Below are 55972 nucleotides of genomic sequence, written 5' to 3' on the forward strand. Positions count from 1 at the left end.
TACACAGGAAAACGGCTGAAAACTTGCCTCACTCACTTCAAGGACTCAGTCAGATGGATACTACTAGACAGCACTTAATAAAATTAGCCTTCTTATTTAAAAATGTAATTAATATCAGAAAATCTTATATATCATAAATATCGTATACATATATTATAAAATGAACATGTGTACTTACCCAATATTACTTAAACTTTTAGTTTTAGTTAAAATGGGTTGATAAATGTTGCACCTGGCTGAAGCTAAATGTCATAAATATGCCTGATATTTCACATATCCACTGTGAATGTTTGATTCTGAGAATGGCAAGCTAGCACTGATACTTTCTACAGCTTAATATTTGCTCAGAGGCACTTGGTAACTATTAGATTTCATATTCAGCTTTTTGGCTCTTAGTTTTGTAATATGTTACAGATATTGGTCTCATTTAAATCCACTAGGTGGCGGAATAGTGGTTATATTGCCTATCAGACTGGCCTCATGGAAGAATATGCTTAAACAAAGAATGCCTCTGCTTGGTAACCAATGACGTCCTGGGTTTCAAATTTTTCAGTTGGCTCACGTGCATGTTTTATTCTCCTGTTGGTAAATTAGGGACTTTTATGATCGTGTCTGGCCTTGACGCTTGTGAAGGTTGATTATCCACAGGAATGCTGGGCAGGGAGTGAGCCTCTGTAATGTCAACTTACCTATTTTTACGTATGAGATACAAAGGGTCATTGATGATTTCCTTCCTGGCATTCCATCTTAAGATGGTATATGCTTGTTTCTATCTTTCTCCTTCTACCAGTGATACTACAATAGACAACTTAGGACCTGAACAACAGTAACAATGACAAAACAAATCTTTAAAAGACATTGTACATTCAATATCAGTATGCATTGGGTGTGCTGAACTGAAGCGCCATTATAAAACGTTGTGTGCCCAATTCAATTGACAGTTTGAGGTATGTGCCTTAGCATTGTTCAAAATGTTTAAAAGCCATTCTGTCATTTAATGTATTATTTATTGTTTTCTTATGACCAATTTCTGTACAGAAATATTACCCATAGTTTATAAGGGTTGCTTCTCCCTGTGGTTGCCCTGGTCCACAACAACCTCCTGTTACTCAAATGATGTTTCAATACCATTGGTAGTAAAGTTATTACAGACATAGACATGCATGCCATGATCGGTTTTACTTCACAGTTACAGCTGGAAGTTTTTTTTTTTTTTTAATTTTAGCTAAAGAAAATTAAGTAATAGAATCTTGTTGTGTCTACTGAAATGAACTTGCCTTTATAGTGCCCTTGCTTAAAATGCTATTTAAAGTATATTGAGGTATTTTTGAGGTAGTCTTTGTATCTTAACAGGTTCAACTGTTCTACTGCATAATTCCTCTTTCTTCACAAGGTATAACTGTCTGACTGACGTCATTGGTTTACAGTCATGTTCCAGCTTGCTAACTATAAAATGAGTATGATTGCAGAATGGACACTTTTGACTAACATATGTTGTTCACTCCTGATATTACCTCACCTAGTGATATATCATGTTACCAAGCCTGTTGTATTTACTGTACCTGTCTCAATCACATCATCAGATTGTAATCACACTAAACTTCCAAACATTCAGAAACGCCTCTAATTAACACTCTTTTGTGCAGAAACAATGATTAAGGACGCAAGCAAAAGCGCACGCACACACACACACACACACACACACACACACGCACGCACACATACCTCTTGCTCTCATTAATATTAGCGTGTTTATGCTTATGATGGATGGTGTGTGTGCCCTGAGAAAGATTGGCGACCTGTCCAGGGTGTATTTCTGCGTCTCGCCCAATGCATGCTGGGATAGGCTCTAGCACCCCTCGCAACCCGGACCAGGAATAAGCGGGTATAGATAATGGATGGATGGATGGATGGATGGATGAGATGGGAAAGCATTATTGATAATGCTTTCCCATCCTGTTGCCTGGAGTCAAATCATAATCTGTGACATAATCTTTTTTTAACATAGTGTAGGGACTGGATTCTTGGGAATCATATTTCGAATGTAATAATATTATCTTCAGTTGTATAGCACCTTTCAAACATTTGTAGCTCAAAGCATTTTACAGGCATTAAAAGGAAGGGATGTTTTTGTGTTTCTATTCCAGTTGATAAACACAAAACTAATTATCATGTCTCTTCCCAGTCCGATAGTAGCTCAGTCTCAGATACGGTCTATTGAATGATTTCAGTCATTTCAATGTGTAGGATTTTCATGTTTTAAAAGTGGTTTTTGGATTTGTGATTAATTGCCTTATAATTTTTGAATATATTATTATTATTTACATTTTTTTGGACCAATAGTAAGAGCTTCGATTAGGTTTTCGACTTTTTCAGTTTTCATGTAAAAATTAACAAAAATTTTCCTATGGTTGCCGATTTAATTTATGATCTCAATTCATCATTGAATGAACATACACTATATGGCCAAAAGTATGTGGACATCTCACATGCAACATCTCATCCAAAATTATGGCCATTAATATGGAGTTGGTCCACCCTTTGCTGCTATAACAACCTCTTCTCTTCTGGGAAGGCTTTATATTAAATGTTAGAGCATTGTTGCAGGGATTTTTTTTCATTCAGCCAGAAAAGCATTAGTGAGGTCAGACACTGATTGGGCATTTAGGCTTGGCTCACAGTTGGCTTTCCAACTGATCCCAAAGGTGTTAGATCAGGTTGAGGACAGGGCTCTGTGCAGGCAAGTCAAGTTCTTTCACACCGTTCTTGGCAAAACCATTTCTATGCGGACCTCACTCTGTGCCTGGGGGCATTGTCATGCTGAAACAGGAAAGGGCCTTCCCCAAACTGTTGGGGAAGCACAGAATTGTATAGAATATCATTGTATGCTATAGCATTAAGATTTTCCTTCACTGGAACTAAGGGGTCTAGCCCAAACCATGAAAAACAGCCCCAGTCCAAGGGGTGTCCAGGTATTTTTGATCATATAGAGTATATTATTGTCAATTGCTCTGATTTTGGACAATTACTACATTTTCACTGATGTTAAGACAGGGCTGTAAACTTTCAACTTATGCCATGGTTGCTACACAACCTCACTTTTACTTATATAAAGGCATATGTGTCCCATAACATTTGCCTTTTGTTGACTGACTCATTATTACACACATTAACAGTCTTTTCTCTAGCTAATCTCCATCCACACACAACACATTCTAGTTGCTACATGTATCTTATCTCTCAGTGAAAGCAGTGGGCGTTATCCTTAGCCTGCAGGATACAGTAACTGCTTATTACAGTGCTTATTTTATACTGAGAATGGCGAACCAGCATTGATACTTTCTACAGCTTAGTATTTGACCAGAGACACTTGTTGACTGTTAGATATTATTTTTAGAGCATTGGCTCTTAGTTTTGTGGTGTTGGTTTTTCTGATTTAAATCCACTGTATTGTGGAATCATGGTGCCTGCTGGATAGGCATCTTGAATGAATATGCTTAAACAAATAATGCCTTTGCTTGGTAACCAATGACGTGCAGGGTTTCAGGTTTTTCAACTGGCTAGCATGCATGTTTTCTTTTCCTGTTGGTAAATTGGGGACTTTTTTGATCATCTCTGCCACCGATGATTGTGAAGATCAGTTATCCACACGAATGTTGGGCAGGGACTGAGCCATCTGAAATGCCAACTTACCTGTTTTTAATTTTGAGATATTAATTGTTTGTTTCCTGCATTCCATCTTACGATGCTGAACACATTTCAATTAAATTCATAGGATTGAGAAGATTTATACTTGTGTTACTAGCAGTATAACATTTGAACAACAGCAATAACAAACAAAAATTGTAGAAGTTATTCTACATTCACAAGCGTGTGTATGCATTGGGCATGCGGAAGGATTATTTAAAAGCAACGTAGGCCCACTGTGGCTCAAAGGCAGTTAAATATTGGACACACACACACTCACACACACACAGCCACACGCATTCCCTTTCAGTTTCTCTTTTCCACCTCTCTGTATATCTGTGTCTGTGCTGATATTTGCTTTATTGCCACAGTGTTTGAACAAGTGCCAGGTGCTTTCTGGTTATTTTTGTTCCCTGTATGAGAACAAAACATGTGAGGTTTGACATAAAGAAGTGAAACCTGCTGCTCTGCCTGTACTCTCTTAGCTCAGGGACTCAGCTTAGAGGAACTGGGCAAGCCACTGATGGATGTTGTTGAAGGAAATCTTTGTATTCAGATATCTAAACATAAGATTACTTATTTAACTTTTTTTTACATTTTATACAGGTGACAGTGGCAACTTAACTTGTAAGAAAAGTGGACAAAATCTCATCAGAGTATAATTAAGCAGATGCTATTCTGTTCAAGACAAACATATAAACAACTAGATAATTGTAGAAGTAAATATACATAAGCATAGCCTCGGCCCTGAGCTATTGCAGCAATTATGCTTTTAATGGGATCTCTAACATGTAAGATGGTTAAACATGGGATTTAACTACAGGGTTTCCCACTGAATTTAATCCATCCACGAATATTAAAACTTTCCAATTTGTTAAAAAGAGGTGTGAGTAATCCTTTAGAAAAACAGAAAGTATGGAAGTATTGATATCTCTATGTAGAAGGTCTGATATGACCGATCTTACATTTTGCATTGGAAATTCCCACAACATAAGTAATTATGCATGAAACATCCACCTTTCTTTCCAATTTATCATAAAATTTGTCATCTGCAGGATTAATTCTAAATCACAGTAAAGGAGTAAAATAAAATCTATGAGGCAGCTTAAAATGTATCATGGCTCAGCAAAGTTTAAGTAAAATGGAAATTGTGCCTTGGTGGTGGTTAAGTGTCCATATTACCTTTCTGATGGCCTCCATGAATTGAAGACTTGAAACAGAGAATCCCTTTGCATGGTAACTGATGACATCAGGTGTTTCACATTGTTCAATTGGCTGACACTTATGTTTTTTTCCCGCAGGCAAATTAGGGACTTTTTCAACTTTGGTTCAGCTGTCCGCAGGAATTTTGGCCAGGCAAAGAACCACCAAAAATGTCAACTGACTAGTTTGAGAAGTTCGATTAAGGCTTAATCATTTCACACTACAGTTCAAAGATTAAAAATACTCCTATTTGTGTGTCTGCTCATACCAATGCTGCTAGTGCTATTGACCAGAGAGCTGAGCAATGGCAGTTTATGTCAGCCCCAGCAATGCATTCTGGAAAAAGTCCATTCTGGAAATAAAATCATTATTATTTTTATTTTTTATCTTTTATTGTTTATATACACCCTGAGAGCTTCATATTTAGTTTCTTATGTAGTCACATCATTCATTTTTATGTTAAAATTCAGCTCTGAAAAAAAAGCTTTTACAAGTGTTTGTTCTGTGGTGCAGTGGGTAGCACTTTGCAGCAAGCAACTGGAATCAATCAACATTATCCTTAAACTGAACTTTAAACTCAATGCAAGTATTATTTTCATGTATAGTTTCCCATTTTTTACCTTTTGTTATCACTGAATACCTTAAACTGTGTTTAGAAAAAAAAAGTTGTTTGTTTTTAAAAAAAAATAAAAACACACAAATTTAATAATAAATCAAACAAGAGTTTGTTCTTGGCCTTTATCTTATGTGTAGGATGTTAGCTATTGGCAAAACAAAGGTTGTGAAGCAGAACTGTAACTGCCCTGCTGGGAATCCTTTTACCTAACAACAGGTCCATCACCATTTCTTTATTTTCTCATTGGTTCCTAAAGATGGAGGAATTTAGTTTGTTGGGTGGTTGCTTAAAGTAAATGGAAACTTCCATGAAGTCATGAAGCATTTGTGTGAAGTAGTCCTGTTTGTATGTGTACTGTACCTTCCACCCCACTCATTTACTGTCCTTCTGGTTAAAGTGGACTGTAAAGGGTAGTGGTTCACTTTACATGTGTTTGTGTTTTTTCAGTACTGTTTTCATGAGTTTACTGATAAAACAGACCTGCCATGTTAAATTGATTATCCATTAGCCAAAAGCACCTACCATGCTAAACGTCCTAACACTGCCTGCAGATACAGTAATTAATGTTCCATTTATACTGATGTATTTTTGTTCACATTCGCTGTAGTATGTTTTAAGATTTACTTCAAAAAATAAATATATTTTTAAAAACATACTCTTTTTTTTAAAGAAGAAACTTTCAAAATAGAAATATAAATTATTGATTAGAATTCCAACAGGGAGAAAGTTCAAGTAAAATAGAAATTGTGCCTAGGTGGTGGTTAAGTGTCCATATTACCTTTCTGATGGCCTCCGTGAATTGAAGACTTGAAACAGAGAATTCCTTTGCATGGTAACTGATGACATCAGGGGTTTCACATTGTTTAATTGGCTGACACTTATGTTTTTTTCCCCACTGGCAAATTATGGACTTTTTTCTTGATATTGTCTGGCCTTGATGCTTGTGATAGGTTCAGCTGTCCGCCGGAATTTTGGTCAGTCAAAGAACCACTAAAAATGTCAACTGACCAGTTCGAGTCAAGTTCGATTTATGGCTTAATCATTTCACACTACAGTTCAAAGATTGAAAATATTCCTATTTGTGTGTCTGCTCATACTAATGCTACTAGTGCTATTGACCAGAGAGCTAAGCCATGGCAGTTTATGTCAGCCCCATCAATGCATTCTGGAAAAAGTCCATTCTGGAAATCAAATCCTTATCATTTTTATTTTTGATGTTTTATTGTTTATATACACCGTGAGAGCATTATATTTAGTTTCTTATGTAGTCACAACATTCATTTTTATGTTAAAATTCAGCTCTGAAAAGTATAGCTTTTATAAGTGTTTGTACTTAGGTGCTGTAGGCAGGGCCGGATTATGGTCCCATGAGGCCCCTGGGCACATGTCTATTGGAGGCCCCCCACTCCACCCCAACAACGATCTTAAATGATAACCACTAAACAGTGTGCTAGTGTGTAACAACACCACAATGTGCATTTAGCATACTTGTTCTTTTGGGCTAGCTAATAAGCTCTCAATGAGGTTTTTATTCCCACGGCCACAGCATCCCATGTTTTGAACAAATAGTAGTTTTGGACTAATAGCACTAATAGTTAGCTAGCTAGTAGCTTTGATTTAAGCATCATGACTAGCGTGCTGTTTTAACATTTATTCAACCTACTGTAGCTAGCTACCCCTTTATCTTATACCCCTTTCACACAGATGACCCGCGAACAAATGCCACTCAGTGGCATAGGTTTTGTTGGAACATTGGGGGGACACATTAAGCGGGGGGTCTGGGTGTCCTCCCCCAGGAAATTTTGAGCGTCAAACACTTCATTTCCTGCATTCTGGTGAATTTTTATGCACCAATTTGTGCTTTTCTGCATCAATTTATGGTGGAAATGCTTATTTCATGTTTTTATTGGGGGGACAAATGCACGTGTTCTAAATTTTGGGGGGGACGTATCCCCTGCGTCCCCCCCCGAAATCTACGCCTATAAGCTAACTAATTTCTGTGAACAAGCTGAATCATATGGGCAGCTAGCTAGGGAAAATGGGCAGCTAGCTAAAATAAAGGGATAGCTAGTTACGGTAAGTCAAATAACGAACGGCTTGCCATAATATGACGCCCTTCAAACTGTCCTGTTATGCATAATGAACTGACTTGTTGGTGAATATTGTATCATGCCACAGCATATTGTAGCGTGCCAACCAGTGGCTCAGTTGTACAGCACTGTACTCTCCGAGAGGCTCTCGTTTTAAGCATGCACTGTATGTACCAAGGGGCCCAGGTGTTGCGCTCAATGTATGCACCAAGGGGACTGGGGGCCCTAGTGGTCAACTCACACTGTAAGTACCCAGTGGCCCAGGGGCCCTAGTGGTCAGCTCACGGTTTAAGCACCAAGGGGCCTCACATTGTAAGCGCTGTGGGGCCCGGGGGCCCTAGTGGTCAGCTCATGCTTTAAGTCCCAGGGGCCCAGGGACCCTCACACTTTAGATGCCAAGGGGCCCAGGGGCCCTAGTGGCCAGATTACGCTTTAAGCCCCAGGGGCCTAGAGGCCCTAGTGGTCATCTCACTCTTTAAATGCCAAGGGGCCTGGGGGCCCTCACACTGTAAGAGCTGAGGGGCCCAGGGGCCCTCACACTGCAGGCACTGAGGGGCCCAGGGGCCCTCACATTGTAAGCACAGAGGGGCCCAGGGGCCCTAGTGGTCAGCTAACATTTTAAATACCAAGGGGTATGGGGGCCCTCACATTGTAAGCAGCAAAAAGTCTGGGGGGCAGTAGTGGTCAGCTCTCATTTTAAACACCAATGGGTATGGGGGCCCTCACATTGTAAGCACTGAGGGGTCTGGGGGGCCCTAGTGGTGAGCTCACGCTATAAGCACCCAGGGGCCTAGTGGTCAGCTTGCACTGTGCACACTGAGGGCCCTAGCGTTCAGCTTCTTCGGGAAGTCTTGGGCCATGCACCGCGCGTGGCCTGAGGCTTGGAGGCCCCCTGGCAGTCCAAGGCCCCGGGGCACTGGCCCCACTGGCCCGGTCCATAATCCAGCCATGGCTGTGGATAGCACTTCTCAACAAGCAACTGGCATCGATCAACATTATCCCTAAACTGAACTTTAAACTGAATGCAAGTATTGTTTTCCAATTTTTTTTACCTTCAGTGATCAGTGAATACCTTAAACTGTGTTTATAATAAAAATGTTTTTTTTACAAAAACACATAAATCAATAATAAATCAAACCTGAGGACAAAAGTTGGTTCTTTATCTCACGTGTAGACTCTGTAGCTATTGGCGAAACAAAGGTTATAAAGCAGGACTGTTGCTCTGCTGGGAATCATTTTACCTAACAACAGGTCCATCACCATTTCTTTATTTTCTCATTGGTTCCTAAAGATGGAGGCATTTCGTTTATTGGATGGTTGCTTAAAGTAAGTGGAAACTTCCATGAAGTCATGAAGCATTTGTATGATATAGTCCTGTTTGTGTGTGTACTGTACCTTCCACCCCCCTCATTTACTGTCCTTCTGTTTAAAGTGGACTGAAATGGGTAGTGGTTAGCTTTACTTGTGTTTGTGTTTGGGTTTTATCAGTACTGTTTTCATGAGTTTACTGATAAAACAGACCTGCAATGTTAAATTAAGTAAAATGTTAAAAAAATGTTAAAAAAATGTTAAAAAAAAGCACCAACCATGCTAACAGTCCTAACAAAGCCTGCAGACACAATAATTCATGTTCCATTTATACTGACTTATTTTAGTTCACATTCGCTGTAGTATGTTTTAAGATTTACTTTAAAAATAACTTTAAAAAAAACTTTAAGAACAAACTTTTAAAATAGGTAGTAGAATCAAAAGAATTACAATGCAATCATCTCTCTCCCTCTTCTCTTCCCTCGACAGGTGACATTTCGGCATGTGATGCAAAGGGATGAGATGATTAAGTTATTTGGGTAGTAAGACCCCCCCCAGGTTTTCATTGTGCAGGTAGTCATAAAACAGACACACATATGAAAGTCACTTAAAAGGATGTTTGGTCCCACGTGTAGCCTGTATGCATCATGACAAAGTCTACCAGTGGAATAGTACATAAGGTGCAGGAGGTATATAACACCAGTGTTCCATGAGAAAGACAATGAATTCATGCTTGTTTTGAAAACTTCTAGTGCCTCAAGTGATCCTCCAGAATACATTATAAAAACTCCATTTGTTGCAGATTTGGTCCCTGTCATACACCAGAAGTCACTGGGAAAATACTTGTGCTCTGTGTACGGGGCATTGCGATCTTTAAGAACAGAACAGATCTTGGCCTCATCTGTCCACAAGACCTTTTCAAGAACTCTGCTGGTTCTTTTAAGTACTTCGTAGCAAACTGTAACCTGGCTATCCTGTTTTGTGGCTAACTACTGGCTTGCATCTTGCAGTGTTGCCTCTGTAAGTTCTGTTTATGAAGTCTTCTGCAGACAATTGTTACTGACACGTCCATGCCTGCCTCCTGAAGAGTGTTTCTGATCTGTGGGACAGGTGGGGGGGTTTTCTTAATTTTGGTGAGAATTCTTCAATTATCAACCGTAGACGTCTTTCTTGGCCTAGGCATGAGTGTGTGAGTGAATGGTGTGTGTGTCCTTCTGAGGCTGCAGTGTGTGTTTATCATTTTTGCCTATTTATTTCTGTGAGAGGGTCTTAGCAACTGAGTGCATTTTAGACAGTGTATTCATTTGGTTAGTTCACTTCTAACGATCACTTATAAAATAATTCTAATGAGCCCATTTAAAATTGTCTCAACATTAATCTCAGGTGCTTTTCACTTGCATATCCTTTTTCATTTTATAATTATGTAACATTTTACACACACACACACACACACACACAGACACACACACATATAACATACATTTTAACATACATTTTTAGTAAAGACTCTACTTTTTACTTTCTCTTTCCACTGTTAGGATATTTTGCCCTTATTCGTGGAGTCAAATGCAGGACGATGAAGAACACGCTGACAAAGTTTCCTCAGAGGATTTGATGTTTAATTCAATGCGCAAGGGAGAGACAGACCCAGCACATTCGGGCGCTGCGCTGAGAGAATCTCTGCCGATCACGCTGTGTGGTGTCTAGATATACAGTTTGCAGTCATACACATCAAAAGGTTGAGTTAAGTGGCGGGCCGGAGTCAAATGGTCTTGTCACTTCCTGGGAACCCTCGCAGCCATTTAGCATAGGAATGTGACATCCTTGCCGCAGACACTAAAGGTGTTATACGTAGACACACTACAGAGGTGCTAGACATAGAGGCAAGCAAACTACAGACACAGTATGGTATGAAAAGGAAACACACTACATATAATATACATACATATATATATATATATATATATATACTAAATAAAACTGGGAACCTATCACCACTATAACAATGGTTTCAATATGATGAACATTCTAAAATGACATTTCTAAAGATGGTTTCCAAACCACGATTCACCTGCTGGAATGATTTTCCAAAAAAAAGAACACAATTTTTGTGCCCTTTCAATATTGTTTCAAAACAAACCTGAAGTGTAGCTGTAGAAAATTCCAGATTGCATTTAATGAGGTTTTCAAGGATACCATTGTGCTATTGGTCCTAATGGAGCACCATTTTCAGATATTTCAGTAACATTTTTGTTTAGATAGTATTGACCATAAGATAAACACACAGAATCTCTCTTCTCTTGTGTACCACATAATGTGCAGTTAGACCAGGCTTTTTTTATTTTTATATTTATTTTATTTAATTTTATTATTTATTACAGCATTGCCATTATGAACTGTAATGGATTTCTTAAGCGTACATAACTCATACAACTAATTATAGGACTTCAAATATCAAATCAAAAAGTTCTATGAGGAATTTTACATTTGTCATTTAAAATTTATAGGTAAACAACAGTCGTTTCTTTGAAACTGTGAAAAAAATTGCTACATGAACAGAGTAGTCAATACCATTGAAGTTTTAAGAAAAATACTACTAAAAGAAAAAACCAATTAAGCTTACAGTAAACAGTTGATATATGAAAATAGACCAGTAAAATACAACATAAAGGATTCAACAACTTATTAAACATTAGTACAGTATTAATTAACACAAAATGGCATGCAATATTATGTTATATTGTGTAATGCAGATGACAAGAATTTGTGAAGCAATGCCCTGCTACCCTTTAAATGATTTGATATATTAAAATAGGGAAGAAAAGTTGTTCCCACACTCCAAAAAACATCTTAATCTATGTCCAATCAAAGCAACGCAACATTGAATGTATCAACATATTATTGAGATCTCAAATGTAGCCTATGGTTTTAAGTCCATCCTCATGATCCACTTCCTTATGATTATTCAGCATCTAGAAATTTCAAAGAAATCATATAGCTAGTTAGTTCCACATATTTAAGTTTCCAATAAAAAATCAATTGCAAACCGAAATGTAAATTGAAAGTGCATCATATCGTTGTACAATATGCATGACAATTTTAAAGTGACTGTAAAGGTAAATCCGTGAATGGCTTCAGACTACATTGTGTGGGGTTATTATGGTATGTATCAGACCTGGGTCAAATACATATTTGTTTTGGATTCAAATACTTTTCTGTGTTCTATTGATCTTGCCTGGTATAATTGAGCCTGCCAATACGACCAGAAGGCGGGGTTTGCACTTTTTGAGGGTATTTCATTGGTTCCAATACACCAGACAAGATCAGTAAAGCGTAGAAAAGTATTTGAATCCAAAACAAATACGTATTTGACCCAGGTCTGGTATGTATTACATATTAGCAACAGTAGGAGAAATCAATTGCATTGCAATATTGACTTATATCAGTCTAAACATTTTCATCAGTTTCTATGTGGGGACTGAATGGGTGGAATTCAATTTATTACTGGGTTCTTACTTTATTATTACTATTGGGTCCAGGTGCTTCATGATGTATTAAAGGACCTGACGTAACAGCCAATAAATGTTCTCTGTCCTTATTAGCTTTGCTTTAGGCTGCATATGGGCATTGGATTACATTCAATCTTGACACTGAAAATATCTACACAACGGCATCTTGATGGTCAATCTTGATGGCCAGAGTGGAGCTCCCCTGGCCCTCTCCTCCTTCACTGCCTGTTAACCCCAGCTGGTGACCCCAGTCTACAGGTGGGACACAAATTATGGTGTACAACCAACTCCCATGTGCCTGTCTGTGCAGCACTACGTCCAGCTTTCCTGGGACAGGCTTCCAGCTAAGGCACCAGCGATTTCTTACGCGCCTTTCACTGTAGTGGAAGTTTCAGGCTAAAGGGGTTCTGCAGCTCGAGGACATGTTCACTACTCATCTTCTCACTCACACAGCTCTGCAGGCCCTATCTTTTCTTTGCTGAAAATCTGTCTTGAAAAAAGTCTGCAGGCTGGGATGTCGCTTAAGTAGCTGCTGTATGCAAATTCGACTGCAAATGCACATCTTTGCCCTGACTGGCCACCAAGATGCCATTGTGTAGATATTTTTAGTCTCAGGACGGGATGAAATCCAATTCCCATATGCAGCTTAAAGCTTGCAAATAACTCATAGGACAATGGGTGCGTGTACCCAGGAGTTTTAATCTCATTGAATATTTCCTCCCACAGTTTCCCAAACAGTCTCTTTGGGTCTGAGCAAAACACTCCTTTGCCATAGAGAATCGTTGTCCCCCCGGTGTATGTATTCCATCAAAATAGATGGAATATTATGCTCCCCTCAGAGGTTCATTTGTATCTGTTAGCAGAGAGCGAACAGCTCCAATAAAGTTTCAGACTTGTAAAATGAAGTTCAGGTACTTTACTGGCACATTTCTTGTAAAATTGCATATAAATAACAGAAATAAAGTTTTTGTTTGTTTCTTTTTTTGTATATCTATGCTTACAATAAACTGTATAAGACTTACATTATTACTAGCATTCAGGTCAGGAGATCTTCTAATCTTCTAATTTGTCAACATTACTACACATTAAACAATGGATAAATATTTTGGAAAATTTAACAATCAATTAATCATACTACTTACAGATATATATATATATATATATCAAAGCTAACAAAGAAAGAAAAGCTGAGACAACTTCAATTGTCTTATCTTAAAAATGAAACTATTTAACGGACTCATCACAAAGCATCTTTTAATACGTCTAACAATAAAAGTACAGAACATTCTTATCAAGTGTCTTTTGTAACCTTAGCCTATATACTAAAATAGGCTATATACTAATGTTAACCACAAGAACCAGCCGTCTATGAATAGTGCAGAACATTGAATGTTAAAGTTACTTCAGTGCAGAAATATACATTCACTTAGAAAGTTTATTTGTACCAAAGCATGCTCTGGAAAATATTTTTTAATATTGAGAAGTTTGGTAGAAATTATTGAATTAAAAAAAATTATTTATAAGGTAGGCTATAGTAGGCCATATTTCATATCTCCCATTTTGTGGAAATCACAGACAGAATCACAGAATCTAGGTTAAATGGCTGAATTCTTACATGGACTGGAATGCCACAGAATTTTTGTGAAATTTTACAAATTGCATTTGTCTGTTGCTTGGAATTTGATTTTTGTGATTTTTACATTTGGTGGGATTGGAGACCATTGTGTATGTCTGATGGATGTTTTTTTTTTCAATACAGATTTTATGCCTGATTTGAAACATGCGTTATTATAATAATTGACAATAATTGATAATTGACTTTGAATAGATATTTGGTGGATGTGTAGTGGATATATTCCTCTGTGACAATTAATGGCTATTTCAACTATGTTCAGCCCCTTTACAATCACTTTAAATGCTACTAGTAGTCTGTAAGATGATTACAAATAAATACTTTCATCATAACCACCAGTGGAATAATCATCCTCGTCAAAATCACAGTCACAAGAACAACAGAATCTTACCTTAATTTGATGGGACCAGAATTCTCCCTGTTCATCAAAAACATATACAACACAATTAATAACTGATTAACTGTTTCTTTTTCTACCCAGTTATTTTATTCAATTACTAAATTACTAAAAATCTTATTCAATTAATAATATTTTCTACAATCTGGGCCTACACCTAACTTCAAATGACTCATTGATAAAATGCATAGGGAGGCATAAAAATCAGTACAAAGAATAACTGGGCACAATGCATTTAGATGAGAGATGCTGAATGCCACAATGCACCACAGAAGTAGTGTAGCTGTAGCAAAGAGCATATCTTGTTCTATGTCTTTGGCTGTGTCTCAAATGAGCTACTACTTCATTACACAGTGGACTAACGAGAGTGTCAGCCATTTTTCAGAAATGGTTAGTCCACTTCATAGGGACTATTTGAGACACAGCCTTTAATTGTCATCTTTAGTTCTGTGGCTGCCATTTTTCCTGAACTGGAAACATAACATGCACAGTGTGGTCAAAGGGAAAATACAAAGGGAATACAGAGCAATTTCGTTAAAGCCAGTGCATTGTGGGGTGTGTATCTTGAATTGTAAGCCAGAGCTGCTAGAAGACAATAAATTATCAGCTCAGTAAACCTATTCAATAAAATTTTATATATACCAGGAAAATAAACTAATAAAATAATTACTATGCGATTGTCTAAATTCTTGTCATCTGTGATGGAATAATGCCCAGTCTCATCACACAGGCTAATTTAAGTGCTTATAGCAAGTAGGTTATATCATACTATACGAAAAATGCATAGTAACGCACCACAATTTCAGATTGAATCTGTTGATAAATCTTTTTAATGTCGGCTTTTACCATCACTAAATTTGTCATAAATTAACTAATAAAATTCTCGTCTTCATAGTCAACATCACTAGCTTCGTCACCTTAAAATGAAATTAAGAGTAAAATAAAGAGATTAAGGGGATTATCTCATTAATAAAATCATTATTAATTTATTTCATATCATCATCCTTATCATCATCCAAAAGCAGACACACTACTGGTCTACTGCTGCAACATTAATAGTAATAACAATAACAGCATTAATACTAAGAACAATAATGGTAATATAAAAATAGTTCAGTCAAAATAATTCACATTAGAAGAGGAATCATGCAAACGTCTTGCTCCAAGGCAAAGGCAAAGCTCAGTGCATGACACAGCCATATGCTTATTCCTAATGGGTACACACCATGTATATGTGCACCAATGCATAAGCTTGTGTATTGCTTTGTGAACTCTGGGGAAAAATTGTTCAGAGCCTAAATATCTTGTCTAAAATAGTATTACCATGCCAATTGTACTTTATAATGAGCTTCACTAGGGAATCATAATCACTAGGCCCAGTAAGTATAGCAGTATAATATAATAATATAAGCAATATAAGGAGTATAGGTGGCCATTTGCATGCCACAGTAAAACCTTTTTCAGTCAGGGAAGGTATTTTTTATTTGAATCAAGAGCCCAGAAATTGGCAGAAAACTTTACACTCACTGGCCCTAGTGATTATAATTCCCCAGTGAAGCCCATTATAAAGTGTATTCAGTGAAACTGATTATATTTCAACATATACTTAAAATAATCCTCATCAGATATAACACAGATTAGAAGCGCATGGTATGCTCAATGGTAATAGGTGATTGACAGCTTGCTTCTTACCAGTGGATTTCTTCTTGTAATAGACCACTCCAGCAATAGTGATTATCAGCCCCAACACCAGGCCAGAGGCCCCAATGATCACCTTGTTTCTCTTTACTTCAGACATGGTGGGGTCTGAAAAAACAATATTTTCCTTCAGCCAAGAGTTCTTATTCCTGATTTGAATCGTGTTGATTACATAATACAATGTGTTAAATAGCTATGAAAAACATCTGTACATTGCCTTACAAATCATTGTCTTACCCCACTTGACCTCTTTGCCTTTCGGGAGACTTGCATGCTCCACCTTGCAGGAGATTTTCTCTCCTGATTTGGGTGTGTACTCCAGATGAGAGTGGATCTGATAGTACCAGTTTCCATTAGCCAGCTCCTCTGTGGTGGTCACATCAGATGTTACTTCCACTCCATCTCTCAGCCAGGTCATTTTGATTCCTCTGGGGTAGAAGTCATAGGCACTGCACACGAGCATGGAGGTGTGTTTATGACTACCATGTATGGCAGATTTGACTTTGATGGTGGGTTCAACTGAAAACAAACATACACATACACATTTTATTTCCCTTTCCTCATACCCTATTATGCAATTTCAATCACGCTCATAATTTTATAAAATGTTTTTTTCATAAAATGTATTATTTGACATACAGTACAAATAATACATTTTATATATAGTACAGTATGCCCATGACTGAGATTCCATCATAAAATACAGAATCAGGTCTCCTATTGAAGAATTGTTTTCCAGTTTTTAAGTCAACTCGTATATGTTGTTAGATGTATTAATTGTACATGTATTTGCATGTACGTATTTACTGCACACCTGCAATGCAACTAATATGCCCAACATTCTGATTGTAGTTTATTCTTGGAGGCATTTTTAAAATTGTAACAAAATTCATTTTTGTGTATTTTTATGCATTCCCTCAAGTGGTTCACAAACACTCAATATGGTACATCATGTCCATATGCTTAATCATAGTCTGCTTCAAAGACATGCATTATTTCATGCCTTTAACACTCATCAACATTTGCCTTTACATAAAGATACACAATACATACATGGTTTCATTTAACGTATTTACATTTTGTCCACCAAAAACAGAAATTATTTTTACCAATCATTTTTTATCAATAGTCTCCCTGTTAGTAACTTCCAAGTTTAAGCTTCAGAACATATTTGTATTTTTATCACGTTTATAAACACTCACCTGAATAATCCAGTATGGCGTCAAAGCGCAATTTAGCATTAGGCCTGCAGACACCATCCAAATTAGCATGCTGACGTTCTGCTCCCCCGTCTCGGTTCCATCTGTCGGCATTTTTCACTCCAAATTCAGTGTAGCCAATAAATTTATTCAGAGTGCTGTTGTATCTGGCGTATTCTAATTTATTGAAGATGTATCTGTCAATGAACTCGAGGTCCTGCAGGTCTCTGGAGCTGAAACGACACTCCCTATGCAAATGGTAGAGATAGCCATCTGATAAATAAAGAATAAAAACAAACAAGCAAGCAAATCAGAACAAATGTGTCATTAAAATAGTCTTAATGTAAAGGCAATTTAAATGTATTATAAGGAGGGTTGAGAGATTGCTGCGGGGTCAGGGGTTGGGTGGGGGGTGGGAGAGGGGGCGATGTGGAGGGCTGGGGGAGGTGAAGATTTGGGAGATGTTGTGGGGGTGGGGGAGTGGGTGCATTGTGCTGTGACATAATGATCAACAGGCAAATGGAGAAAAAAAATCAGCGAGGCATTCTTCTTTGATGAAGCAGGTCCATTTAAACATTCCTGAAAAGGGTGCTATTACTAAGTGAGAGAGGTTTGTGATGTCCTGTCAGCTTTACAGTGGCTGTTATAGGGGCATTCAAGGGTGTGAAAATATACTTTATCTGTTAGGAATGTATTTTTGCTATTTTAGCTTGCTTTTGCTCACTAGAGTTCATGGATCAATCCAAGCACTGTGCATCTAAACATCTGATGTGTTAAAATTATAGGGTTCATGAAATAAATGTGACAACATGTGATGTGGTGAACATGCATGTTAAATATTATAACATGATCACATTAAATATGTGGAAATGTGTGGTATATAGGTGAGATGTTACCATGTATGACACATATTACAACATGTGATCATGTGAGACATTTATGTGACACTGTATTTGTGATTTTGTTTGCAGAGTACAACAGATATAGAAACTTAGTCACTTTTGTTTTTAATATAAATGTTTAAAAAGATTTTGACATTGATTTTTGATTTTACATGTAATGTTGTTGTGTCACAGTAAATCAGCATTAGTATCACAATAATAATGTTATGATATAACCATGTGGCACTTTGCCCAGGGAAAGTTGCATTACATGGTTCCACACACTTAAAAATAAATATTTGACAGTGTCACAGATATATTTTTAATATTTGTATTCCATCTATCATATAAACAAAATACTCTCCACTTACATGTAACACTGCTACCACGATACAGCGAGGCAAAGCACTCGAAAAAAGGAAACTATGTAATTTAGTTTAGCTACAATGGATTTATTTGTGGCGTACGACCACACATGGTTAACTCACTTCACAAACTTGCAAAGTGCTCAGTTCCTCTCACAGACTATGGAGTAAAACTGTAGCGTTTTCTTTAAAGCCAAAAGTTGAGTCTTGCACACTTGCCTTTTTGCACAAAAGTAACCCATCCTTCCATTTTCTGAACCACATATTCCTAGTCAGGGTTGTGGACAATGACAACACAACATTAAACTCCAGACAACATTTAATGAACACAGTGTGTCAAAAATAGAAGACACACCCACAAGTGATGCCATGCGATCATGTCAGAGGCTAGCTCAAGTGTCCTTCTTCCTTCTGTTAAACATGACATTATAACTAGTTTGTCACTTGCACCTCTGCAACAAACAGTACAGCTGCACAAACATATAAATTATGAATATACACTCACGGAGCATTTTATTAAGTAGACCTATCTAGTACCAAGTAGCAACCCCTTTTACCTAAAAAAACAACTTGAATTCTTGGTGGCATGGATTCAACAAGGCGCTGAAAATATTCCTTAGGGATTTTGGTCCATGCTGACTCGATAGGTTCCCAAAAGTGCTCGATTGGACTGATACCTGGGGACAGTGCAGGTCACTGGAGTGAACAGGTCACTGTCATGTTTGTAGAACCAGCTTGAGATGATGTGTGCTTTGTGATAAGGCACGTTTATCCTGCTAGAAATATCCATTTAAAAAAGGGTAGACTGAGGCTATAAAGAAACGCATATGGTCAGCAACAATGTTTAGGTATGTTGTGGCATTCAAAAGATGCTTGTTTGGTATTAATGGGCCAAATGTGTGTCGAGATAACTTTCCCCATGCCATTACACTGCCACCACCAGCCTGCACCATTGACACAAGGCTGGATGCATCCATGGATTCATGCTGTTTACCCCAAATTTTAACCCTACCATCTGCATGTTGCAGCAGAAATCAAGATTCTTCAAACCAGGCAATATTTTACCAGTCTTCAGATGCTCTTCTGCACATCAGTTGTAAAAAAAAAAGCTGTGATTTGAGCATTTGTGGCTTTTCTGTTCAGGTTATCACAAAATTAGATTTGTGTCAAAATTATCGAACAAAACATTCCTGACTGAGAGCAACAAAATAAATATTACAAAGAAAAACATTGATTTATAGAGTAAAACCTAAGACATTTGAGTTTGGAACAAAAAGGAAAAACAAGTAATTTTTTATATGCCTGTGAAAAATATCTGTTGTCTTTGATACTTGATACAATGCTTTGTTAGATACTTTTCTGTGGCAGAGCAGCAGCAAGCAACGTAGCTGTGATAAATTCCCAAAGGGCAAACTACCTCCACGCTAGACGGAAAGCAGAGCGTCTACATCGGCCCTATGTCACTCTTCTGAGCGTGCTGTCTGGGTAATAAAGTGGCCGGTGAGTGAGCTGCTGACACTATTGTCACCGTGTTATAAGTGTGTTCTCCATGACAGTTCTCAATGACTTGGTCAATAAAAAATTGTCAGCTTTTTGCTTAGCTTTGCATGCCACGAAGAATAAAATTCCCATGTTGATATTGTGTTACATTGTGCCACACTGCAAACAATTACATAAAAAGAGGTAACTTTTTTGATCAAATGAAAAACATAGGTAAATCAATAGGCTCCTAATTATGTTGTTGAACATTTGTTTAATTTCTTTCATAATTTTTCTCTTAAGCTTAAGACAATGCAGATTTGACTCATAATTTTCTTTGTCTTTGAATTCATTATCTTCCTAATGGTTGGTTTTCGTGGCCAGCTGTCCATACTTTCACTAGTCAAGGGCCTATTGATTCACCTCAGTTGTTTATTTGAAGTTTTACCTCTTTTTATGCAATTGTTTGCAATATAACACAATAAGCACAATATGAACAAGAAAATTAAAATCTTTATAGGGTAAATAAACCCTCTAAACAAGAAAGCACCTAAAATAACAGCTTGTTAAATTATTGGGTTTGCAGTTGGTTGGAACAAAAACCAGCCTACACCAAGATACGAAATAAGCACTTTTCCCGATTAGTTTTTCTGTCAGTCCACATAGTGAGGGAGGGGAGCAGGCATGTGCAGTATAGCAGGCATGTTTTCAGTGTTTCCTTTTTAGAGGCAGGGCAATGGAAAATGGATAACGTTAGTGGCAAGACAAGTAGATTGTCTTGGCCACAAATATGGCTTTCTTCTGTCCCAATATACGCTTGGGCCCTCGGGTCAAGCCTGGCCCACATACAGCCTAACTTTCATATAAAAAATACATCGGCCGGATCTGGTCTGATCAGTTTTCTTATCATTTTTTTAATAAACACAATATTTCCCCAAAAAACTGGTTCCACAATTATTGGCCATTGATCTAAAATAGTGCCCCGGGACCACTGCCAGCAAAACAACTCCAAAATATCAATGACCAACCTCCATATGTATGACAGTAGGTATGAGGTGCTTCTCCTGTATGCATTCCTCTTTTGCCGCCAAACATGTCGATGGTGTGTATGGCCAAAACGTTCAATTTTGGTCTCAACTGACAATACCACTCTCTTCCAGTCATAATTCCAATGAGTTTTGGCAAGCTCCAGATTCTTGGTTTTGTTTATTGTGCTCAGTAAGGGCTGTCTTTGTGCCACCCTTCTAAAGAGTTAATTGGTATGGAGGTGCCATTTTATGTTCTTTTAGACTTGTTGACCGCAAGAAACAAACCAATCTCTGCAATTCTTGAACAGCGATCTTTGGGTTATTAATGGCCTCCCTCACCATCTTCCTCACCGTCCGTGGGGACAACATGCACTTGTTTCCTCTTCCTGGCAAATTTGCAACCATTCCATATGTTTCAGACCTTTTCATTATTGCCCTTACAGTGCTAAGTGGTATGTTTAACCGTTTATGTCTTTTTTTGTACCCATTACCAGACTTCTGACGGTAAATTACCATCGGTCTCTTCTGAATTGACAGTTATTTGGCTTTTCCCATGCTGATGGATGACAAAGGGATTTTGTATGATTGTTACCTCATTTTTATTCTCTAGTGAAACTGGAAGTGATGGAATGACACAATATAATTTCTTTAGACTGAGATGAACTAAATTAAGTAAAATTGTATTGCCAATTTCATTTTGTTTGATTTTACTTACAATAACTGTTAGGGGTGCCAATAATTATGGCACCTCTGGTTTTCAAAAAAATTTGATTACTTAATAAAAAAACATTGAAGCATGAGAGTAAATGTATTGAAATAAAGGTATATAGTTTTCCCATATGTTCAAACATAACATATAGATTATTATCTGTGTCATTTATTAGATGCAGCCTTTTTTCTTCATTTTTATTGAGGGTGCCAATAATTCTGGAGCCCACTATATATATATATGTATACATTGGACACACCTGCTTTAACCAGTTTTTTCATGATTAAAAATGCTTTAAACTGTATAAACTTGTCTATAAACACTTCATATTTCATTATATGATATCTATACTTATATAAGCAGATATTCATAAGTGAATTGCATTCAAAAGTTTAATTTTTATATGAAAATGGAAATCTTGTAAGCTCATTGGGAGGGGGGAGGTGCATTGTTTTGTTATTTAAATATCTTGGCACATACTGGTGTTCATGATGACGTCTATCTTAACAGGTGCTCCAGGACCTGTAGAATTTTTCATATTTAAAAACAATAAAGAAGTTTAGCTAATGATAGTTCAAATATCTTCAGATATTTGTGTTACAACACAGCCATAAAGCTAATCATACTAGATCATTGAAGTAATGAAAGTAATGTTAAGATTCTCAGACTAATGTTAGGCACTGTTAGCGAAACAGCATTCAACCGTAGCATTGTTCACTGCAGCATAAGAGCATCACCATAATTAAACAGAACCATAGCTAATGTTACTAATAATTCACAATTTTATAAAATAAAATGTTAGCTGAACAAATCCACTCACCAAATCTGACCGATATTATAACCTTCCCACTCAAAGTCGGTGATTGGGTGACATGATTCAAGCGTGCTTGCACTTCAATTCTGTCCCAAATCAGGCCCAGCAACATTACACTGCAGGTGTAGGCACGCACCATTTCCATGCATACAGCCATGTGGACTACACTTTGCTGTTACGGGCCGCATTAGGATGGCAGGTATGCCATCTGCCATGTTACGCCTTGGAAGGCATGCCCCATACCTATAGAGCACCACGTTTGGCACTTTTTGGGTTCCCTACAGAAATAACCAAAATGACCACTGACTTTTAGAACATTAACTTCTGTACCTTCTGACCTCATGTTAACATGGGAAACTAATTTATATTTCTGAAATATATATTTCTCTGTCATTTCACATGCAAACCCCACATAATATCATTATGTGACTAGGGATGAATTCATTCATTTTAAATGAATTATACCCCTGCTATAAAACAATACTTTTTAAACCTGAACCAGTAGTCTACCTAAAACAATGAGCAAATGACGACATCTGTTTTATTGCAAAGGCATGTACCATTGTTTGAATCCTTCTGGGTAAAATACAGCCACACTTTAGACAGATTCGCTTTCAGCATTTTGACCGAGTTTAACATTAGCTAGCTTGCTAATGAGCCAACAGAGTGAATGTAACATTAGTACAGGCAGAACCAAAATTGAAGACCTTAATCTGTGTTGCGATTTGGTCTGGTAGGTAACCTTACTGGTTGTATAATAACTGGTGCCTGCTGCCTTTTGGTACCAAACCCTATTCATGACTCAAACATCTACAACATGACTGCACGGTAGGCCCTAAGGTAGGCCTTCAGGCTACTATTGCAGGCTTTGCCCAACCAAAGGCTTGTTCTGTGGGGCTACTGCAAAAACATTATACACACAGCAATCTAAAAGACCAAAAGCATACAAGCAAGATAAATGACAGTCAGTTCGATCAGTCATGGCCATTCCAGGAAGTAAGCGTTTATACCTTTATTTCCTTATGCAATATTGTTATTTAAATTATATTAGAATGTTCAATTTGGACAGTATTTTTAGAAAAAGTCACATAGGCGATAGATTTCATGACAGCAGGTTATCGATTTTCCTTAAAGTCTCAACGGTCGTATTGATGGATGTGGTGTTTCTACTGTTAACTACTTTTTAACCAGGCTACAGTTGCTACCTTGCAAACAGCACGTTTCTAAATTTATGTTAGCTAGGTCCATAGATCCTTCACCGACATCATGTATACAATACCCCATTAAAAACACCTCCATGCAAAAATATGACAAACACTTTCATTTAGGCAATTTGTTAATTTGTGGTAAAGGAAAAATGACTGAAACCATGTGTATGTGTTTCTTTGAGCTAGAATGTATGGACACTATATGACCAAAAGTATCTGGGTAACCCTTGGTCTGGGTGTGCTTTTCATACACCCAAAGCACTGGATGCAGACAACTGTTAAAACAGTGTTGTCATTAAAAAAATTTTTAGGTGCAACAGCTGAATTGCACAGCTGAAGACAGGATTGTTTGTTTTAATTTGGCCTCAATTTGATATTAATTTACCAAGATTTCACAAATTGGAATTAATGGCTTATAGACAGTGCTTCGTATCAGTGAGTAACTTTTTTGACACATTGAAAAAGTTTTTTGAGTTTAATTATACATAAAACAGTTTATTCAGCCTGTTTATTTTCTTTGAATTGTCAAAATCATTACATTACAGGCATTTAACAGAAGCTCTTATCCATAGCGACTTACACAACTTTCTACGTAGTATTTTACATTGTATGCATTTACGCAGCTGGACATATACTGAAGCAATGCGGGTTAAGTACCTTGCGCAACTGTGCTATACTGCCGCACACGGGTTCATAACGGGTTGCAAGCAATGGTACTGAATCTTAACAACCTAGGCAATTATTATCTAATACAATGGGAGACCTTTAATTTAATCTGCCTGGAAATTACCCGTTCACTGAACTGTTTTGTAAAAACTACATTGATCTCCAGTCATTCTGTTGTCTGTCTAATAAGTTCCACAGTTGACGTTCCAGCGCCTAAGTTCCACACGTGTCGCTGCCACTTGTATGGCGATACAGTGGTTTTGAGAATCGATATAATATTGTGTTTATCACCGCCAACTTAATACGTGCAACCCCTGTCCAATGATTTATTTATTTAGTGTCGATATGCTACATCATAGTGAAAAGCTACGCTCAGTTTGCTATTTATCTATTTTATCGTTTGGTTAGTTGGCGATGGGCTTTGTACGGTTCGAGTAATTAATTAGCCTAATTAACTGAGAAATTTACCGGGAAGTTTGTAATGAATTCGCGAGTCAATGATTGCCTGGTCCGACGTCGGTCCCCCGGTCAACCCTATATGCACCAATATACTGGTTGGTAGATCACTTTGTGCTGGCCATTGGAAAACATTCGGAATAGACAACAACAACAACAACAACAACAATAATAATAATAATAATAATAATATGCCGTTTAATGTACGTACCAGTTCCAAGCAGTAAAGTAAATAAAAGCAGATGAAGAATACACAAGGAATTTAACGTGGCCATATCTAGTCTTCAGGGCAGAAGTGTACAGTTCGCGGACTGAAATACAGTGAGGATTAAAAAGTTGACTTGCCAGTATAGAGCAGAGGAAATTACGCAGTGCACCAATCCTAACTGGCGACAGAGAAATGTAATGTGTTGCTAGGTAACGTAATTTTCCCTTGCAAGTGATTTACTGTAATGTTTGTATATCCATTTCATTTTTAAAGAGCATCGTGATATTTTAGTATCACTACTCACTCACTTAATAAATTCAGCTATTGTAAGACAGAATTTCCCCGAAGGATGGAAATGAGCAAGAGTGACATACCTGTTTTTAAGTCTGGGGCAGCTAATCAAGCAACTATTAGACCAATCACTATTCTCCCTGATTTATCCGAAGTACTGGAGAAGGTTGTCGACATGAAATGTATGGGTTATTTAGAAACAAACCAAATTTACACCGTCTGCCATTTGGATTTCGCCAGAATTATACTAGGCTACTGTCAGTGCAACTTGCTTCCTTTTGGAAAAACTAAAATATTCAATAAATAAAGGTCATCGGGTGGGGGCAGGTTTTCTGGACCTTAAAAAGCATTCGATACCATAAATCACAGCATTCTTATAAAAAAAGTATCCTCAAGTTATCCTTTAAATTTTTCTGAAAAGCATTGTTTTGGTGTGAGTCGTATCTCGATCCGGAATCGTCAGCAGCTTGTCACAGTTAATAACAACAAATCATCATTCTTGGATAACAAAATGGGAATTGCACAGGGATCCGTACTCGGACCCATTCTCTTTATTAAATGACGTTCCGGACTCATGTCAATGAGACCTGGTCTCCAGACGTACGCGGATGACACCGTCATGTGTCTGGTAAGACTATTAACGCAGTTACCATACAATTGACAGAACACCGAAAATCAATAGACAAATCGCTGAATAATTCCTGTTTGACACTTAATGGTTAAGAAATATTAATAGTAACGGTGTGTAGGCTATTCATCCCGGAGACGGTCCACACTTCAGACGATCGAGATATGAGCCTGATGAACAGGTGACAGAAGTCAACCGGAACCGTGAAGGTCAAATTGTACTCATTTAGAATAATGAGAAACTGAATAATGAGAAACAGTCACTGTCCCATTTGAAACACTGGAGCAGTCTTTGCGCCATCCATGCCCCAGTAATGAACCCTCTTTCAAAGTAATTTGGATCTTTCCCTGTTGCCATCTTGATCCAAAATCGAGGTCATCTAGGCCTGCTCAGCATTTTTATACATACCACAGAGCATGATAGGATGTTAATTGCTTAATTGTATTATGCATACAGCCCAGGCCAAAAGTATTAGGCCACCTGTGGTTTAAACAAATACTTGGTAGAGAAGAATTCAGTTAATATTAGCACATTTACTGAATGACAAACCGAAGTACAAAGTCAATTTCTACCTACAATAACACAAAAAGATGATTTTTATGTAACAATAATCTTAGACACAACTTTCCTGAAAAATAGCCTCCTTTGGCTTTAATTACAACTAAGTTAATATTGGAAGTCTATCCAATCATTTTACAATGTGGGAGGTGGTGAACTGGGAGGGAAGTGGAGGGATATTTAAATTGAGTGAACTCTACCTCATCCCAGGTAGCCTAATGCCTTTAGCCTCTAGTGCAAGTAAAATATGGACTACAGTTGCAAGGAATATGGCAAAGAAAAAGGAGTTAGGCTTAGATGTGTGGGGCCAAGTAAACATTGTGGCAGAAGTTTATTCCTAGTAAGAAATTACAAAGAAGCTGAAGATTTCCAGGTGCAGTGTTCAGTACACACTCAGAAGGTTCATGCTGATGGGTAGTAATGTTTACAAGAGAAGGCCTGGAAGATCAAGAGGCAGAAGACAAACATCTTGTATTGTCTAGCAAGAGAAACTGTTGTAAAACTGCCCCATAACTACAGGAAGGACCCCATGCAAATCAAGAGAAACCAGTTCCCCTGACTTATTCTGCAGCATAATATACAATAAATAGCAAGAACAGATAAATGATAAATTATTACTTATTACTATAACTTATTAAGAAAGACAATGACAGACAGCATCCACATTGGCCTCAAAACTCCATTTGTTGTCAAGAAAAGTTCCAAGATATTTGTACTGATCAATGATTTCCACCGGCTCATCATCAATGAGTGTCTGCATTGATGGCAGTGAACTTCTCTGAATGTCAATAACCATGTCCTTAGTTTTTTTGACATTTAATTTTAAGTAGGAGTAGTCACACCAGAACACAAGCTCTTTAACCACAGGATGATTCAGGCAATGATGTTCTTATAATTGAAATTCTTGATTTCAAGAGTAGCTAGTTAAAATTAAAATTAGCTATTTTAACTAGTTTAAAATAAAATTTCCAATATCAAGAATTAAATTCTTGATATCAAGAATAACAATTTTAACTAGTTAAAATTCAATTTGTGATATCAAAAATGAAAGATCTCATTGAAATGAATGGAGGAAACACTCAAATTATTAATTAATCAAACTATTTAACATTTTAACTACTTTTAACTAGTCCAATTTTAACTAGTTCAAGTGTAATTCCTGATATCAGAAATTTGAATTCTAACTAGTTAAAATTGAATTCTTGATATCAAAAACAAGTTGAATAAAAGCTTTAACAGCTTGCTATATTTGCAGCTGTTATCTTGAATCATTGTCCTTACTAGTCCTTATAATTTCAGATGTCTTGAATTATCCTTCTGACTGGTCACATATGACCAGTCAATGCATTTGTAGATATCTAAAATGTAATAATGGATAGTCAAGTAAAGCTATTAAATGTTAAAATTTGCTGACCTAGTGAAGTCTGAGATGGCAGCTCTGAGGTCACATTTCTCTGTTCGCATTGTTACGACCCCAGTCATAAGTTTGTGTTTACATTTGTCACTGTTGCGTGTGTTTCTTCTTTCCGGTTGTCATCTGATTGGCTGGTTACTTGGCTTGAAAAAGCCACTGTTGGCCACCTACCCGGGGACACTAGCTTTTTGAACTTGTGGTTTGCGTGTTGTTTAGTGATTTCTTCATTTGACTTTACATATTCAATTGTATTTTTGTTTGATTATGATTCCTGTCCAGCCCTTCTGGTTTGTTTGCTGAATAGATCTCGCATATGACCACTGACTCGTTCACTTCAACTGTGATTCTTGCCTTAACACTTCTGGTTTGTTTGCCCCAAGATTTTGTGTTTCTGGCCATTTGTCATATTCGATTCCGATTCTTGCCTAGCCCCTCTACGTTGTTTTTTATTGGATTTCATGTTTGACCTTCCGCTTGTCCTTGACCGTGACTTATGTTTTGCCCTTTGCTTGCCGTAGGCCTATAGTGCTCCGGTTAGCTAGTGTGTTCCCAGTTGGACTAAAAGATCCTTCCATCGGGACACAAGTTTGTTATTTTTCTTTGTTATTTTTCCTTAATTATTTTTTAAACTAATCTGGGTGGAGATTTAACACTCTGTAGGGGGTATGCTATTCAGGATTTTAGTTTCTAACTGTCAGCTAATTGTCCGAAGTTTTGTGTTTAGAGCCTCCCCTTGCCTAGTACCCTTCGAAGACTAGCCAGCATTCAGTTAGATTTGGATAGGCAGATAGGGACCGAAGTTACAGGTCTGTTTTTAAACCGGGTCATAAGAACATACAGACGTTAGCGATTCAATGTTATGCTGCTACGGTATGCAGGGTTTGGTTGGCTGTTGAAGATTTATGCATTTTTGGAATTCACTGAAGGGTTTATCAGAAATGACTCCATTGCTTCTGCATCTGTATGAGACCAGGTTGCAGAACATATTCAATTTAGAATCTGAGCTTATTGAACTGGAACACATTCACCAGTTTTCTCCTTCTGATGATACTGCACTCCAGCGTCTAGTCAAAATGGAGCTCAATCTGTTGCTTAGAAAAAGGGCAGAGTTGATCATCCACAGATCTAGACAGAACTACTATTTCAATGGAAGCAGACCAAGTCATTAATTAGCTCTACAATTGTGTAAGGGTGATATATTTGCCAACCTTTCAGCCATTATGTCATCTCAAAGGGCTTTATTGACAGACCCAAAATATATTAATGATACATTTCATAGTTTTTATTCTGAATTAGTCTGCTCAGAGTTTTTCCACAATTTCAACATATTCACATCCTTCTTTCAGCCACTTAATTTCCCTTGTTTATCGGATTCTGAAGCCCATGATTTAGGTAAACCTGTCACGTTGTACCAATTAAAGGAGGCTCTCAGACATGCAAAGCAGGGGAAGTCTCCTGGTACAGATGGCATAACAGCAGAACTTTATTTAATGTTTTGGCCTGAGTTGGGCCCTTACTTACTAGACATGATTAACCATGCTGTTTCCGCAGGCTATTTTGATAGAGACATTAACATTGCACTCATATCTCTCCTGTTGAAAAATGGCAAGGACCCGAACTCTTGTAGCAGCTATTGACCATTATCCCTCATGAGATCAGATGTTTAGCTGTACACTAAGGTATTGTCACAGTGTCTTGAACTACACATGGCAAAACATGTAAATCAGGATGAAACTGTGTTTATTAAATCACGCTCTGCTTCTGACAACATCCGTCGTCTTTAACATATTATATATTGTGCAGATCAGAAGAAATGACCCTGTGGTGTCTTTTCACTTGATGTAATGAAAGCCTTCTTTCATCTCGATTGGCAATATCTGTGGGCAGTGCCAGAGCACATGGGTTTAGGCTTTTGGTTTATTGCAGATTTTGTATTACAACCCCTCTGCAGTTGTACTTACTAGACCGAATAGCCTCATTCCATTTTCGCTAGCTAGAGGCACCCATCAGGGCTGCCCACTCTCTTCTTTATAATTTGCTATATCATACATCATATATACAACCATTAACTCTAGCGATCCATCAATCAATATAATGTTCTCCCATTGTCATTAAGAACACTCATCATCATATTTAGAAATACAATATAATTTTATTTGTAGACAACCAAGTCCAGTGCATACCAAATCTGCTGACAGTTTGTAATAAATTTGGTGAAATCTCTGGTTATAGAATAAATTAGTCCAAATCCTCTTTTTTGCCCTTAAATTCCTGAGTGGCCAAAGTGCACTTGAATGATGAATGATACCATTGCCTCCCCCAGTAGGTTTTTGGGATAAGCTACATAATCTTGTCTCGAGGTATATATGGAATAGGAAACACGCTAGGATTAAATCTTCTACATTATATCGGGAAAAATAAAAAATGGGGGGAATCACTTCCAAATTTTAAGATGTATATTCAGTCATTCGTTCTTGGACCTCTGGCAGTTTGGGTTGATCCTGATTCAGCAGTCAGCTGGCATGTATTAGTAAAACCATTCATAATTCAAGACATCATATACTCAGCTATTTCAATTACACAAGCCAGATTACGCTTTGGACCCATAAACTCTCACCTCATTGCCACTTGAAGATTAGTAGAGATTGTATGTAGGTATTGTAATTTTTTTGTTATTATTATTATTATTATTATTATTATTATTATTATTATTATTATTTCTTTTTAATTATTGTTATTTATTATTTTTAGGATAATTATTTTAATTAATGATGTTTTTTACTTGTTAATTATTGCTGCTGCTACGTCCCTACTGTGTTGTCAGGGTGCCATTATAAAAGAGCAATGGCCTTGTCCTTTCCTGATTAAATAAAGGTAATTGATTGATTGATTGATTGACTGATTGATTGATTGATTGAAAAAAGCGATGTGAAAGACTGATATCACATTCTAGGAAGCATTTGGTTGCAGTTATTGCTGCTAACATTAAATAAATGAAATGACTTGTGTTCACTCAGGTCCTTTGTCTCATATTACATTTTGTCTAAAGAACTGAATCCATTCAGTGTGACAAGTATACAGTAATAAAGGAAATCAGAAAGGGGGCAAATACTTTTTCATGGCACTGTATCTGCTCAGATCCAACCAAATGCCTCAAAACATATCGGATGGCACTTCAGTTGTCAGCAGAACAATGACCCCTAACATACTGCTAAAGCAACCAAGGAGTTTTTCAGGGCCGTCTTGGGCCATCAGAGTTAAATTAAACATTCATTAATTTAAATGTCTTACATGAGGCAATTTTTGCTCTTTGACACTGTGATGTGACACAAAGTTTAACTGAGCACATTGTCAGATAGTAAGATTAAAAAACACTGGGCCAAGTAACTTGAAACAATTTAGGAAACATTGGGTAGCATTGCTATGGAATACAGCTTGTTTATAATGTAACGTGGCGTACTTTTGATATCAATACTTTTAATGACAGGCCTAGATTTGAATTAATGACTTACACCCAGTGCTTTGTAGGCTATGTGTGAGTAACTTGGCACTTGTACATTGAAAATAAAGATAAAGATATTACTAGACAACCTCAGGTAATTACTGTAGCTACCCCATGTGAATAGGGCCTTTGCTTTCATGATACAACACATCTGGATGCATTTTCATTTCAAAATTTGCTACATTCTGGCCTTTTGCGAAAACACAAGCATGTTTACAAGCATGAAACGACATCACATCTTAAATGTTTATATTTGTATGATATGTTATTATACTTGGCTAACATACATTTGTAGGAATTTGTTGTCTCCTCCTTTGCCATGCTCTCCATGCAGCAACATTTAATTATCGCAATGCCTGCTGGGTCAGCACTCATTTTTAAGCCAGCGATTTAATTGCCTCAATTTCGAGCGGGCACACAGGTATGGCAAGCCCTTTTAAGATTTAATAGCGTTACCAGATTCACATTAAATATATTTGTAATTAATTTCTGACTAGTCAAAATGCTCATTTAAGATGTGTCTAATTACAATTTGACTAGTCAAAACGCTAATTTAAGATATCTATTATTCCATTTTGACTAGTAAAAGTTTGCCGTTAAGTTGTATGGAACCTTCAATTAGACATATCTACAATTCAGTTTTGACTAAAACGTGAATTCCAGATATGTCATTTATATTATGACTAGTCATAATTCAAATTGGAGATATCTTCACATTAGTTCTGAGCAGTCATAATTTCAATTAAAAATATCTTTAATTCCTTGTTATTGAGGGTATCTAAAAGACCTTTTTTGATATCTGAAACTAAGATCTTACTGGTCACAACACAACTGTAGCTATCTTGAACTGGAGTTTTGACTACTCAAAACTAAAGTGAAGATATCTCGAATTTGAATTATTACCAGTCAAATGTCTCTTTAAGATATCTAAAAAGAAGTTATGGCTATCTTGAAAGGAGACTGATCTTATTTTGGAGATATTTTCAGTTCTATTTCTGACTGAATTGAAAAGGCACTTGACTCTGGTTCAGGTTGGTGTAACATGGCGGTTGCTGTGTTAGCAAGAACAAGGACCTTCTACAACAAGGAGCACGTTTTTGAGGTCTACAACTACATTTTGACTAGTCAAAATGATAATTGAAGATATCTATAAATGTATCCCAACTAGTCAGAATGATAACTGAATAGTCATTAATGAATTACAGATATATTTAATGTGAATCCAGTCATGCTATTAAATATTAAGTGGGCTTGCCATATAGGCTAGTAAAAATGTATTTACAGATATCTTGAATTATTGTTTTCCTGGTAAGATTATAATTGCAAATATTTTCATTATCATTCTGACTGGTTACATTGTAATTATGTCTAGTCAAAATGCATTTGTAGTATATCTAAAATGTAATTTTGGATTGTCGAGCAAAGCTAATAATTGTTAAAATGGCTTGCCATATGGGGGGGTGGCTGAATGACCACTTCCTTTCGCTCAATTTGGCTCACTCGGTATTGGGACACCCTTAAGTATAACGTGGGCTCACTTGAACATGCAGAATTGTTCATGGCTTGTTAAAACACTAAAATCCCTAGTCAAATCTAGCTACATAGTTGTCAGTAACTACGGTAGTTTATAGGAAAAAAACATTGACTAAGATCACAACTTTGTGCATTCGTACTTAATACTGCAGCAGTGTCGGAGATAAAAATAATTTTTACAATATGTGTGCTAACAATACTTACTAAACTATTTAATGGAGCTGAAGTGTAGGAGTAGTTTGGCAACCAGGGGACAGTTCAGTGCTGGAGGGGTCTGAGGGCATGCTCCCCAGGGAAGAAAATATTTGAAAAACAGCATTTAAATGCCAATTTCGGGTGACTTATCTGCCAAACAGTATTTATTAATCTGCTGTTAACAAGTACTCATACAGCTGGCTCACATTACATTACATTTTACATTATAGGCATTTAGCAGACGCTCTTATCCAGAGCGACGTACAATAAGTGCATAGGTTCATGATGTAGAGGTGCAAAAGAAACACATGCTATATTATTAAATATTATTCTGTTACCATTTAAATACTTCAGCTTCTTTCGCATAATGTTAACTGAGGAGCGGGAGACGACTGAGTTAGAGTTCTGTATCTGTACCTGCTTGTGACTGTTTTGCCTGGGAGAGTTCTGATTGGTCAGCATCTGTTGTCCATGCAGAGAGAGCCTGATCTGTCAATCTGATTGTGACCGCACTGGTAGAAGTACTGGTGTAACATAGAATGGCATGTTTCACAAATTTATTCCTGCTACAGGCCAAATAAGAAGCGCTACGCTGTGCCCCAAAAGGGATTGTTAATTTATTTGCATTATTTTTATTGCAACCATAACACAATATGGGATGCCCCCCCTCCCCCCAAGTGTAATTTTCTCTTTTTTATGGGGGGTCCCTTGTTTGTCATGGGGGGTCCCGACATCCAGTAAATCAAGTTATTGATAGAGAAGTAATACTCTGGAATTAGTTCAACTCAAAAAACTTCAGTTTAATAGCTATGTTCTTATTTTTATTGAATGATACATAAAAGTTAGGTGAAATACATTGTAAATACTGTTGTTAAGTGTAAAGACAGTTGAGTTTGAGAATGGAAAAACATCTTTAATTAAAGATTTATGGTGTGATAGAAATGCATTTTCTATATATTTATGTTGGTCATAAAGCAGATATCAACCCCTTAAAATCTGATCAGAACATTCAATAAATTCCTGGTGTATTTTGACAAATGTTTTGTAACATGCACTAGTACAAGAAAACATCCAATAACATGAAAATGTCAATGGGTGTAAACTTTTTATTTATGATTTAACAGTAAGAACATTACCACCTAACATTTACAAAAAAGTTGATTCATGGATAATTTTCAAAGCCTTATTTAAAGTGCCACCAAAAATAATTTTTAAGCTATCAAGTAAAAAACTGATTGACCACAATTTCACTACATATGGATGTCTTACCTGTTTATACAAGTGTACTGTGTATCCACAATTGGGAATTCCCTCAAAAATGACTCTCTAGTTTAATATTGATATACTATAATGGGAATATCTGTACCACTAAGTTTAGATGAAGTGGTACAGATACAGTTCATTTAAATTCATACTAGATTCATAGGCCATATAGGCAGGACCAGTGTTTCCTGTAATACGCCTGTTTTCCCCTTCTTTATGTAGTTTGGCTTTTGTAATAAATCAGTGAAGCGCAAAATAGGTGCCTGATCACGTTCTAAATTATTCAGTATACTATTTGTATTTTGTAATAGCTATTAATAGTGAAATCTGTATTTACAACATGAAGGAAATTTATTTTAACACACTGAAGAAACTGATCATGAGTTCATGAGTCTTCTCCATGTCTTGATCTTGAGTCTTCATGAAGACCTGGACAAAATGAAAAAAAATATTATTTAAAGACTTATCATAATTCATGTGAACCAACCGATGTTTAACATTTACATTAAACTCACAGTACATTTGCAAAATATACTGAGTGAGTGTTTGACCACGATATTTAGCAAGTGGTGTCCTGTGGTACTTTTGAAATGAATCAAGGCAGTACATTTATGAAAATGTGGGTTTGCACGGATTCCTTTATCCAGTTATATTGCATTGCAAAAATTTAACGCATGTTATAATGGATAAGATTATTAATTGAGAATTATTAATGGAGAATTACTAGTAGTGATTCTCCAGAGTTAAGACCCTAAAATCTCCTGTTTTGGAAAGCAAAAAAAGAAGAAAAAGACACCTGACTGATAATACTACAAGCATTTTGACTGTATACTACAACTCAGTGGCAATAGATTCTAAAATGAAAGGTAAACTAGAATTTTAATCAATTGTAGCATGCAGTCAAAAGCACAGCTTAGGCTATAGTTTGCCACAGAATACAGGGCTGATCAATGATTCATGTCCATGTATACAATATTTAATTAGTTTCAATTCAGTTGGCTGATGTCACTCTAGGGGATAAACAATTGTTTAGCCAATAATCCCAGTACAATAATGTACTTATGTTATAAAACTTACCAATTGATACATTAACAATGCAAATATCAACTTATGCAAACTGGAAATAAATTAACCTAATGAATTCCTTGAGGTTGCCGGCAGGTAAATCATTGCTTTTATCCGTCACTAATTCAAGGCACACTGCTGTAACACCTACACCACTGTAAAGCTTATACTCTACGCACTTTGATGCAAAAAACCCTGTCTCGATCAGTAAAATCATAAAAAAAAAATAAAAAACAAACTAAATAACAAGGCAGTCCCCTTCCCCAAAGTATGGCTGAAATTGACACCCTAATACTACGGTGATGATATTGATATCTTGAAATCCCCCTCAGAGCCCTAAGTAATCAATCTGCTCTTTGTACACAGACAAGTAAATGTCACCATGCATTCTGCATTATTTCCATTAAGCCGAAAACCTTTTCAGGAGGATTTGAACACAAACTTTTCTATGTATGCAAATAGAATTTCAAATGCGAAAAGTGCAGTTTTTCTATAAAAAAAAAGCAACTTCTTACCTTACAAACAGTGAAAAAATGATTTGAATTAGACATTCCAGTGCCGAGTAAATAGCCTAAAAGCAAGCTACTGTACTACCTGAAAACATTGACCCTCTCTAAGCGGGTCTTGACTTTAGCCCCTGCTTGGAAACCCCATATACGTTACAGTAATCATACAGTGTCGTGTTCTTCAAGCTCAGTGTAGATTTCGAACGCAGTTTACAACTTCCTTCTAGGTGAAACTACGGCTTTGCTATTCTACTGTACTGACTCACTTCACGTTTTTGCATCGGAATGGAATGAATGCATGAATGGAAGCTTAGCGCACACTTTATCGGTTGCTTATCTGAGCTTTGTTTGTTTATCTGCAAAAAGACACTGCAGTAGTGATAAAGGGCACAATATTATTTTAATTCGTTTATGATTCGATTATATATTTTTGTCATTTTCCTCCTTGTGAGCCCTCACTCTGTTGTCATCAGGAGGTTTACTGTTACAAGCCTGTTTTCCAGAAGTATGGCAGCTGAATTTAGATTACTCAGTAAGGTAAAACCAAGAGGTTTGGTTGTTTTTAACTTAATTTAGTTGGTGTGATAACTAACCATGAACACATTTTGTACATAGAATCTCTCCAAAACGACAGCAATGTTCCAGAGGGTACAACCATCAATGGAATTAGCTTCTAGAAGTGGAATATGGCTGGGAGAAAATATATATACAATAATCCAATTTGGAGACGTTTGGTGCTATTTGGAGAGGTTTTCAGGAGATTTGGGCCGACTTCTTGGAAAACGCATCACAGATTTTACTGCCTTGTTCAATCCACTCCACTTTTAATCTGGTGTTGTATACATCCTGGGTTACGATTGAAAAAAGGAATCTGGTTCCACCTGATATCAGAAGTACATATAATCCCTACAGAATAAAGAAAATACAAAACAATTATTGTATTTCTTTTTTGGTTCCCAGAATAAATATGTCCAGTATGTTTACAGAGTCAGACTCCCATAGGATCAGGGGATTTAGTACTTTTTCCTATAAATATGGGCTGCGTTTCCCAGAGTCTCCTTAGCGCTACGTGCGTCGTAAGTTATCCCTTAAGCTCTTCCTTTAGCTCTTGAGCTGTTTCCCAGCGTCTCCTTAGTTAAGGTATACCTTTAAAAGGGGGGTCTGGGGCACTCGTAAGCTGTCCCTTAACGCTGCGCTCCGTGGTTTCAGCCTTATTACGCCAACATTTTGCTTTTCAAATCGACAGTTGTACTACAGTGCGCATCTAGTAGCACATCTGCATGCGAAAATTACATAGATAGTTTAATATGAACTTTTTACGAAAATTAATTTTCCAATCAACGTTTCTGTGCATAGCACGTCGTGAGAATGTTGTCGTTTTACCTGTCTATCCCCATCATGATGGTAATTAAGTATAGGGCCTATCCATGATACTAATCCAATTTGTGAAAAGAGTTTCGATGTACCTTAACGTTTTACGAAGGTTCTTAAGGTATACCTTCTTAAGGGAAACCGCTTTTTTACGAGTGTTTCCCAGACTATACCTTAAGGCAACTCTTAAGGGACAACTTAAAGGTACATCGTAAGTTGGAGCTGGCCTTCACTGTGGTTCTGAAAAGTTTATCAATCGATGCCAAGCGAATCGATTGTCTCACTTGTAAAGGCTTGTGAATGACGTTTTAATATAACAAGTGTTGTCATAATCATTTTACATCAATCTAATATTGCAGAAGAGGAAGCTATGCCTACTAGAGATCATCTGCTAATCTCTTTAAGAGTCCGTTAAGACGAGACGTTGTGATAGTTTCAATAAATACGTACATATAGGCTACAAAGGATAAAATAAAAAGCATCAATCGGGACATATAAGCCATAGTCTGGGACTTTGTGGAAGCCCAGGGAAAAGGATATAGGCTACATATGGGTGAATTATTTTGTTCTTATTGAAACAAAGGTCTAATGTTAATTTGTTTTTGTCACGCAATATATAGGCGACCGTAGCAGCATATCACTGCACTGCACTGATTCCCGCAAACTTTTCTCTGCAATGCAAAAATGATCGTAGATGAAAGGCAAAAGCGCGTCTGTGGAAATTGATCATGATGAATTCTATACCGGGTGCCTTATGAATAGGTCTACCTGTTAAAGTGATTTGTTCATCCACCTTAATTTGCTGTTGGATAATCTTAAATTTAACCAAGAATATCATTATTTTGTTGTTTACCTAAAACCATAAAACAACATGGTAAGAAAAATGTTCCGTAATGTTGATATTTACCCAGTGCTATTTTGTTTTATATAGGAGGTGTGAGCTAAAGGAAGGGGATGTAGATCATTTGGCTATGTTTGTCCATTATGAGCCACTGTACCTGTATGTGTGTTTATGTCCAATCAACGTGCTCTAGTTTGGTCATGCAAGTAGACTCACTCAACGTTGTTTTATATTCTTAATAAACCGGCAGTTTGTTCCAAGTCAGTGTGATCATTGACTCACACACAAACGAACTCATTTCTACAGGGTATGCAGTCAGAAAAGCCATGTCTTAAGTTAGTGCCACTAAGTATAAATTTAAAAAAACTTTTTTTTTCTTTTCACAAATTGGATTAGTATCATGGATAGGCCCTATACTTAATTACCATCATGATGGGGATAGACAGTTAAAACGACAACATTCTCACGACGTGCTATGCACAGACACGTTGATTGGATAATTACTTTTCCTAAAGTTAATATTAAACTCATTTTCGCATGCCTATGTGGTACTAGATGCGCACTGTAGTACAACTGTCGATTTGAAAAGCATAATGTTGGAATAATAAGGCAAAACTGTGACAGGATTACTGGAGCGCAGCGCTAAGGGACAGCTTACAAGTGCCTCAGACCACCCTTTTAAAGGTATACCTTAATTAAGGTATACCTTAGCTAAGGAGACGCTGGGAAACAGCTTGAGAGCTAAAGGAAGAGCTTAAGGGATACCTTACGACGCACGTAGCGCTAAGGAGACTCTGGGAAACGCAGCCCTGGGTTTTAAGTGGGAAGAAAGTATGTAAAGGAGAGCGCACAATAAGAAAACTACTTGGGCATTGAGAATATTAGAGAAGTTCGGAAGACTGAATTGTTAGTACTGAGCATGTAGAATCTGTGTAGAATGTACTTCTGGGGGGTGTCTCATGGCGTAGCCTGTAGAGCACTATCCACTTGCTCATTGCGAGCCGCGACATCAGCAGTTCGCATCCGACCGCACAACATGTTCGCATGTCTCTCCCACTCATCCCCGTTCTTCCTGTCTCTCTTCACTATCCTATCCAATAAAGCTGAAAAAGCCCATGAAAAAAGAATGCACTTTTGGGAGTAAAGTATAGTAGGCAGAGGGAGCAAATTCTCCCTGGTCCCTTCTATATATTTGAAGGATTTTAGAAAGGGACTTCTTACCTTCAATGTGCTGTGTTTCCCTTGTTTACCCAGTTTCAACTTTTACTTCTTCTTAACCAGGTGCTTTGTTGGCCATGTGCCTGTTAGTACTAGGTGTTTACATCTATTGACTTGTTGCTTATGTGCAATAGTAGTATTTAGTCAGATAGGCTGATAGGATTTGCCTGATCATTTAAAAGGAATTTGTTTTAAAGGGTCTGAAACATAAAATGTAAGACAGGCTCATGATTATTTGGTGACACTAGTGAATGCAGTGTTTGTCTGTCTTGTTAATGTTTTGCTTATTATTCGCTTATTTCATCTATCAAAAAAGTTTCATTCTTAAACGTACAGCTAACTGCTGATGGAATATCACATTTCCATTGTACAAAAATGTAATCCATAGGGCAGTAAAAAAACAAACACGATGCTTAAAGACATACACTATATGACCAAGAGTATGTGGGCACCCCTTGGTCTGGGGCTGTTTTTCATGGTTTGGGCTAGGCCCCTTAGTTCCAGTGAGGACAACTCTTAATGCAATGACATTTAAGACTATTCTGTGCTTCCAAATTTGTGGCAACAGTTTGGGGAAGGCCCTTTCCTGTTTCAGCATGCCCCCATGCACACAGTAAGGTCCATATAGAAACTGTTTTGTCGAGAATGGTGTGGAAGAACTTACCTAGCCTGCACAAAGTCCTGACCTTAACCCCATCCAGTACCTTTGGGATCAATATGAAAGCCAACTGTGAGCCAGGCCTAATTTCCCAATCAGTGCCCGACCTCACTAATGCTCTTCTGGCTCAATGGAAGCAAATCCCTGCAGCAATGCTCCAACATCTAGTATAAAGCCTTCCCAGAAGAGTGGAGGCTGTTATAGCAGCAAAGGGTGCACCAACTCCATATTAATGTCCATAATTTGGATGAGATGTTGGATGTCAGGTGTCCACATACCTTTGGACTTATAGTGTACCTTGAGCACAGTGTGGTACTAACCACCCTGAAATGTCAAAATGTCAAAAAGCTCTGTGCTGACGAACACCAAACAAAAGCCCACTTCACTTCTTTTTTCTTAAAATATCAATAAAACTGAAGTTGCTTTACAGTGTGAAAATCTGCATCATTTCTTTTTTTTCGGCCTGTCTCTACTCACTCAATAATTTTGAAAGATGTAAAATAGTATGGAGAGTGTGAGGAAGGTGGAGATATCAAACAGTTAATTAATTCCACAAATCCAATTGGCAAAGGTGGTTGTAACTACTTTTACAACTGTCATTAAAACCTTTATTACCACCAAAAAGTCTTTCTTTACCATTATCACCATATCTTCTGCCTGCCTTGAAATCCATAAAATAATCCCCTTGCTTTAATGGCTTGAAACTTGCCTCTTACTGCTTGCAGCGGTACTTGGCGGCGAAATTTTAATAGAAGCTGAGATGTTTCCCTTGGTTTCCCTCGGTTTCTCTCACAGACTTGCATTCATAACATGCACTCATTTGGCCTAGTACCTGACTGCATGGAATCCTAACACAGCACCTTTGACACAACCTGGTGCTCCTGATACATCACTATGCCCCTCTGAACTGCATTATACATTCCTTCATTTGGACCTTCTACTTTACCAGCAAGTTTAATACCTCAACAGTAACCTGCTCAACCCATTGAACTATTTGCTGTAATGGATCCTGTGAGGGGGCGGCATGGTTGTGGTACTGGCTGCAGGCGAAGAGATGGCCGGCCGGCAGTCGCAGCTGTGGGCACTTACGTGATTGATTCTAACCTTTATCTGTACTGTCTGTAGTGAGTGCGGGAGGTTTTTTCACGACGGATGCACACGGTTTTATTTGATTGCGACTGAACGCTGGCACATTTGCGGTATCTGGTGCTGGTGCTGATGCTGATGCTGTAGTCGTGGCTGTGGCTGTTGCTGTTGCTGTTGCTGTCTGGCACCATGTGCATCTGCTGTGAAAAACCTCCCGGTCTCACTGCAGGCAGTACAGATAACGGTTAGAATCAATCACGTAAGTGCCCACAGCTGTGACTGCCGGCCAGTTAAACCACTCCCCCCTCTCTCCGCCTGCTGCCGGCACCACAACCACACCGCCCCCTCACAGATCCCTTATTACATTTCCTTAACCATCCATTCTACCTTGACTTTACACCAGGCAGGCCAGAGGAGGATGGGCTCCCCCTATGTAGCTATGTTCCTCCCACAATTTAGTCCCATCTGTGAGGCTTTTCTTTCCACCGTTTGAGTGTCTTTCTTCCCACTGGAGAGTTATTTGCCTCGCTTATTTTTTGGGAATTCAGACTTGGTTTTTGCCCAGTTTTCATTCTGTTTCTCTGTAAAGCATATTTGTGACAGTTCTCTGTAAAAAGTTCTATGCAAATAAAATGGTTTTGAACTGATTTGATAATTATTTGATAATCCACATATAATTATAATTTAAAGTAAAAGAAGAAAAGCATTGTGGTTACACTTAATTAGGGTTAATCTCTAATCTCTTTTGAAATTGTTCAAAGTAAATTTCACTCTGACAGTGAGTTATTCTACAGGATTATTATTAGAAATGGAAAGAGCTCTGCAACTATCCAGACTAAACTATAACCAGTGATATTTATAGTATTGATAAACATTAGGCTTATATGACAGTTGCCATACTACTTCTACTGTGCTACAATACCATATGTTCCCACAATACTATGCAGTATGTTCCTATATGTTCCTATAATAGTATATGCTCCTACTGTAAGTGCTATTGAGTGATTTATCATATTTTCTCATTTTAATACCTTCCAGTACCCATTACATAAATACAAAGTCGGATGAAGAATACCACATTCCCAGGACTGATCATAAACAAAGCTTCTTCTGTTTGCATACCACTACATGTAATGAATTTTGGCTAGGCACCTTAGTCACATATTTATCGTATTTGAATTTGTGTAAATGTTTGGTGCATACATTATAATACCTCTTTTAGTTGCAGTTATTTCCTTTGATGAGGAAGAAAGTTCCAACTCCCACTCCCAGCAGACCCAGGGTCAGTCCTATTCCACAGAACGCTGTCGCTGCCGTGTTTGGTTCATTGTTAGCTTCAGGCTCTGTGTGAAGAAAGGACTTTCATTCAGGCAAAATACATCTAAAAGTGAATCATTTAGATGCTCGCATTTTCTAGCAACAATCTTTTCTAAGACTGAAAAATATAAAAGAAAATGTCAATACTAGCTATCCTTCGAAGTGGTATATATATATACATATATATATGGTGCTTGGTTTTAGGTCCAAATCTCGGGCACAACATTGCTCTTCTACCCTTGATCGAGGTACAAATCTTTTATTATACATGCATAATACTTGTACCATCCATGCAGAACACAGTTAACTGGTTACAGTGGACAGGGTTGGCCCATGGCATAAAGGCTCAAATTTCCAAGTAGACACTCATGGGACTAGAGGAGTCTTCTCTGGAGACTTCAAATTATTTGCATGCATTCTTCACTACTGAAAACCATTTTTAATGATCAGAGCATTGTTTCTGTCACAAGAGGTCAATATGGGGTAAAACAGGTTTATGTTTATGCGTTTCAGCATCTCCACCTTTGATTGTCATAAATCAAATTTTCTTGGTTCTTACACACAGATATGCCATCTGAGAATTGTGAAGTCATTCATTTTGACTCCATCTCACTGAATGCAGTTAATACACCTGAATGAAAAGTGCTCTGTGTCCTGCATAGATGAGTATGGTGGCCAATTAACAACAAATCTTGCGAGGAAGGAAAGGATGAAAATAAGATCCTCCGCACGGAGTATCAGCCAATCACAACAGAGTTCTGGGTATGAGTAGTAACCAATTAATTCTGGAAACGAAAGCTCATTGATGAGCCATCGCTGTGCAGAAAAAAGTACTTTGAGAGCACACAGGCTACTGTCTTTCGTTTTGCTTGCAGACCAATTTCACTACATGCGAGTTAACACTGCGCTCTTTGAGAATACTGGTGTGTGAGAGTACATTTTACTTACATGGAGAGCATACTTGTGCACAAGTGTCTTTTGCCTGCGTGGAGAAAATACTTAAGAGCATGAGTGCTTTTTGCTCACGTAGAGAGAATACTCATGTGCATGTGCCTTTTGCTCACCTGGAGAGGATTCTCATGCATGAGTGACATTTACTCACGTTGCGAGAATACTCACAGGAAAGAATACTTGTGCAAGAGTGCCTCGCATGGAGAGAATACTCACTGGAAAAGTGCCTTTTGCTTGAGTTGAGAAAATACACACGAGAGTATTTTGTTCATGCGGAGAGAATATTTATGCGTGAGTACCTTGTACTCTCACGTGGAGAAAATACTTGCACAGGCTTGCCTTTTGCTTGTGTATAAAAATACTCAATTTACATTAAGAAAACATACCAGATATCATATACTGCTGTATAAAATGTTTTAAAAATGTAACACTGTTCAATCATCAGTTGAAAATTATCAAAAGAAAATTTAAAGCATGTGTGAGACATAATAATAACTAAATTGTGCATAGAGAATCAGTAAAATAACTCAGGTCTGTGGACACCCAGAGTTACCTACATTATAACTTGGGCCAAGGTTCTGCCTCTATCAATAAAAATTATTAGTTAACCTAATATGAAGAGAGTGAACATGGATGTAATGTATACTCTGCATCTTGGAATGTAAATGGAGATAAACTGGTGGAACTAATTATAACATATTATTCTGATACATCAGTGTGCAATCTAATGTTTGAGAAGCTTTCCCATTTGTAGCTAATTGCTCATTTCTGTCTTTGTTGTTGCTTGCCTCACACAAACTCAAACTATCTTTCGAGTGTCATATATCAGCCAGGTGCTTTATCTTTCTGACCATCACTTGTTCTCACTGTTATTGCAAAGGACATGGTGACTGAAACGTCAGCGTCTTTTGACTCAAGAAACAGTTTTGAACCCAAGAGAATCACAGGCAAATATTATTCCATTCCTTAAATTATTTTTATACATTCTGTTGCCCTTGCACCAATTTTTACCAACTTGTAAATTGACTCATCCATTGAGGCCCTGACACAGTCTACAATATAACTAATACAGAGATGCATTCAACACAGAGAATAACTGTATCATGATGTGATCTACTCAAACAGAAGAACTGTGTCAGTATGTTAGAAATAATGAGTCTATATGTTATTTGTCAAGAAGCTTCCAAAATGCTTTGCTTAAAATATTCTGCAACTAATTTTCAATTACACTGGGTCCTTACCCCAGATCCTGGTTAGGGGTTCCGGAAGCCCCTTGTGCTCCACGCTGCAGGAATAGACATCCCCCTCCTGGGGAGTGATGCTCAGAGTGGAGAACTGTTGGAACGTCAAATCAGGGTTTGGATAGTAGCGGCTTAGAGTCACTCCATCCTTCACTTCAACATTATTCTTGGTCCACTTCACTTTGACAGGAGCCGGATAGAAGTTGGTCACAAAGCAGATCAGACTGTTACTCTTCCCCAGCTCAACTTCTTCCCTTGAAAAGATTGTGCTCTGAGGAGGATCTGTGGAATAATGAATCATCATATCCTTGTTTGCAAATCAAATTTGAACATAAGTTACTATATATTGTTTGGTCAAAGTATGTTTACCAGTGGCTAGTAGCCCCCCATGCCCCCCCCCCTCCCCAATGTATGTTCAGTTCATTGTAATCTCAAATCTGACTGATGTTGAAAACTGAGAAATAATTATTTCCTCATCATTTAGCCTTGTTTCTAAACCTGCACCCTATTATGGGTCACAGGGCCCAATATAGGCGAGCCATTCAGCCATCAGGTTTCCCAGTGGTAAATAACGGGAACATCCTAGCAACCAAGTCACCCATCCCACACAAGCTCAAAAAGTGGCCATCACATGTCCGTTTTTAGGCAGAGCATGGAAAGGGAATAACTGCAGTTATCAGATTCACCACGATGCTCACTCTGCACCAGTGCACCTTGCTGTGCCTCACTGAGTAGTGTTTTCAGGAAATACTCCAGCAGTGCTCAACTGCCTGTCACCTCAGAGATAATGGTATCATATGCAAATATCATATGATGGTAATTTTATATGATTATAAATGTCTCACAATAAGTACGTGACTGATAGACATGTGTGCCAGGCTGAAAGCTGCAGGTTTCATTAACAAGGAGTAGGCAATAAAATATTACAGGGCAGAAGTGCTTGAAATATTTTATGCACTTCTACCTAATTAAATTTTATGCCCATTTTAATATAATGCATTAGACCGATTGAGCATCTTGTCAAGTTGCACTAAGAAGTTCCCTCATTATGGTACTCAAAGTAACAGAACAACATTCCAATTAAATGAAAATAACCAAACCATTCCAAATTCCAGGGTTTTTAAATTTTTTTTTTTTTTTTTAGATCTAAGTTTTGAAATAGGAATATATGGCAATGATAAATATGAGATGCAGGATGACGAGTCGCCTCGTCTTCTCGTAAGGTCTGTGTGAGCAAGAGCAATTAACTGTATGGAGCCGTGTAAGATTTTGGACACTGATCCAACATCCATTTTGATATGCCGTTCCAAAAATCATAATTATAGATGAGAGGTCTTTATTTTGTGTCACTTTAGCCGTTTGCGCACAACACAGTTACAGCTCAGAGTGAAATGCGGTTAGACATGATGACTTCTTACCTATTTGCTCAGGTGGGTCCTTTTCAGCTTTAACAGCCCCGTTCAAGTTATGAATGCAGACCGCATGATTAACCAGTGCAGATGCCATCCAGCCTGGATACGTAAATTTATCAACAAACTCAGGTATGGTGTAAATGACTGCATTGTTTTTAAAGTCTACATAAAACATTTCCTCTCCATCCTGCTGTTTCTCATCCTCTGGAGCAGTGTCATTGGTCTGGCAGGCTACAACGTTAATATCTATATGAGCTAAGAGAGAGAAATATGAGAAAATTTAAGTTTTGCATTTTCAATGATTGTTTTTACATGCCATGAAAATAATATCCATGCTTATTAATTAATTCATTCATTGAACATACACTTCATTTACATATCATTTACATGCTCCCTCTGGATCACATCATTCAGACACATGGTCTAAACATTCGCTGCTATGGCAATGATATTCAGATATATGGCAGCACCAAATCCCCTGCAGCCCTTTTGCCTCAGACTCTCCTAGCTTGCATTCAAGACATAAAAAATTTGATATCTGTCAATTTACTAATTCTCAATTGTGATAAGACAAATCTTGCTGCTTACGCCTCTCTAAAACCACCGATTCTGTCTTGCCATTAAAGGCATCTCAGTTGTTTCATCAGCCTGCCAGTCAGAAACCTTGAAATTATTTTTTATTCTATATTCTAACATTGACTTTATACCAAAACTGCTTTCTTCCATCTCTGTAACATTGCTTGTCTCCACCCATCCCTCAACTTCACCGATGCTGAAGCTCTCATATATGTAATCATTTCCTCCTGCTTATATTACTGCAACACCTTTCTCCCCAGCCTCCCATTCAAAACTCTCCGTAAATGGCAGTATGTCTAGAACTGAGCTGCTGGGGTATTCACACACACACAAACACACATACATGCACAAACACACATACACACACACACACACACACACAAACACACATCAGCACACACACATCACACACACACACACCACACACACACACACACAAACAACAACACACACACACATACACCACACACACAACACGCATGCACACACATACAAGCACACAACATACATCAGCACACCATCACACACACACATACACACACACACACATTGACAACCACAACGCTCTCACACCACTAACATGCTTGCACACACACCACCTCAACTCACATGCTGAAGCTCTCATATATGTAATCATTTCCTCCTGCTTATATTACTGCAGCACTTCCACCCAGCCTCCACAATCTCACAAATGCAAGTCTACAACTGAGCGCAGATTACACACACAACACATAACACACATCATGCACAACACACATACACACACACATGCAAGCACACACACACACACACAACACACATACATGCACACACACAACACACACACACAAACACACACACACTACATGCACACACACAATACACCACCACTACAGCACACACATCAGCCACACCACTACACACATCACACATGCATAAACACACATACATGCACACACACCACATCACACACACACACCACACATCATCACACACACACACTCACACACACACACATACACATCGCACACACACACACACACATACAGACATCACACTACACACACAACACACGCAATAATGATATAATTTGTCTGGTGTTGATTTGTTGGTTTCACATCATTTTTACATAGTCTCATGTGCCGCAGTCATTCCAAAACATAGGCTACCTTTTTATTGCTACACACATGCACACACACACACACACACACACACACAAAGACACAAAGAAATCTGCTCACATAGCCCCCATTCTCTGTCAACTGCACTAGCTCCCTACCACATCAGACATGCATTACAAACTGCTCATCATTGCATTCAAAGCTCTTTGTGACCTTGCTCCACCCTTTCCTCTCCAACTCATACCTTCGGTCCTTGTGATCCCTAAAATCAGACTATCCACTACACACATCAGATCTTTCAGTGCTCATCCTTTTACATTTCCTTACAACCTCACATTCAAAACCTTACATTCACTGTACATTGCTTATTATAATACATTTAAACTTTGATTGTATTCACTCTCAAATTATATTCACTTCTATATTAAACTCATTATAAACTTTTCAGCCTTTATCCTCCAGATAAACATAAAGCTAAAAAAATGTACAGACACAAAATTGCTAAGCTCTAATATTAATATATTAATAAATAATAAATATTGCTTGTTTAAAAAAAAAACAGGCAGAATTTTCATAGGTAAATTCAGGTTCTGCTTCCTCACTACTGAACCTCGGACTTTTAACTGTACCTCATGGATTAAGCCATATTTAATTTTTATGAAAACCCTCGCTATCCACATATAAAATGTAGAACAACATAATTAAAACAGTTTTAAAATTTACCGCACTTACCCTGAGCCTTAAAAAGAACACAGATTGCTCCCAGCAGCACAGCTGTGAATATGGAGTGATTCATCCTCAAATTCAGACAGCAGGGACTGGTTCTGCTCTGGTCCTGTGTCTTTTGTGAATGTGCAGCAGCTTGTGTGTATGCAAAGTAGACTATCTGTGAACTTAAACTACTGCCTGCCCCATGTAGTTTCCAATCCAATCCAAATAAATGTTGTCTTGCTGACACATCAGTTACTAGGGAAGTTAATTTCTTTGACTGCATTTGAACACTGACATTTCCACTGTGTTATTTCCAGCATTTCTGAATATAAATAATTATTTTGCTGGACGAGCTCTCAGAAACATTTTTGTTTTTAAATAAGTGAAGAGCAAACAATCAATCAGTAAAAAATGGTAAAAATGGTAGATACATTGACAATCCCATGACTGGAATGAGTATATACACTGTTTTTGATAGTCAAACTGCCCTGATTTTACTACATGATTCTGCTTGAAATTCTCAGGAGATTTTTCCAAAAACTCACTGTCTCATCTGCTTTCATAACAATACAGAAATGTTTACCCCCTACCCCTCAAAGCAATGGACATCATCGTGGACTTTGGCATCTAATAAGAAACTAATTTTCATAAACATTAGTTAAAATATTTGCGTTATTAACCATTAATTAGAGACCCTGAATGTGGAAGTTTAAAGTGTAAGTTAAGCCTTCCATGAAATCAAAGTTTTTTTGGGGGGTTTCCCTTAGTACAATTAACATTAATATGCGATAACACTGAGAGAGAGAAAAAAAGAACACAGTGCATCACTTGTTACCAGGGAAACATTTTTATGAAGTACAGAGAACAATAAAGAACTGCACTATGGGGTGCAACAGCACCACCAATTGACATTTTTTAATACTGTTTATATTGTTTAGTTCACAGCATTTATTACAAAGGCAAATAATACTGAGTGGTGTGAGAAGGCAGAATCTCACTAATGTGACTTCCCTCAATGTAACAGAAACTACACTTTGAGCAAACTTTCACTGGAAATCAAGCAACAGTGCAGTTCTCATAATCATTTCATTTTGAATTAGATTAAGTTGAATCTTCCAGTTCTAACATTTTATTATTTTGACAAATTTTTTATTTACTTCACCTTAATTTAGCCAGGAAAAACTAATTTGCAGTAGAGACCTGGCATGACAGTAGCCACAAAAGTTATAATACATGGCATCACAATTACATTTAAAAATTAGAATCAAACATAAAATAACTCAGCTGCCTACCATTACTAAAGGGGCGTGATATAAAATTTGTTTGGTGTTGATTTGTTGGTTTCACATCATTTTTACATACAGTCTCATGTGCCGCAGTCATTCCAAAACATAGGCTACCTTTTTATTGCTACACACATGCATGCACACACACACACACACACACACACACACACACACACAAACAGTTTGTTTGATGAAGGGGTCGTCCCTAGACAATAGAAAGAGGCTACTGTTGTCCCCATACCAAAATCTTCCCCACCAAACATTGATGAACTGAGGCCGATCTCATTAACAGCTCAGCTCTCTAAACTATGCGAACAGTTTGCTGCGCATTGGATCCTGAATGACAACACGCAAAATCTAGATCCCATGCAGTTTGGCAGCCGACAGAATTGTTCTACAACACACTATCTAGTCAGTTTGATGGGCTCTGCGTACAAGGCCTGTGATGTTCTGGCCTCAGTGTGCACACTAATTACAACTGACTTTGCCAAGGCCTTTGATGCTGTAGATCACACAATGGCGGTACAGTGCCTCCTTGACCTTGGAGTGAGACCGGGCCTGATCCCATGGATCTGCAGCTTCATGACTGACCGCCGTCAAAAAGTGCGCTACCAGGGACATCTTTCTGATTGGGAATACCCCACGTGTGGAGTTGCACAGGGAACCGTATTAGGGCCTGTAGTCTTTCTAACACTGATTAACAGTGCCCTCCAGGACAGAAGAGACCACTGGAAATATGTGGATGACATGACTCTGGCCCAGACGTGGACGCTCCAACTACCCTGTACTCTCCAGCAGACCCTGAATGGTCTTGATATCTGGGTAGAGGAGCACAAAATGAAACTCAACCCAAAGAAATGTAAAGTTTTACGTGCCACCCACAAGGCATCCACCCGCTCTGTCGACTCTCTCCATTGACCAGAACATCCTGGAAGTCTGTGACCCTGTCAAGGTCCTGGGGGTCACCATCCAGAGTAATTTGCGTTGGGACAGTCAGGTGGACCACATGCTGACCTCAGCGAACAGGAAGCTTTTTGCTCTGCGTCGCCTGAAGAAATTTGGTGTCCGAGACCCAGAACTGGTTTCCATCTACACAGGCTACGTGCGCCCGGTGCTGGAGTATGCAGTCCCCGTCTGGCACAGTTCCCTGACTACAGACCAGGCTAAAAGGCTGGAAAGCACGCAGAAACGGGCTTGTAAAATCATACTTGGCCAGAGGTACTCAGGGTACCCAGAGGCTCTCTGCACTCTCGGATTGTGCACTCTATCAGAGAGACGCACTCAACTGTGTCTTGGCTTTGCCAGAAAGCTGCTAAAGTCCAACTTCATTGACTGGCTACCGCCCCCTACCGCTCACAGGTCATCGGACAAGGAACTCAAACAAACTGGCCATCCCAAGATGTCTAACTGAGAGATACAGGAGATCACCAATCCCCTATATGTGCAGACTCCTAAATGACAGCGGATTTTAAATTTGGGATACTCAGCTTAGATAATTGCAACATTTTACATTTTTAGTCTACTTAGTATTGATGTTTTATTGTAACAGCAAAATAATTCAGTGTTTTTAATGACAACTGTCTTTATGAACCTGTAATAATGCTGAAAGCATTCAATAAAATAAAATAAACCTAGCCTAAAACAAATACATTTAGACTTTTCACAATCCTAATTCAAACTGTTTTGTGTCCTTGTCTACTGATACGCTAGTTAACCTGTCTTATCTGTCTGCATGTCTTGTCTGTCTGTCTGTCTATCTTACCTGGAAGTAGTTCATAATAAATATGTGGTAAATTTGGGTGGTGAGACACCGGGGGTGGGGGTGATGATACTGGTGTAATGGAGTGGCCACCGTGTGTAATCAAATGTTTGAAGACATTGAAAATAAAGTTGTCCTTCAGAGAGAGGGGGGTGGTGGTGGGCTTAAAAACAACCTAAACCAGGCCAGCTGTTTTATTTTCTTGAGAGATCACACTAAATACAAGCACCTATGCTGATTTCGAATCCAACTGAGTTCAATTTCATGATTTCAGGATAAATATCACCAACTTTGTGAGGTCTGAAATGAAACAGCAAATCATATCAGTCACATTGTCACATGATCATTCACATTGTGAATTAACTGCCCACGGAACTTTGAGATGTAGATTTTAGGAAGCAAAAGGCAGAAAAATGTGATAATAAGATTGGAAAATCGTTAAACCTCTGAACCTATGAGCACTATTCTGTCTACTGAAACAAAATGGAAGAAAAACATGGTACGACAAAGATAGTACCAAGATCAGGCCATCCTAAAAAACTCAGCAACTAACCAAGAAGATAAACTGTTATATTGTTATACTGTCCATACTTATATTATGACTCTCTCTCTCTCTCTAAATATATATATATATATGCGTGTATGTATGTGTGTGTGTGTGTGTGTGAGAGAGAGTGTGTGTGTGTGTGTGTGTGTTTTAGGCATGTCTGAAAAGGAAACACTTCTTTTTATTGTGTTTGTGTTTATCATAGGTTAACTGTATGCTAGTGAAGTCAATACATAGTTTTCATTGTCATACCATGTATTAATACATTCTTATCAATCTGGATTAATAGAGCACTTATTTGTTCAACTGTGTTTCGGGGTCAGACAGTGGGAATAATAGCCTACATCAAAATAAAATATTCTGAGAATACAATTGTTTGAGATATTAAAATAAAACGTAGGCTACTATACAAGGGTATCTATTATGTTTGCATTTATACGTATAGTTATATTCTACACGGGCGGAGTGCTTATAATATCAATTCAATTGTATAACTGGTACTGTACATTAGCATTTGTTTAAAAAAAAAATCTAACACTAGACACTAGACAACGCAAGTTATGTCACTAGTGTTTTCACTGTGATGTGAGGTCTGACTGCAAACTGACGATGCCCATTCCTGTATCAGATAAAATATAACATTTTCTGAATAACCTGACATCATGCATAAATATCAAGACATTTATCTCTTAAGTTCATATTAAAAATCAGCATTAAATGCCTGATAAATGTCATCTTGTGGAGGTCTATTTTAGAGCAAAGTTCCTGCGCAACTTTTAAAATGCACCCCAGTGGGTATGTGCACCCTCCATAATTCAACTATTTGATATCATAATCAATAATCTGATGAATCTAATCATTTTAGAAGAAAATGGCATGGGTATGACATGTTTATCACTTTTCTGATGCATTAAAGAGCACTAGATAGTTGCACTGTTTAATTTTTATTCATTCAAACACAAAAAAATGGACATGGCTTAATAGCTGAACTTTCCCCAAATGTAAAAACATCTAACCAAATAAAAGAGTGTTAGCACCACCATGTGGACATTATTGTACACTACACTGAATTCAAACAAATTCAGTTCACAGTATTTTGTTTTTTCTTTTTGAACCTGAATTTAAACAGCACCCAGCTTTAAAACTACAAACATATGCTGTTGCATGTATTAGCTGAGCATTGTACAATTTATTGGTGGTCCCACCCCCCACCAGGTAAAATATAATTAATGGATTCAACAATATACACACTTGGGCTATGTAAATAAATGTATGCAGTATTACCCTGTAATACTCCTTTATCAGAAAGATGGTGATAATGTGACAAGGAGAATGTTGATAAATAAGAAGCCTGCTCAGGATTTTGTCACATCTCAAGTTAGGTAGGTCATTTCAATTATTATGTCCAAATATGGGGAATCACTATGCATTAAAAGGTAGCTTCTAGTAATGTCTAATTGTATTTGTAGAAGCACACTTATTCAGCTAACTCAGCAATCCTGCTTTGTGAAATGCCCCCCCAAGAAATGTAAAAAGCAGAACTTCTCCTAAAGCTTCCATCAGTTCCAGTGATGGCATGTTTCGTTTAAAATTACAATAATTTTTAATAATAAATACATTATGTACTCTTGTATTCTTGGCTCACTATGGTGTATGTGATGTGATCACCACACTACCCTCTGCCTTACATTACTTGTTTACTTCAGACAGTCTTGTTCAGGGACTCTTATTTACGCTTTAATTTACAATCCATTTATACAACTGAATATTAAATGATCAAAAATACAACAGCAGAGTATCATATAGGACAGCCATGACTAAAGCTCTGAGCTTAGTGGGCCAAATGAGTATTAACAATGACCTGTGGGCCAAAATATTAAACTTGGCAGATGTGATATAAGCAGATAATTCTTTAATATGTGTTTTAATGTTTGTTCCATTTGTACTATTACACCACAAGCTGTGAATACAGCTTTAGACAATACTCTATTACCACTGTATATGTGGTTAAGATAAACTGACGTTTTTGATTTATAATTAACAAAGGCTTACTAATTGGGCTTAATTAGCAATTCCATGTATTTTTCCCAATTCACATCACTATAAGATTATTTGTTTTTTAATTGCAACCCCTGTTGCAGGCCGATCCAAAAAGCATTGGCCAGGTTTAGCCCAGACCCATAGTTCTGGATTTTTTTTATCTACAATGTGAATTTATAACTTCACATCCTAGATATAAGATTATAACCTATAACTGACTTTTAAGCCTGGCTCTGAGTCTTTATGAAACACTGCTGCCCTCTAGTGGACGGAAAAGTCTTCCCAGGCAAGTAATGCACTGAATTGTCAAATGGCATATGTGAACGCACAAACGTAAAAGGGAATTCCACTTTATTACACTTCTGGGGACATTTTCACACCTACCCGAGCTTTTGTGTGCACCCCAAACAGTTTTTAGATTGCTTGCTTCAATATTTAGATATTTGTAGATATGTGATACCCATGTGAGCAACCCCCCCCCACACCCAATAGAAGCCCATTCAACATCAAACTCCACGTTAGACTCATTGTAAACACACGTCCCTGCTTCTCATGACTGATATTGTCCTTCTAATTAATGTGTCGCCCTTCATTTTTCGATTAGTTATTCATTTTAAATGTCTAACGTTATAAACAAAGGCCTATTTTTTCGCGCAAGTCCACATAGTAGTACAGTTTCCGGTTTTTTCTTCTTCGATTTCGTTTCGCGGCAAAATCGAGAAGCGAAGCAAAGCATTCCCTTAAGCCTCATGCAGATATTGGCAGACTATGTCATAAAAGTTCTAGGCATCGATTGTCACTCTTGCTAACTTCATTCATGTGTCAGAGATGTAACGTTACAGTCTTGTAGTTTAGCTGATGCGTCGAGCCCTATACCTTTGTGTTCAAAACAGGATTTTACGATAACGTTACTCTCAGCGAGACGCATGCATAGACTACCACACATGAACACCAGTCCTCAAAACTAGGATTTCCATTAGCTAACGATAACGTTGTGCTATCCACTGACATTACTACGGTATAAAGCCAACACACTTACATTTCAGAGAGTCCCGTTTGGACCATCCGGTGTGGAATGTCGTTTCCAATTGATCCTTGGCATTCGGAACAAAGTCTACAAGACTCCGGGGTTGGTGACAGTGCCCTGTCGCACATGCCAGTACTTAATTTTCTTCGTCCGTCTGAGGCTGTGCTCGCTCGCTCATTTCGCACATCCACACCACCAGTTGCCGTTTATCCTCGGGATAGCCTGTGGTTCCTCGCTCTCGGCCCGCTCCTGACTCGCTCTCGCACGATCAGCCTACAAATTAGCCAGCTCTTATTCTGTGTATTCCGGCTCGAATCGATAGGGCACAACAATCCCATGATCAAAAACAAAATCGCCTTCGTCCTCATACCTTTTCGGTTTCGCTAGCTAGTAGTAATACAACACTGTCTATTTCTACGACCAACATAATGTTACTGTCTGCAGGTGCGCCCACATCAGAAGTCGCGCAATGATATGCATCCTCGAGTTCGACACTAAACTGCCTGGGTCTACTTCCTGCATTTGTAAAGGAAAGCAACAGAACAGCGTAAAATATTAACATAATGAAATAACTCATCGAAAAATGAAGGGCGACACAATCATTAGAAGGACAATATCAGTCATGATAAGTGGGGACGTGTGTTTACAATGAGTCTAACATGGCGTTTGATGTTGAATGGGCTTCTATTGGATGGGGGGGGGGGGGGGGTTGCTTACACTGG

At 37.8% G+C, this 55972-nt stretch overlaps 2 protein-coding genes across 8 annotated transcripts; both read right to left on the reverse strand.

Moving 5' to 3' along the window:
- Positions 1-11237: 11237 nt before the first annotated feature.
- Positions 11238-25312, reverse strand: LOC135263037 (HLA class II histocompatibility antigen, DP beta 1 chain-like). 3 transcript variants are annotated; one of them, XM_064350610.1, is made up of 6 exons: positions 25158-25312; positions 17344-17613; positions 16379-16660; positions 16136-16249; positions 14438-14464; positions 11238-11876 (listed from the first exon to the last, which is right to left on the reverse strand). In XM_064350610.1, exons 1-5 carry the CDS (start codon positions 25219-25221, stop codon positions 14439-14441), a joined length of 756 nt encoding a protein of 251 aa, XP_064206680.1. In that variant the 5' UTR covers positions 25222-25312; the 3' UTR covers positions 11238-11876; position 14438. The 3 variants fall into 3 exon arrangements, with proteins under 3 accessions (XP_064206680.1, XP_064206695.1, XP_064206689.1); XM_064350619.1 differs by having other exon boundaries at positions 11823-13491; XM_064350625.1 differs by lacking the exon at positions 14438-14464 and having other exon boundaries at positions 11238-11902.
- Positions 25313-34363: 9051 nt separating this feature from the next.
- LOC135263025 (H-2 class II histocompatibility antigen, A-U alpha chain-like) lies at positions 34364-48773 on the reverse strand. 5 transcript variants are annotated; one of them, XM_064350575.1, is made up of 6 exons: positions 48613-48773; positions 46211-46459; positions 44793-45074; positions 42497-42626; positions 40204-40243; positions 34364-34967 (listed from the first exon to the last, which is right to left on the reverse strand). In XM_064350575.1, the coding sequence occupies exons 1-4, from the start codon at positions 48674-48676 to the stop codon at positions 42502-42504; spliced, it is 720 nt and encodes a 239-aa protein (XP_064206645.1). In that variant the 5' UTR covers positions 48677-48773; the 3' UTR covers positions 34364-34967; positions 40204-40243; positions 42497-42501. The 5 variants fall into 5 exon arrangements, 4 of the variants coding, with proteins under 4 accessions (XP_064206645.1, XP_064206635.1, XP_064206652.1 ...); XR_010332375.1 differs by lacking the exon at positions 40204-40243 and adding an exon at positions 41314-41506 and having other exon boundaries at positions 34871-39833; XM_064350565.1 differs by lacking the exon at positions 40204-40243.
- Positions 48774-55972: the final 7199 nt, after the last annotated feature.

The sequence above is a fragment of the Anguilla rostrata genome, chromosome 1 (genome assembly GCF_018555375.3).
Source record: "Anguilla rostrata isolate EN2019 chromosome 1, ASM1855537v3, whole genome shotgun sequence".
In the NCBI taxonomy this organism is placed as follows: domain Eukaryota; kingdom Metazoa; phylum Chordata; class Actinopteri; order Anguilliformes; family Anguillidae; genus Anguilla; species Anguilla rostrata.

What these genes read in the sequence shown, in the direction of transcription:
- LOC135263025 (XM_064350565.1), bottom strand. Translation starts at nt 48,676, where the DNA reads ATGAATCACTCCATATTCACAGCTGTGCTGCTGGGAGCAATCTGTGTT. An exon ending in TGTTCTTTTTAAGGCTCAGG is followed by an intron (nt 46,460 to 48,612) that starts GTAAGTGCGGTA and finishes TCTCTCTCTTAG; the next exon opens with CTCATATAGATATTAACGTT. An exon ending in GGACCCACCTGAGCAAATAG is followed by an intron (nt 45,075 to 46,210) that starts GTAAGAAGTCAT and finishes ATTATTCCACAG; the next exon opens with ATCCTCCTCAGAGCACAATC.
- LOC135263037 (XM_064350610.1), bottom strand. Translation starts at nt 25,221, where the DNA reads ATGGCCACGTTAAATTCCTTGTGTATTCTTCATCTGCTTTTATTTACT. An exon ending in TACTTTACTGCTTGGAACTG is followed by an intron (nt 17,614 to 25,157) that starts GTACGTACATTA and finishes TTTATTTATCAG; the next exon opens with ATGGCTATCTCTACCATTTG. An exon ending in AGGCAAAGAGGTCAAGTGGG is followed by an intron (nt 16,250 to 16,378) that starts GTAAGACAATGA and finishes TTGTTTTTTCAG; the next exon opens with ACCCCACCATGTCTGAAGTA.